At 36.3% G+C, this 72,089-nt stretch overlaps 1 protein-coding gene across 1 annotated transcript; it reads right to left on the bottom strand.

Annotated features, from left to right (window-relative positions):
- Positions 1–38,740: 38,740 nt before the first annotated feature.
- Positions 38,741–56,125, bottom strand: LOC125107574 (heat shock cognate 71 kDa protein-like). The gene is made up of 2 exons (XM_047742816.1): positions 56,116–56,125; positions 38,741–40,956 (listed from the first exon to the last, which is right to left on the bottom strand). The coding sequence occupies exon 2, from the start codon at positions 40,926–40,928 to the stop codon at positions 38,988–38,990; it is 1,941 nt and encodes a 646-aa protein (XP_047598772.1). The 5' UTR covers positions 40,929–40,956; positions 56,116–56,125; the 3' UTR covers positions 38,741–38,987.
- Between the last annotated feature and the right edge of the window lie 15,964 nt (positions 56,126–72,089).

Below are 72,089 nucleotides of genomic sequence, written 5' to 3'. Positions count from 1 at the left end.
AGTGCTGTGAAGTGTGTAAGCCTGATGATTCACAGACCTATACCCCTGGGGCTAATAATACATTATATGTTAATAAAAAAAGAATTAGTTATATTTCTATACATCAGTGACATACACATTAAAAATAAGTTTACAAAAATGTCATTTACAATATTACCTAAAATATCAAATAGGAATAAATCTAACAAATAATGTCAAAAACACTATACTTCACTATACTAAAAACTACAAAACATTATTATGAGAGCAAAAGAAGATTCTGGTAAATGGAGAAATATGCTATCTTCATGGATGTGATGATTCAACATTGCAAAGATACTGACGATCCCTGAAATGTTCCATACATTAATGTAAAAGAATGTAACCAATTTGTGGAAATTGAAAAGCTAATTTAAAACAACCAGAAAAAAAATGGTTTAACCAAATGTCCAAAAATAGAGAACTCTTAAAGAAGAAAATACAACTGAAAGATGTGTATTACTAGATGTTATGATGTTCCTTATCCACACATATTTCAAATGACAAAAGTGGAATTACAAGACAGTGTTGAAGAATAACAAAAAATTAAAAATTATTTTAAAAATTGAGGAACATATACTTAAATATTTTTTTAATAAGACTCAAAAATTCTAAATGTAAAGAAAAATTTGGGAATCTGACCTCACTAAAGTTAGTGTTTTTCATGCAACAAAGGATATCATATGCCTTTTAAAATGAGAAAAACTTTGGAAATGTATTTGCATATAAATGAAAGAAGGTTGATATATGGAACATTTTAAAAATCTTGCAAATCAGTAACAAAATAACTCAATAGAAAAATAATCAAGTGATAAGTATGGGAAATATATAGAAAAGAAAACCTAAATAGCCAATAAATACATGAAACCTAAATAGCCAATAAATACATGAAAAGATTATTATCTCACTAGGACCCATGTAAATGTAATTTGAAGCAACAGTCAGATATAGTTTTGCATTCATTGAATTGGCAGAAATTAAAAATCCTGATAATATCAAGTGGTGGGAAGAACAGGGATTCACGGAGCATCCTTGTGGTAGCAGACTCTCTACATGGTGGTGGTGGAAATGTATTTTGATATGTCACTTTAGAGAGCAATTTGGCATTAATTTCCACTAAACCTGAGGATGAACATGCCTAATAATTTCACTTCCAGAGTTGGTGCCATTTAGTACACACTATGCTAATGAAAAACTGGGAAACAAAAAATCAGGAGGCAGATGAATAAACTGTGGCATGTTATTGGCAAGGAGAGAAATCTTTCAATTTCAGAGTAGTTGTAACTTCAGAGAAGGGAGAGAGGGGGGATGTATAGTCATAGTGATAATGAAGATGAGGGGATGATTTTCAATGTGATATGTCTTAATACATAAAAGTTAATACTTGCAATATTTTCACAGATATTTTCACAGGTGTTTTCACAGATATTTCTTACCTTTTTAAGCTTGAAATGTTTTATAATCAAAAAGAAAAAAATAGGTTAGTGAACTTGTTCTGGGATAACATCAGTTTGAATGGAGAGATGGGAGACAGTTGAAGGAACTGAGTTGAAGAACCTGACCAGACTTGACACCCAATTAATGAGAGAAAATGGAAAAGCAGAGAGTGGAGGGGGAAGGAAGAAGGGTAGAACAGATGGAGAGAGAGATCACAGAAGAAAGGGTAAATGTTAGGGGAGTGGGTGGAGAATGGGTGGGGTAGGGACTGGACTGGGGAAAATGGTGCTATTAACAGAACTAGGGAACATGGAGCAGGAGGCTCAGAAGGAGAGAATGAGTTTCACTTTTGAAGACTGACTCATGGATACTGATAAGACACCCAATTGTAGAGGTAGTTGATTGTGACCAAAATGGGGAGAGAAATTAAGGATGAAGCTGTAGTGTTTAAAAGCAACAAAATTGAAAAAGGGGCCATGAGTTAGCTAAGTTTCAGAGGACATGAGGGGTAAGAGAGGAAGAAAAAGAACCACCACAAAATCCTTGGCATAACAATTGCACTGGAATATCAGCCTCTGAAGAGCTGACAAGGCAGAAGGGGCATGAGACACAGAGAGAATCAGGAGAGGCTGGCCCAGAAGCCAACCCACAAGAGAACTTCACCCAATCATGATCACTGGTATTCACATGATGGATAACTTGAGAAGGGAGAGAAGGCAGGGAAAGCTGCCGTGCTTAGCAACTAGGGGGTCTCTGATGACTTCAGGATGATGAGAAGAGAGAGGCAATTGTGGCTACCAAGGTGATAGTCTGGCTACTAAACATATACAGTAAGGATCGGGGGCATAAAGAGCCAGAGCTTCCTGGACTGAGTGTCAGCTGAGAGGTGACATTCTGGCCATTCTGGTTGCTTCTCCTGAGACTGGCCTACTTCCAGACTTGGTGAGAGCTCCTCCAGGGGTTGTCATCCTCTCACCTTCCTCCTGTGGGTCTAAGCTGAAGAGCATTGGGGAACTGACTGAGAAATAAAACTGTTTATCCCAGCCCTGCATAAATAAATGTCACTTCACTATTCCCTGCATCTGAATCACTGATAGCCTATATTTTGCTGATCTTGTTTATCCTTGAAGCTGTCCTCAAACATTTCCCAGTCTCCTGAATTGCATACAAATGGATGAATATTTGAAAAAGTGTGATTGCTGTTGTTTGTTATTTTGTCCTGCCACTGTGCTTTCTTATACCATCTGGACTGGAGGTGGACTTGTTAAAAAAACACCCAGAAAGGACAGTCTCAAGAATTTGAGCGTACAAGAGAGAAGGAAGTCCTTAGTCTCTCCCCCAGAAAACAGATCTTTACAGAGTTTCCTGGCCAAACATGCAGCCAAGATGTTGCTAAATCTGGGAAGCTTATCAAGTGCAAACTGTGAGTCTTCTCTTCACAACTGTGTTCAACTACACATGCTCTGTTTGTTGCTTTAAATGAACATCACAGGAATAATCACAACAGACACCTGTATGGCATGGTGCACTTTTCAAATTATTTCCACATGAAAGAGATGATTTCATCTTCCTGACAACCTTGTGAGGCTCTAAGTCTCTGAGAGGCTACATGGTCAAGGTAAAAAGCAAGGCAAGGGTGTGATGAGGTCAGGTCTCTGACTGTCCAGCCAGTATTCTGCAACACTGTGGTGTATCTTTAATACATTCCATAGCTGAGACTTTAGGTATCTGCCTTTGCCTATGACAGCAGTCAGGCAGGATGAAAAGAAAAAGTAAATGTTCATCCCACATTGATAGATGTATAATTGATTCACCATTTCTTTTTGCAAAGGGTGGAATCAAGGATGTTCACTAGAGCCTCCCTTCAAGGAGATCAGTTTGTTTGGAGGAAATTGCTTAGCAAGCCAATCATGCTGAAAGCCTGGATCCCCATGGAGCTTGGGCTTGCCCTGAATGAGGAAAGGAGGGGAAATTTTTGGTTGAATCAGGAAGAGGATGCAAGAAGGGAAAAATAATGGAGCAGAACCAGGGAAAGACAAAAAAAAAAAAAAACCTTTATATCCTATATTATGATCTCTCCTTAATCTCTCAAATCTAAATCCTAAAACTCCTAGAACTGTTGGGGAGAGTACATGGTTTGAGGACAAGAGGTGGATATTTCGTGCTCATATTTGGTAAGATTAAATCATTCGGGGGCTGAGAGAAAACCGGGAGTTTAATTAGGTTGCTGGAAAAATTGTGGGAAATTCTCTGGACCATGATAGGTTTTGGATTTGGGATTTAAGCAAAGTTCAACTGCATTTCTGAAGAGTAGGAGACCTCAGCAAGCACATGGATTACTTTAAAAATTAGAATTTTCAAAGTATTTGTTTGCATGTCTTTATCCTTTAATTAAATATGCAAAAGAAAACATAATTATATATGTGAACATATGTGTAATGTATAATATAATACATAATAACTTACTTATTCAAGAAAAATATATCATAGTAATATAGAATATTAGTCTAAGTGAAGAAGAATGTTATGTTATACTTCTCATTGTACTCTCATCCAAAGGCAACATTGGCTAACTATGAAGGCTGCTTATTGGAGACATTTAAAAAGATGTTGATGATATCTGCTGAGAACATTGTAAAGACAATCTTCACTGCTAGAGCACTGATTTTCATCAACTATAAACAGACCCCTCATTAATTTTTTTTAATTAGAAGAGAAAAATGAGGGGCTATGAAGTCATCAGAAATACTACCCAAGGTAATTTCCAAAACTTGGTAACAAAAAAGGCAAAGCAAAGAATTAAAATACAATCTGGTCTTCAACTTCAATTTCTGACCAAGTTATTTTCTTCATTAATTGTCTAATACCAGTTTGATCTCAAATCTATTTATTCTCTGACTCAGACTGTTTGGATTCTGAAAGAAAGAGCTAGAGAAGATTTGATAAACTCATAGGATCCATTTCAGATCTTCTGTTTCATACTAAAGATAGACTTTCCCTCTTCCTCCTCATAATTGCTGAGAAAAGAGATATGTGTCTAGTTTTCCTTACAAGAAAGATACTATACAAAGATGTTTCACTTGCTGGAAAACTCTAGGATGAAAACAAAACAAAACAAAACAAAAAAACCCAACAAGAACAAAAACAAGAAAACATCTCGTTCAGTTTGTTTGCTCACACTTAACAGTGAAACTGAGGCCAGCCCAGTCCCAGGTGAAGAAGGCAGGCAGGCAGAATTGGCACTATGCAGCCTGTGAAGATTGTGGAGTGTGGGGAAGAGCTGTAAAATTTAATGTGACATTGATAAGATCATCAGCTTAAACTAAGACTGGAAGGAGGCAAGCTGTAGGGAGAATTGGTCCCTGCAATGAAGGCAGTAAGAGAGGAAGGGAAGAGAGGAATATGAAGGGAAACCACAGAGGAGCAAGGGTTATGAAAATTATATTGGTTTCTTTTTTGCTGTTGCAATAAATTACCACAAACTTAGTGGCTTAAAGTAACACACATTTATTATCTTATAGTTGTGAAGGTCAGAAGTCCAAAATCAGTCTCAGTGGGCTAGAATCAAGGTATTGGCAAGGCTGTGTTTCTTCTAGAAGCTCTAGGGGAGAATGCATTTCTTGCTTTTTCCAACCTCTATTAGTTGCTGCTATTCCTTGCTTCCTGGGTACAATCACTCCTGCTTTCATGGTCTAACTGCCTTCTCAGATCCTAACCTTCCTGTGTCCCTTTTAAAAGGACCCCTGAAATTATATTGGACCCACCTGGATAATCCAGGATAATCTCCCCATCTCAAGATCCTTGATTTAATCACTCCCACAATGTTTTGCTCACCATATAAGGTAATTAACAAATTTTGGGGATTAGAAAGTAGACATCTTTGGGGTTGGCCATGATACAGCCTATTACAGAAGGTGTTCAAAAAATATCAGAAGGGATGTTTGTGGTCATAATTAAGTGTACTAATGGACAGTTAAGTACACAAGGAACAACCAGCCCAATTATCCTGGAAATCTTCACATAGGGTGAATAGGTGTTGACATACACATTGGTAGGATGCCTGTTTTGTGTCAGGGGAAGTGTTAGGGACCTGTAGGGAGAGAGATGTGGGAGGCCACGGTAAGGCTTCAGATGAGAACCAAACCAGGCCCTGACTTGTGCCTCCTTTAAAGGCTGAATAGCCAAACAAAAGGCTTAGGTCGATAAAGTCGAGTAGCACTGAGAAAGGTTCTGTGCTATGTGTTTTGTGCTTGCCTACATGACTTCCCACACATTTGCTAGTCAGATAGAGACGATTTGGTCGGGGTCAGAAATTCTTGGCTGGTCCTTGCTGTCCTTGCACGGGCTATAGACTACACCACTGTAAGACTGTGCTGTGCTTACATAAACTATGTCTTGAGTGGCCTTGAAGTCAGTACATCTGGCGCTAGAGGGTCTGCTATTGGTGCTTGGGAAATAGATAATGGGAAAGCTTGAAGGATTTTCTGTGCATGTTGCAAACTCTTTAGTAATCAGCTAAAAATAGATACTTTCTTATGATTGTTTCTGTTAGCTATATAATGCCTTGCTGCCCTGAATAAAATTGGCACTATTGGACATCCTCCTTGGTGCTCCTCCTGCCCCCATCTCTTTGTCTCTTAATTTCTTTTCAGCATCCTCTTACCCTCTCGACCCTGGTCGATTTGTCACGCTGGCCGCGACAGACTTTTGATCCTTGTTATGTGGAAATATCTTATGCTTTCTCTCATTTGCTTGCCACTTTTCCATTCTTATTCTTATCCTGGAAAATGATTTAACTTTCAATTCTCTACTGAGACATTCACTCCCTTGAGGGAGATTTCAATGAGCCACTACATTCCTCTATGAGACAGGATATTCCCTGGCCTCACTTCTTTCAAAGGGAGAGAGGGAGGATATTACTTTTCCTGAAGCCAAGGGAAGCAAACTCCATGAGAATCACTTGTAAATGAGTCTCTGAATTTTTCCCTATTCCACTCAGTTGGATCCAATGACTATTTCTGTTGAGATAGTGTGGAGAGAGAGGGAAGAGAAAGATGTCAAAGGTAATTATAACAGGCTATTTTCCTACTACTTAGCATGGTAAACCTATGTGATTTTCCATGTGTCAAGGGAATGCAGGAATGTGATGAGTCAGCCTGCTGATACTCTTACTGCAGAGGAGAATGCTCCCAGCAGCGAAAAGTTGTAGGATAATCCACCTGTGTTGTGAGCTGTGGAAGAGGGATGATAGTAGTCAAACTGGAAGTAGCTCTCCCTTACCAGGAAGCTCCCTTACCAGGAAATCCTAATGATTACCATTAGAGAGTAATAGGGAAATCTCTCTAAGTCCTCCTTCAAGATCCTGCAGAAGTGCTACATGTGTGTGTCCATTCATACCCCCTGAATATTCTACCTACAATCACACCCACCACACAATGGATATCAACAATGTGTCAACAACACAGAGGACATTCACAGCCACTCTGTTTACTTGGAGAAGGAACATTTATAAGCTCAGGTAAGTAAAGACTTACTTGGCCTTTTCTATTTCCTTTCACAAATCCCCAACAGAGAAGCAACAAGAATCTGAAAGAGGAAGGAGGAAAGGATTGCATTAGCCACATCACCTCCTATCTCTATGAAGAAGGGACAAGGAGAACACTGAGTCAGAGTTGAAACTAAAACTTTTAAAATGAATAGAACTGAACTTTAAATACTAGAATGACAAGGTTCTAATAACTACAAGTGTCTGAAAAAATACAGAATCTGGCCAACATGTTATTAAAGAAGGCTACCATTGGAATAAACCTTTTCATTTATATGCCCAAGAAGTTGGGTCCAGTTGATAAACTAGTTACATAAGTATTTAGGTTATAAAATTATACTTAATTGTTTGCTCTCATTCTCAGCTCCTTGAGGCCAGAGACTACTGCACCATGCGGACAATTTAATTGCAAGGGACCTATACCTGCTCCAACTAGTTTATCCAAAAATGTGTTTATTATGAGCATAGACACTTCCCTGAAATCCAGGAAGAGATGAAAAACAAGCCTTGTGAACAACATTACTTTCAGTTGTTTGGCAACTGGGGGGTCAGGTTCAATCAACCTTCACACTAATGATCCACTCATAGTGAAACTCAGCCAGCATTTGGCTTAGATACTTTTACTTCAAATAAGACAGAGGCAAAGTTAGAGATAGAAAGAGAGGCAAAGAGACAGACTTAGCCAAACATACAAATTTATTCATTTAAGGTTGTATGAGAGATTGGCGTAGCGTTATGAGTAGCTGGTTCAAGTTATATAAACATTATTGGATCATTTAATAAATGGAATTTGTTTGGCTTGAGAATCTTAGATTTCATTTGTTTATAATAATCATAGTATCTCAATGATGAGAATGTGAATACACCCCACCTATCTCGAAGGGGTAGATTTGGAATAGAGATACATAAGAAATGTCCACATCCCATTTCTTGTCTCATTGAAAGTTTTCATAATTAATATGTTCTTCATTTCAGTGTTTTACTATAATTGCAGCAACCAGCTTCAATGTCAGGGACTAGTCAGCTTGCTGCTACAATCTTTCTACCCACTTTGGAGATATTTATCCTGTGAAGTTTCTTTTCTTCTCATGACATTTAAGTACCTTGTAAAAATCAGTTTGTTGACATGGCATGTCACATAAAACCTCAATATATTGAGAAAACAGCCCAAATGGGTAGACCATACAGTCAAGGACAGGAGCGGGAGGTGGAAAGAGCTTGTCCCTGCAAAGAGTTGCATCAGACAAATGTGAATTTTTTTTGTTAACCATGTCCTTGACTCCAGAAATCCTAAAAAACTCCAAATGTTATGGAATTCTACCTGCTCACAGCCTCTCTATAACACTTCACTGAGTCAGCTTCTGTGGTGTTCGGAAAGAAGGAAAGTGAGCACATCTCAACTGGATCAGGTGTTACCTGTTGATGGCTAAGGGAATGCAAGATGATGGAGGATAGTAACTACAGAATGAAAGAGACAAATTGAAAAGAGATATCCACCAGGGTGGCTTTGACTCCAGATCTCAAATGAGGAAAATTCCAGACTAGCTCTTATAAGGCTGTCCTTATATGGTTGTTCTAAAGTTAAGTGTTTTGTCTTCAAGCGTTATTTATAGAGGAGTTCAAGTTCACATAAGTTATTTGTGTTTTTAAATTCACAGAGTTCTACATAAATGTTGATAGAGATAGGAAGAGAAGAAGCATATGGACGTGTCACAGGGAAGGTTTTTCCATCAAGAAGGCAGATCTAAACTTAGATGTCAGATGACGATGGAAAAATACAGCATAGTAAGCCCTTCCTCTTCTGGCAGAGCACCAATTTGTGACTCTTTTGGATTGATGAGCAAAACTCTGATCTCAGAACCCTGTAAACTCTCTTGCTTTTTCTTTTCTATGCTCCATACTCAAAAATTACATTGTCTTCAGTTACTCTTTCAAGGGAGGTATAAGAGGTTACAAACAAAAAAAGATGCAGGAATGGGGGAAAATCAGAAAGTACCATCAAAGTCATCATAAAGCAAGTACATATACATAACACACATCCAGAGACACATATTTATATAGAAATTACATTCATTCATAACAATAAAGAGAGGTCCTCCAGTTTTTAAACATGGACTAAAACACTAAAGTACATCTACTTTCATATTATATTCCTTCCAGCAGCTCTGAACTTCATGTGGTTCCCTACATATACCATCTACACTCATGATGCCCCCAGTGCTTAATACCCATCCCCACTTTTTGCTCAAGTAACTCTTACTTGAGCTTTAATGCTCAGTTTTAGTGAAACTCAAGCCATTGATAAATAAATTAGAGGCCAAAATTTCTTTCTCTCTGGCTATTGAAGAAGTAAGAGGATTGTCTAATTATGAGAAAATGTGACTTTCCTAGAATTATCATAAAGATGCCAAAGGTAAGTTTTTCTCTTATTCTGTAGGTAAGAGGTTTCCTAGCATAATTGTTGATGAACTGGTTTGGCAGGTGAAATCTTACATAAACCTGATACATAGCATAGATCAATGGGAAGCAAACCCCAACATTCTCCTCAGAATGGCAAGGCACTTTTTGGACACCTTTATGTTCTATTTGCACATTTGAAACCAAGTGCTCCAAGGAATTGGAGCATTAGAGGAAGAAAGATTTCCAAGTTCTTTGTTTTTCAAAATATCTTGTTTTAATTCATGAAGAAAATGGTCTTATGTAGGTCTGGATTATCATGATCTGGCCTATAAAATCTGTAATTAATAATATCACTCTACTGCATGGTAGAATTAGTGGTAATATATCTTTCTCTTGTGTGAAATAAGAATTAAAATGTATATCTTGTGGACTTCATGGAGATAATCAAAGATAAGTCAAGTAAATGAACGTTAAAACACATTGCAAGCAATTAGGCATTACATAACTGTTGATCTTTCCCTATTTTTGACAGTAGAACCTAACAAGTGGACTTCTTGATTTAGTAATAATGTGACTTTATTGAAATTAGCAAAATGTAACCACAGATACATTTTATTTCTTTTCAGAAAACAGGAGACAGAGTAAAAGAATGTCTATAAAACTTTAGCAAAATCAATTCACTGTTTTTTCTCTTCTGCAGCTCACCAAAAGCTTGAAGAAGGATGAAAATAAAAAAGGTAAGTAAAATCTTAAAAAAATCTTTAAAAAAAGGTAAAATCTATCTTCAATAATATTAAAAGACAAATTTAATCAAGAGTTGCCAAAATATGTGTGAGAACTGCCAAAAACAGCTAATATCAGGCAGACGCTATAAGGAGCAAAGTACTAATAAGCACAGAGACTGGCAGGAAGGCTCCTCACAAGCACCTCAACAAAGTCACCAGTGAAGTATACTTCATGACCATAAGAGGCTACCCTGAAGTACAGAGACTATATTCCTTGCTTGCAAAAATGGATGAGGCAACTTGAATGAGAAGGACTGGTGGTAGAAATCTCCTGTAAGGTGAGTTGATTCAGAAAAGCAGAGCCAAAGCTGCACAAAAAATCATACAGAGAAACCATTTTAGAGATAGCCAGCCAAAGAGATAAAAAGAAACTTTGGAATCAGAAAGCTCTTTAGTCTGCAAACTTATCCTAAGACCTTCTCTTTGCCTGCTTTTCTGTCTCCCACTTCCAAAATTGCAGAAATTACTGGTCCAGAAAAATTCATGTCATGTTATGATGAGAAAAAAAAGAACTATCTAAGAATCAATGCGAAGATGACATAAGAAACAAAGGGAAGAAGAGCAGTATTTTTTATTTAAAAATGCATAAAGGGGCGCCTGGGTGGCTCAGTGGGTTAAGCCGCTGCCTTCGGCTCAGGTCATGATCCCAGGTCCTGGGTTCAAGCCCCACATCAGGCTTTCTGCTCAGCAGGGAGCCTGCTTCCTCCTCTCTCTCTGCCTGCCTCTCTGCTTACTTGTGATTTCTCTCTGTCAAATAAATAAATAAAATCTTAAAAAAATGCATAAAAATATAATCATGGTATAGAAGAAATTTGTGACAAAATATTTAGCATAAATTAAAAAGTTATATAACCAATTGCTTCTATATAGGTATATCAAAAGCAGCAATATAAGAACTCAAAGAGGGGGGGACACAACAGAACATGAAAAATGAATTGGGAGAGCATAAGAAAGAAATAGAATAACCTATCATTTAGAAAGGAACACAAAATTAGAAGGATCATGAGAGAAAATAGGCATGAAGAAACACAATAAAGAAATGTCATTAACACAAAAGAGAAATTAAACAATCTTTTAAAAAAGGATTAGGAGAGAATGATGAATAAAGGAGACAGGCAAAGAAAACTCAACAAAACCATAATTGCAGCCCCTGAAGAGCAACAAAATGATGACCAATGCAATGTAATAGAAGAAAAGATTCAAAGGCATAATTTCTTAAACTGCACCAAATAAGCAAGATTAGTCTACATTTTGGATGGTATGTGTATGGTAAAATGTTTCAGAATTTTCAACATCATTACCTACCATGAGAAAGTTAGTGAACTTTAAAGCTAAAGAACGTCTTTTTTGTTAAGTATCCAAAAGACCAAGTCATTGTAGAGTAGGTATCATCCACACTAGAACACCTTTGAGAATAAAATGGGACAAGGCAAATGCTAAATGTAAAGAGATTCTTGATAGTCATATGGCAAGATGTTCTTGAACAAACCAGAACCTGTAATCACCCTGCTTTAAGACAGCAGGATTAGGCATAAGGATTCTACATAGTAACATTCAATGTTGGAAGACGGTAGAGCAACATTTAAGATTTTAAAAGAAAGCCATCAATTTCATATCTAGAAAGTTCTTCTAGTATATAGACAAATTGCATCCAAACATGCCATAACTCAAGGAATAATTTTCCCACAAATACTTCTTGAATAAAATATTAGTGGATGACTTCAGCCAAGCAAGGGATGTTTGGAGAAATTATGATACAAGTACTGTTGGTGAGTACTGAAAGTAATTACCTGAAGAAGAGGCACTCAAACAGGTGTGGGGATTGAGGTGAAAAGAAAAGTAAGTAGCATGCACCCTGATAATGCAGAAATGCCATAAATATAAAAAACCAGGAGGGGAAGAGAAAAACAAGGGAGGGAGAAGGAGTTTAATAATTCTTCCATTTATGATAGCTGGGAATTAAAGAATATTTAAAGATAACAAATCAAGTAGTCAACTTTATTTAAATAAAAGTACTTCAGAATACAAACTTAACACTAAAGAATATTATTGGCTGAAAGTGAATGGTGGAGGAGAGAGAAGAGAAACAGTAGAATGAAATGCAGTGATGTGATCAGTGTGTATCGCAGGAGCCTAAAAGCAGTTTATAAGACTGTAACTAAATAAGAATCTTTAGAACAAAGTGAAACCTTATATACAAAAGGAACTAAACCTCAACAAAGCAAAGAAAAACAAGTGACACTTGTTTAAAAAACTATTAAAAGACCTTCCAAATGGATAAGGAAAAAAGAACCACCTCACAGAAAATGAAACAAAAAACATGAACAGAGTTCATGGAAAAAGAAATTCATTCATACTAAGAGAAACAAAAATTAACAACTATTCTAAGATACCACTTTTGCATAAAGTATGGGCAAAAATCCAAAAGTCTCATCATATATTATATGGTAAGGCTTTGGAGAGAAACTTTAAAAAGTACTTTATTTTTTGTAGCAGTTTTAGATTCACAACAAAACTAAGCAAACAATATAGAGAGTTCCCATATTCTTCTTGCCCCAACATGCCGATAGCCTCTTCCACTCTATCAACGTCCTATATCAGAAGAGTACATTGGTTATAATAGATAAACCTACATTGGGGTTTACTTTTGGTGTTGTACATTATAGGGGTTTTGATGAATGTACAACATATATCTGCCATTATTAGACTTATAATAGTTCCAGTGCCCTAAAAGTGCTCTGAGCTTCCTTTTCATCTTTCCCTCCTCCAAACCCCTGATGACCACCGATCTGCTCCATGCCTCCATAGTCTTTCCTTTTCCAGACAGTTGAAATTGGAATCATGTAAAATTTTCAGATTGGCTTCTTTCACTTAATAGGTATTTACAATTCTTCCATGTCTTTGTCATGGCTTGATAGTTCCTTTCTTTTGGGAAGACATCATGGAAGTGTTTTTAAAACACTTAACAGAAGACAATTTATCACACCTGTTAAATGCATAAACTATTGAATCCAGGTCTAATGGTGAGTTCATATTGAGGAGGGCCTTGTGTGTCAAGTTAAATCCTCTAAGTAGTGGGAAATAAAGATTTATCAGTATGGAAGTACTATAATAAGTTTGGGACTTGGAAGGATCAATTGGTAACAATATGTGGGCTGAAATTTACAGCCAAGAGAAATTGAGTCAGAGTAACTTTAGAGGAGACTATCTTGGTTAAGCATAAAATAATGAAGACAAGAACTAAAAGGGTGATGATGGGAATATTAAAAAGATGACTAATGATTAAATAATTCCAAAGTAATAAAAAAATGGAATCTGTAAACATTAGGACATCTCTTAAAGATTTATTTATTCATGTGTTTAACAAAACTTTATTAAAGATCTACTCTGTACCAGCCTGTAAAATCAATACTTGCATATTAGGCTTGGAATAAAACAAAAGAAAAAGTATAAGTATTCTGCAATGTGTTGGAGATGAAGGCTTAAGTCTCAGGTGAGAGACTGATAAACTTAATTTTGAGAATTGTCCTCAAGGAGATAATGATTAAAGCAATGAAGCTGGAGCAGTTCATTCTTTTGTACACTTCGGATCAGAGACACAGAATATCTAAAACCTGAACTTTGGACATTTTTTTTTTAACAATTATAAGATAGAAAAAGAAATAGAATTCAATAAAACAGATACAAATAGGAAGAGACTCAGTAATGTGCATAGCCATGGAAACAAAATGTGGGGAACATTCAGAATGAGAAGTTGATAAAAAAAAAAACACCAAAGTCCACAGAGAAGTCATTAAGGTCAGTTAATATGACATGAAATGTGTCACAGGTGATTTGACAGACTACAGAAGCAGAGTTACAAAGACCTGGTAAGGAATGGATATTGTGAAAAGTTAAGTGTGGATAGAAATTATGAATTTGAGAACTAAAAATAAGGAGAATCATAAGAAAGTTAAAAGAAGAGGAAGACACTTCAAATTATTATTATTTTTTTTGATAAGCAGAAAACAGCGCATGTATGAAGACTGTAGTGAAGAGGGAGAGATTTAAGATTCAAGGCACTAAGAACTGTGGGCAATCAGATGCATTTTGATCTAAAAATATGCGAGAAATCAAGTGTCATACTCCTTAGGGATGGAATTGGCCTTGGAAATAAAAGGAGGAAAGAAAAGTATTGATTAAGAATACACACTGGATCAGGGTTTAATTATTCAAGAGACTGAGATGAAATGAGAAACAAAGTTGCAAAACAGAAAGCTGCTGCTACACAGAAGTGCTGTTTTCTTGTGCCAAAGGCCCTGGAACATCAAGCAATTTCAACCAAAAAAAAAAAAAAATATTCATACAACTCTCCTTGAACTCATGGAGAAACATCCCATTAAACCAGTACCTCCTTCTAATGCAGACATAGTTGAATCAAGCAATATTGTGAATTTCAGTGATGAGAATGTGAGAAATATATCCAGTATGTACTGCTCCCTAGATAAAGTATATTAAGAGATATTCCTACAAAGAATGACAGGGCAATCCTATTATCCAGTGAAGGCATAAATGGTATTCTATTCAATCTCACTGGTTGAAAAGACTATCAGCATTTTCTGTTTGTTTCTCTTTCCACATACACCACGGGTCAAAGCACGCCAGGCCATACCCATGTCCATGGATATGGTAAGCAGATCGTGCAAACAGCTGGCTTGATGTACCGCAACTTTCACTTTCAAATCAAGAGTGAACTCAGTCTGATACTTCTGATGGTTAATAATTCTTCACTAAGTGCCATCCGTTTATTAGTGATTAGAACATGGGAAATTAGTTTGGAGGTATGATGGCTATGTTTTACATTCTAAAATCAACAAAAATAAGAAATAAAGGAGTTAGCTTGGCCTGTCAAAAATTCATGTAGGGGCGCCTGGGTGGCTTGGTGGGTTAATCCTCTGTCTTCAGCTCAGGTCATGATCCCAGGGTCCTGGACTCGAGCCCCGCATCGGGCTCTCTGCTCAGCAGGACGCCTGCTTCCCCTTCTCTCTCTGTCTGCCTCTCTGCCTACTTGTTATCTCTCTCTGTCAAATAAATAAAATAAAATAAAATAAAATAAAATAAAATAAAATAAATTTCATGTGAATAGAAGGCCTTTATGGCAGGTGGAAGTATGGCCACCTACATAAATTTACCATGTGTCCAATAACCCAGGTAATATGTCATACGTCACATGCCATTCTTTTCTTTTTCAGGAGTCCAAAATGCAAATTTTTGTTTTCAATTGTACGTCTGGTTCTTTCCTTTCCTTTTCCTTTTTTCCTTTCTTTTCTTTCCTTTTTTACTCACTGTGTATTAGAACTGATGGTATTAGAAATTTATTGATGTTCTAGTGCTTCATTAATTAAAGGTCTTCTAATTAATTTCAATTGCTAAAAATAAGCTTATTTTGTAGGGGTATAGTTTACAATAGGTGCAAGAGTCAATTTGGTGGGGTTATAATTATATTTATAAAGTTTGTCATTTTTTATCCCCAATGCACAACTTCAAAAAGTTTTGAAGTGTGATTTTTACTAAAACTGTGTCTTTATTTATACTGTGAATGGGAACTTTTATGTCTAAGGTAAAAATAAAATCAGTATCATTATAAGTTATTGTAATGAAGGTTTAACACACAGAATTTGACTTCATCGATGCTTTCTCAGGCCTTTTTCAAATGTATACACTTTTAAAAAGTTTCTTTTAGGTTCTACTTTTCTTCATATTTATTTCTTCTATTTTCCAATAAAATTATCTACCTCTATGTTGACATAAATAACTATGACTGTCACACTCTTTCTCATCCAATTTGAAAGATACCATATTAAAACTGTTGAAACTTAGAACAGTGGTTCTATATAAGAAAACCCTATGACTTGATCTGGTCTATTGTTACTATGAGCCAATATCACTGAGCTTCTGCTATGAGTGGGAAATCCTGTTGGGCAGTTAAGCTGTGATGAGGCATAAGATGGAGTCCTTGACTTTCAGTATTTTTCAGTATAGGTGAGGAAACAGAAACTGAAAATGGAACTTAAACTGCAAAGCGATCACATACTATCAAATTGTAATTGGTAGAAGAGATATACATAAAAGCCCCTGAAAGAGTAAATGAGGGATAGAAACACTTAATCATGTGAAAGTGGAGTAACACACATAAATTAATCTGTTCACACTCCTGAATAATTATCACATACAGTTATATGCCAAATCAATTAATCTGAGATCATTAACAACATACAAACTACAAAACACAAAGAAGCATCATCCCTTATGGCACTAGGATCATTTAAATATGTTTCTTTAAGGGAAGTTATATTTACTGAATGTCTGATACTGTACACATGCTATTTCTTTTTTTTTTAAGATTTTATTTATTTATTTGACAGACATCTCAAGTAGGCAGAGAGGCAAGCAGAGAGAGAGAGGAGGAAGCAGGCTCCCTGCGGAGCAGAAAGCCCGATTCGGGGCTCAATCCCAGGACTCTGGGATCACCACCTGAGCCGAAGGCAGAGGCTCTAACCCACTGAGCCACCCAGGTGCCCCTACACATGCTATTTCATTCATTCAGTTCTCCAGATAAACCTGTGGAGTGACCTTAGACAAAGTAAAAATCTTGTTCAAGGTCATCCAGATAGTGTCTAAGCCAAAATTCAAATCCAGATCTGTGTGACATCAAAGCCAATGTTTCTTCCACTGTTTGCTTCTGTCTCCTTTAAAGCATAAATCACATAGGGTCCCTTTACATCAAGGATCATTCCTTCACGGAATATACCCAGGCTGCGTCAGATCAATGTTTTCTGAATGTCATTAATTACATTCAGTAAAAGTTGATATAAATCACAACTCTGTGAGACAGCTTTTAAAATCATCCATCTCAAACACCAGCACAATTTTTTTTATGGAGTCCTGGGATATGCTATATTCCCTGTCACTAGAGACTCTTCCCCTCTTCCCTCAAATTAATCCCACTTAGTTACACAATGTTCATAGCTCCAATCAATCAATGCTTCCACGGGGAAGCTTTTCACTATCCTCCTAGACTAGTCAAATTTCTTTCTTAAACACCCATGCCTCTTAAACACTACCATGGTGCTATATCCCTCTTGGTTATAGCACTTACTGCATTGATAGCTTTACATCTTCCTGAGTGTGAGGATTTGATGGATGTCTCTTTATAAACTGCATAAGGATAGAGACAATGCTTTTGCTCAAATTCTAGCATATCATACCTGGAAAAAAGAGCTTAAAATATATGTTGGATATCATGAAATCTTGTATATAAGGGAGTCAATTAATAAATGATATTACTAATGACTTTTTCTGCAGGCTGGCATTTCTACTTTCCATGAGGTAATATTAAAGTAAACACACATGTCAGCTAGAATTTCACAGCACCCTATGAGATCACTCAGATTATGATCATTGAAATCACTCAGATTATGAAAGAGTCAGAGGAGAGATAAGAGAATGTCAATATTCTTTATGTAGGTGGGCTTACATAATTTTATTTAATGAAGAAATAAGAATGAAAATTAAAGATAGATTTACCCAAAAAGCTAAATTCAACCTTAGACATTAATGGAAAGTAGAAACTCTGTTGTGTACATATGTAATACATTCGTGATGTTCTTGGTACACAGAGCCACTCAAAAGCCAATGAATAAATGGATGAATGCTTGACTCTTGCAAAGCACTTCACATATATTGTTTTATTTTTACTATTCTGATTGGCATATTTTCTCACTGTTCTTCTTTGAGAAACTGAAGCTCTGAGAGGTTAAATAACTTGCTCAAGTCACCCAGACACTGAATTGTGAGGCTAAGATCCGAACTAATTCCAAGTTTATCTAGCTCTAAAGCTCACTGCTCTTCTCATAAAACCTCATTATTTTCCAATATATGCTACAGGAGAGAAATAGGGGGCTAGAGGGAAATAAGTTTCATCCTGTCTAGGGGTGGGATTGAGGAAGATATTTCTGTGTTTGAAAGATGAATAAATTCTCCCAGAAGAACAAAGATAGGGGTGCAAAAATGCACAGGAGAATGGGTTTGGGGGAACTGGAGATGCAGTGAGGAAGACCAGTTAGATCTAGATGGTGAATGCTCTTGAATGCAGTGCTACAGAGTTTGAAATCTTCATAACCAAAAGGATGGTGTAGGAAGGTTTTACAAAGGGGACTAACAAGCAGAATACTGTGTATTTTGTGAAGGAATATGGGTATAAATTGGAGCTAGTGAGATCACAGGCAAAGAAACTATTTGTATCCAAATAACCTAAGGAAGACTGGCAAAAACTTCAAGTAGCATCAAAGACAATGAAGGAAGATGGGTTCTAATTCTAGAGCCATTCTGGAGTTGTTGTCTACAGGATTGGAGATCACTTACATATGAGGGATAAAGAGGAAATGTTGTTAATTTTTGTACCTTATAATATTTGGATAGATTGTGGTGCTGTTAAGCAAAAGAGAGATCTTTGGAGAAGAAGGGTTTGGTGTGTAGTATTGAGGCGATAATGAGTTTAGTTTGGGGCATGTGCAAGATATCAGGAGGAGAAAAATAGTTTAGAAGTGGAAATTTAAGGGGCGCCTGGGTGGCTCAGTGGGTTAAAGCCGCTGCCTTCGGCTCAGGTCATGATCCCAGGGTCCTGGGATCGAGCCCCGCGTCAGGCTCTCTGCTCGGCAGGGAGCCTGCTTCCCTTCCTCTCTCTCTCTGCCTGCCTCTCTGCCTACTTGTGATCTCTGTCTGTCAAATAAATAAATAAATAAATCTTAAAAAAAAAAAAGAAGTGGAAATTTAAGAATGAAGCTTAGGAGAAAAGACCATGCAAGGGATGTGATTAAGGAGTTAGTAAAGTCGTGGGAGTGTCTGGGAAGGTGGGTAAAAGGATAGAATTAGATAAAAATAGGACAAAAGACTGAACAATGGTGCAAGTTATATTTAACTCCAAGTAGTCAGGAACAATGACTAGCTCACTAAACTCACTCCATGCCACATATAGTATCTGGCTCACAGCAGACAGTAACTGTCTTAAATGAAAAGGCGGATAAATAATGGCTGAATGCAAGGAAGAAAAGTCTTTAAGAAGTCTGAGGGGAAAAAAGGACCAAGATGAAAATAGTTGGAAGTAAAGCTGGAGTACAGTGTGTAGTTGCACAATGTGGGAACAATTGCTGTGACAGGAGGTAGTGATCAATATATTAAATGCCTATTTATCCTAATTTTATTATATCAGCTACTATGCAAATGTCAGATTACTCTTCCCTTAAGTTTATTTTTTTTAAATTATGTCATTACTTATCCCCAGAATTTGCAAACATTTTCCAAAAAGAAAAAATTCTAACTTCTCCATTGGACAATTAAGATTCTCAGCAATTTGGCACTGACCCATGTCTCCAGATACAGTTCTCCCTGTTCTGAATCCCTCCTTCTATTCATGCTCCTTTCTTCACTCTTTCCTGAACATGTCAAGGTTTTACCTTTATCTGTCCTCCTTTCCTCTGCGTTTTAAGATTTATCTTCCACACCTCAGCTGAAGCCCCATTTCATTCACGAGAGCCCCTTCATTGTTTCAGCACATATTGCTGTGGTGTATCCTTTCACTGAGTTCATTCTTGCCTAGATCATGCCCACTGACATCAGTGTTCTGAGCATTTATAAAAGCAAAGAACAACTACAGAGTTATCTTGCTGGAAGTCATAGTCAGAGCTGCTTTTTCCTCGGTTTTAGTAGTTTCTCCAGGGACGCGTTAAATGTGAGCTTCTCGTTGGATTATGAAGCTCCTTCTCCCAGTGCTCACAGCTATAGTGACACTAGGAATAAAACCAAAAACAAACAAAAAGAAGACTGCTGCATGAGAATTATTTTCTTTAAATCTTATTGTGTTTCTTGTTGTCATTCTGGGGGCTAAGAAAACTTGCCATCTATTTTAAAAAAATACCTATCTATTGACTTATCAGGGTAGAGCCAGTTGTGCTGAATAATGGAAGAATGGCAGATAAGGGTGTGTGGATGGTGATGCTTGCCATCGTGTAATATAGATATGGATACTGTGTGGGGATGCTCACAGGAGATGTAGATATGGGTGTCTGATAGTGATCCTCATGGGAATATGTAAATATGGGTGTTGAATGACAATGTGGCAGAAGCTCTTTTGGTTGTAGCTGAAATTTTCTCTTCCCATCCCTATCAAGCAGCACTTTTAAAATGACATCTGTGTTTTTTCTTTTTCAAAACACAATTGTCAAGTCCTCTGAGAAATCTTTTCTGATCTGCATTAGAACAACATTGTTATGTGCTCCCAATGCATCTTTTTATTGTTCTTAACTTGCGAAATTATAATTGTGTACGTAATGGTTATCTATCCCACAAGGTGTTTTAAAGAAAGAGGCCCTTTATATTTTTTTAAAGTATTTTTCCCAATGTTTGCCATGGAATTTGAATGGTTGGTGGTGAATAAATATTTGTTGCATGAATAAAATGGATGCATATGATGGCTAGGTGTTCCAAATTTAGCGCAGCAATTAATTTAATGGTACAAGCCTCTCACTTTCTGAGGGTGCCACACTTTGATTTTAAGTCTTGGAATGATTTTAGTTTGCTCAGAATGTTTTAAAGAAAAGGAAAAGAAGAAACAAAGACAACATCAGTAAGGATCTGAAGGTGATTTCAACACTAGTGTTGAGTTTGATAGGAGGGATTTTGGAGTAAGATACTGAGCAGAAAATAGTGATGTTAATGGCCACCTCCTAGATTTGTGATGAATTGACTAATTGAATGTAACAAAGGATATATAGAAAATCCTTCTGACTTAAAACTCCTTCTTGTGAGAGAGCTAAATCTCACTAATAAAAAAGAACCCCAAGAAAGTAAGTAAAACCATGGTGGCAAATGCAACTAACAACATATTAGTCAGGTGGATGGCAGAACAGGGAGAGCAAAGATGGGTCCTGGGACTACTAGGTACTCAGTGTCAACATTTTGTCTGCACCCTCAGAAGCCACCCGCAACTGTGGTTGAGTCTCAGATTTGCACTTGGGGGATGAGCTATAATCAAATGAATGAAAGCACTGTAGAAGAGAGGGACATTACTTTTGCCAGGTATTACTGCAGTTCATACCTGGCATTGGACTAACCAAACAGAAAGTGGTTGTCTTGAGAGGTTGAACCAAGCCCAGCAGTTCACTAAACACAGAGGATAAATGACCCGGAGACTCAGATCTTTGTGGGGACTGCCCAGGGTTTCAGCTTCTGCTCCACTTCCTTCAGGCTGCTGTATTGTGAATTGGTAATGATAATTTACAGTAGATTTATATTTTCCCTTTCCCTATTGTCTAAATATGAAAGAATTGGGCAAAATTCTACATCAGTGTTTGACAGACCCCATTTCAATGCTGAATTCACCAGAAGCCAGTGGATCTCTTGCTGCAAGGATAAGCAAGCAGAAATGTTATGTACCAGATCTGGGAGAAAATATTCCAGTCCCAAATAAGAGGGATACTACAAAGAATCAAAACAGATACCCTCCCCTAATGCAGATTTACTGAAAAAGGAGAAAAATCCTGATTCATGTTATTTATGTCATTAAGAGAATACTGTATCTAAAAAAAAAAAATTAAAAAAAACTTAAATCAAGAGACTGCATGAGGTTAAAAATGATTGCAGAATAAAAACCTGAGTGGTGTCATATACATCAGAGTAGATGATGCAGAAAACCAAATTAAAGCAGAAGACAAAATAGAACAATTCTTTCAGATCAGGGGGGAAATAAAGAGTAATGAAAGGCATAGAGTAGTGATTTGGGGGATTTTAGTGATGTGTGAACCACACTACAAATAAGTCACAAAACCACTGCCAACCGCCCCCCGCCCCGCCACTCCCGGCTTCTGCTTGCGTGTAACTTTCTTTCTCTCTCTCTCTTTTTTTTAGTGTGGTGAAAACACTTAACATGACCTATACCTTGTTGACAGATCTTTAAGGGTACATTATAGTTTTTTCAACTGTAAGCAGTTATATTGTATCACTGGTCTCTAGAATTTATTTATCTTAAGTAACTGAAGTTTGATGCCTTGTAAAGATGACTCCCAATTTCCATGCACAAGGTGACCCATTCCTCTTTTCTTTTGTCCAGGGCCATGGTCATTGTCCTTAGCCCATAGAAAATGTGGAGGTGTCAAAGAAGACAGTAAAGAAGCAGGATTTATTGTCCCTAGATTTCCTATTACTTAGATGATACATGTGTGATCCCAACTCTGGGATGTTTTTATATTACACCAATTACATGACAACTGGGTTTGTCAAAGCAGCAACTCTTCTTAATATGTAGCGTCTATGAGTTATCCCTTATATCCTGGCAGCTGTCTGTTGAAGGGAAATTGTCTTATGTGCTCTGAATGGCCACCAAGGAAGTGACATAGACTTTTTAAAGTAGCAGACTTTCAACTTCCAGTTTTGCAGAAATTATAAAATCAAACCTCACAAAGAAATTCTCTTACCTGTTTTCATCATGATGAACAGGATGAGATTAGGAGGAATTTATATTCATTCTTACTAGAGAACTGGAACCTGTCTCATCTCTCTTTGGTGGATTTTGATATAATTTATATCTTTTGTGCCATAGCCATGCAAGACCCTGCTCATCTCTGGATGGACAGAAAAGCTGAACCAATTTAATCTATAAAAATCTTTGCAAAACCACACTATCCTCACATTCAGAGAAAGAAAAGCTAAACAATCTATGATCAAAGACCAGATGGAGATCCCAGTGGGATAACTGTGCAAAGCAACCACTGCAACTTACAAACTTGCTTAGAAACTAGTGCAAAAGGACCAAATAAATAACCACTTACAAAGTTAAAAACAAAATTTCTAGACCAGGGAAAATCATCAAAGCCATGAATCAAAAATAGTAACTATGTAGATGTAGTCCTAATAGTTTATTCTTGCTTTTATTTCCTTGCCTTATGAGATATGTCTAGAAAAAAGTTGTTGCAGCTGACATTAGAGACATTAATGTCCATGCTCCCTTTTGGAATTTTTATGGTTTCACATCTCACATTTAGGTCTTTAATCCATTTTGACTTTATTTTTGTGTACGGTGTCAGAAACTGATCCAGTTTCATTCTTTTGCATGTAGATGTGCAATTTCCCCAGCACCATTTATTGAAGATAATGTCTTTCCTCATTGTATATTCTTTTTTTAAAAAAAAAGATTTTATTTATTTATTTGACAGACAGAGAGGCAAGCAGAGAGAAGGGGGGTGGGCAGGTTCCCTTTTGAGCAGAAAGCCCGATGCAGGGCTTGATCCCAGGACCTTGGTATCATGACCTGGGCTGAAGGCAGAGGCTTTAGCCCACTGAACCACCCAAGTGCCCCCTCATTGTATATTCTTGCCCCTTGTCATAGATTAATTGACCATATAAACATGGGTTTGTTTCTGGGCTCTCTATTCTGTTGCATTGATAGATGTATTATTATTATTATTTTTTGTACCAGTACCATACTATTAGATTACTACAGCTTTGTAGTGTATCTTGACATCTGGCACTGTGACACCTCCAGCTTTGTTCTTTCTCAAGATTGGTCTGGCTATGTGAAGTCTTTTGTCTCTGTAAAATTTCAGAATTCTTTGTTCTAGTTCTATGAAAAATGCTGTTGGTATTTTTATAGGAAATGCACTGAATCTGTAGATTGCTTTGCATAGGATAAGCATTTTAACAATATTGATACTTACAATCCATGAGCATGGACTATCTTTCCATTTATTTGTGTCATCCTCAATTTCCTTCATCAGTGTTTTATAAGGTTTTAGAATACAGGACTTTCATTTCCTTGGTTAAGTTTATTTCTAAGTAATTTATTATTTTGGTGCCATTATAAATGGAATTAAAAAAATTCTTCTGTTATTTCATTATCAATGTATAGAAATGTAACCAAGAAAAAAAAGTGCCCCATATGTTAACTATGTGGTGAAAATTGTACAATAAAAATAAAGTTCTATAAGTATCTAAGGAGATAAAATAAGTATCCCTAAGATAATAATCAAGTTGGTATTAGAAAATGTTGAGAAGTTTTTGTCAGAGAATTGGAGAGAAAATTGGATGTCCAAGAATTCTATATTGATATGTGCTACAAATATGATGGAAACAGAAAGATATTCTTAGATATTTTAGGGCTGAGGAAGTAAACAATTGTTATCTCTTTCCTAAAAGTATCATTCAAAATTTTACTTCCTAGTATACCATAGTAAGTAAAGTGAGACCCTAAGAAGGGGAACCAGGTAGAGCCATGTCAGTAAGCTCTGAAATCATAGGAACTCATTTAAGCTTAAACAAGTGTGGTAAATATAGCTACAAGCAACATAGAAAGCAACTCTTAGAAGAGGGGAAAAAGGGGGTATATGTAAAAGGCTCAGTAGACTTCTGCCTCAAGGAGGATGGAGTAGATGTATTTTTCCCCCTTTACTTTGAAATTTCCCTTGAAATTTCATGTAAAACAAATATAAGAGGATTCTGAAAGGTGAAGAGAAGCAGGTAGAACAGTTAGGGATCTTGAATACCAAAAAATTGAGACCAAGTTCCCTGGGTTTTCTTTTGATTCATATATCCCAGACTTGGGGCTGAAGAACCTGGGAACCTAAAAATGTCAACAGGATAGAGAAAAAAATTCCCACAAAATCCTGTTGTCTAGCCAAAGGACAGGAAAAGGACAGCCTAGCAAGACAGAAAAGGTCTAAGAAGACAAATACCACAGATTTTTTTTCTGATCCCTACTGGCAAATGTTAAATGGGAGCCTACACACCAATCCTTGCCAGACTGCGTAATGAGGTAACCAAATGCTCCTTGCTGGGGTGATGTCAGAAAAGGCCAGGTACAGATTCGACACTTTCATTCTCACTGGGTGGTAATGAACCACACATTCTCATCCTGCTGCTGTGGTAGCAGTGAAGACCATGTTGAGGGCTTGTCCTCCCGCCCCCCAGCAATAACAAGATACCCCATCACCTTCCTTCTGGGATGGCAACAGAGGTAGCCTACTGGGGATTTAGGAACTTTACTATGATCCAAGGGTAGTAAGACTTCCCTCTTCCCATTATGTCAGTGAAACCACATGAGGGGTAATGACAAGACACTCCCACTTCTTCTATTCAGGAAGGTGTTGGAGGAGGGAAACAAAGAGACCAGAAGTAACAAAGAGGCTTTCTCCAAGATGTGAACACAATAAAATGAAAGAGAAATGGAGACCGACTCCCATTCAGCAGTAACAAGGCAGCCCTTCCACTGTCTACCTACTACTGTCAGAGAAAGTTAGCTAAAACAAAAGACTTAAATAAGATATAGAGATGGTAGAATTATCTGAAAAAGATTTTAAAGCAGCTGTCATAAAAATGCTTCAATGGCAAGAAAGGATCAGAGAAAATCTCCAGAAACAATGTCAAAACAAGTAATAAAATAGCAATAAACACATACCTATCAATAATTTCTTTGAATATAAGTGGACTAAATGTTTCAATCAAAAGACATAGGTGACAGGATGGATTAAAAAAAAGATCCATCTATATGTTGCCTATAAGAGATTCATTTTAGACCTAAAGAACCTGCCAATTGAAAGTGAGGGGGTAGAGAAATATTTATCACACAAATGGATGTCAAAATAAAGTCCAAGTAGCAATACTTAACATTGGACAAAGTAGACTTTTTGGTTCTTGCATTGCTTTTTTCTATCTTGTTATCAGAGTAGTATGGTCTCATGGAATGATTTTTAATGTGTTTCCTCTATTCCATTATTTATAAGATTTTGATAAAAAATTGTCATCTTATTTTTTTGAATGTTTGGTGGGGTTTGCTGATGAAGCCATATAATCTTGGACTTTTCAATGCTGGGAGAATTTTGATCCTTAATTCAAATTTCATTGTTGTTACTAGTCTAAGAAGATTTCCTAGGGCACCTGGGTGGCTCGGTCAGTTAAGTGTCTGCCTTCAGCTCAGATCATGATTTCAGCATCCTGGTATTGAGCCCCACATCAGACTCCCTCTTTGGCTACCTCCTTGCTTCTCCCTCTCCCTCTGGCTGCCATTATCCCCACCCCCTCAGCTTGTGCTCTCTCTCTCTCTCTCTCTCTCAAATAAATAAAATCTTTAAAAAAATAAGATTTCCTATTTCTTGGATTCAAGATTCATGATGCAATCTTGATAACTTACGCATTTTTAAGAATTATCTGTTTTTTCCCCTAAGTTATCTGATTTGGTAGTATACAATTGTTTATAATAATCTGCTATCACACTATATTTCTGTGGTCATCTATTATACTGTCTTCCTTTCCATTTCTCATTTTGGTTTTTGAGTCTTCTCTCTTTTTTTTCCTTAATTTTTTTTCCAAAAAAAAAAATCTTTTTTTTTTTTTACTTTCTCTGCAGTTTTTTTTTTTAATGTTATGTTAGTCACCATACAGTACATCATTAGTTTTTGATATAGTGTTCCAAGATTCACTGTTTACATATAACACCCAGTGCCCCATGCAATACATGCTCTCCTTAATACCCATCACTGGACCAACCCATTCCCCCATCCCCCCTCCCCTCTAAAACCCTCAGTTTGTTTCTTGGAGTCCACAGTCTTTCATGGTTCTCTCCCCTCTGATTCCCCGCCCCACCTTCATTTTTCCCCTCCTTCTCCTAATGTTCTCCATGTTATTCTTTATGTTCCACAAATAAGTGAAACCATATAATAATTGACTTTCTTTGCTTTACTTATTTCACTCAGCATAATCTCCTTCAGTCCCATCCATGTTGACCCAAAAGTTGGGTATTCATCTTTTCTGATGGTTGAGTAATATTCCATTGTGTATATGCACATCTTCTTTACCCATTCATCTGTTGAAGGGCATCTTGGCTCTTTCCACAGTTTGGTGATTGTGGCCATTGCTACTATGAAGGTTGGGGTGCATAAGGCCCTTCTTTTCAGTACATTTGTATCTTTGAGGTAAATACCCAGTAGTGCAATCACCAGGTCATGGGGTAGCTCTATTTTTAATTTTTTGAGGAACCTCCACACTGTTTTCCAACTTGCATTCCCAGTTTAAAGCATTGTACATTTATTTTGTGCATTTTGGGGGGAAAAAAGTGGTCATTACTTTTGATAATATGTTATTGTTTATTCTGGTCTCCATTTTATTTCTGATTTTTGTTATTTCCTTCTCCCACTAAATTTCACTTAACTTTCTTCTTTTTCTAGTTCTGTCTGGTGGAATGTTGTTTATTTGAACTTTTTTTCCTTAATACAAGCATTTTTAGCATAAATTTTACTTGAACATCTGCTTTTGCTGCATCCCATAGAATTTGGAATATTGTGTTTTCTTTTTCCTTTGTTTTGAGACATATTTTGATTTGACATTTGATTTCTTATTTGGTTCACTGCTTGTGCAGCAGTGTGGTATTTAATATTTGCATATTAAATATTTAATATTTACAGTGTACATATTCCAACTTTGTTTCATTGTTAATCTTTAGTTTTGTACCATTGTCATTGGAAAATATACTTGATATTATTTCAGTTTCTTAAATTTGTAATATTTGTTATGTCTCTTTTTATATGATTTAACCATGAGATTCTTCTGCTAGTAGTTGAAGAAAATGTGCATTCCATTTTCCTTGAATGGGATGTTTTATATATATTTCCTAGAACCACGTATTCTGATATATGATTTAAATAAAAATATTCTTGTTGAAAAAAGAACTTTGACTGAGGGTACTCATTTAAAATAAAACATCAGAAGGGAGCTGGTTGGGGGGATGGGTGAAGGGATAAAGAGTACATTTATCATGGGCACTGCGCAATGATGTATATAACTGTTGAATCACTATATTGTATACCTGAAACTAATATAACACTGTATTAAAATTAAAATTAAAGAATTAAAATATAATTAAATTAAAATTAAAAATAAAGTAAAAGTAAATAAAATTAAAATTAAAGAACTTAATAAAAAAATAAAAAACGCTTCAATGAGGAATTATCAACATGCTTCCATAAAAATGAAAAGTAGAAAGACACAACAAAGAAAAAGGAGATATAAAGAAGAACCAAATGAACATTTTAGAATTTAAAATATAGCAAATTAAATAAAAACTAAAGGGATAGCTCAATGACAGAATGGAGGAAGGAATCAGTGATAGAAAAGTAAAAGTTACTTCCAAATTGGAACAGCACAGAGAAAACAGACAAAAAAATAATAGTTAATGGAACCTCAGGAATCTGTGGCACTGTAAGAAAAGATCCAACATTTGTGTCCTTAGAAAACAAGGCTAAATGACTTAACTTTCCAGATTTGGAAAAAGATCTCCAAAAAGATAAATCCAAAGAAATATATCAAGATCCATAATAATCAAACTTCTGAATATGAAGGAAAAAGAAAAATATTGAAAGCAGCAAGAAAGAAATGACACCATATTTATAGTGAAAAAATGATTTAAAAATCAGTGGATTTGTTATTAGAAACTATATAGGTCAGAAGAAAGTGGCACACATTTTTTAAGTGCTTAATGGAAGGAGCCATCAATCCAGAAATCTATATCTAACGAAAACATCTTGAATGAAGGGGTTCTTGAGGCATTCTTATATGAAGGAAAAGTAAGAGAATTTGTAGCCAGCAGAACTACCTGAAAATAATCGGCAAAAAGAAAATGATAAAACAAGATCATGGAACATCAGTAAGAAAAAAGAACAATGGAAAAAATAAAATATGATAAATACATTTTCTGTCTCTTGAGATTTCTAAAGCATGCTTGAATATTAAAGCAGAATAAATATTGTCTTATGTGATCCCACACTAACATAAAGGAAACATTTAAGACATTTATAAACAGGTGGTGATATTCCTCACTACACTCAAACTGGTAAAATGTTCATACCAATAGGATAGTGTTATGTATATATAATGAAATACCTAGAGCAACCACTTAAAAAGCTTTATAAAGAGATATATTCAAAAACACTAAAGATAAATCAAAATGGAATTCTAAAAAATATGCAATTAATCCACAAGAAGGCAAAAGAAAATGTAAAAGAACAAACAGAAAACAAGAAACATTTAAACTCTAACATATCAATAATTGTATGAAATATCTATGGTCTAACTATACCAATTAAGAGACACAGATTGGCAGTTAGGTTTAAAAACATGACTTAACTATATGCTGGACACAAGAAACTCATCAAATACAATGACACAGGTAGGTTGATAGTAAAGAATGGAAAAAGATATCAGGCAAACATTAATCGAAGGAAAGAAGAAGTGGTTATATTAATATCAGATAAAGTTAACTTCAAAGCGTGTAAAATTACTAAAGAGAGGAACATCACATGATGATGAAAGTGTTAGTCTTCTGAAAAGACACAGCAATCCTAAATGTCTATGCATCAAACAACAAAGCTAAAAATATATGAAGCAAAACCTGACAAAAATGAAAGAGGAAATAGACAAGTCCTCAATTATAGTTGGAGATGCTAACAACTATGCCTCAACAATTAATAGACAAAAAATTAAAAGGATGTGGAAGAATTCAACAATGCCAACCAACAGACTCTAATAGACATGATTAGACACTGCATCTAACAACAGAAGAATGTACATCTTTTCAATTGCCAAGTGCACACATACAAAGATAGACCATATCCTGGCCCATAAAACATGACTCAACAAATTTAAGGAATTAAAATCACATGACCACAATGAAATCAGTTAGAAATCAGTAACAGAAAGATAATAGGAAAACCTCAAAATACATGGTAAGTAAACAACCTGCTTCTAAGTAATACATGGGTCAAAGAGAAAGTCTCAAGGGAAGTAAAAAAAATTACATTGAATTTAATAAAAATGAAATAAAATTATAACATCAAAATTTGTGGAACATAGAGAAAGTGGTAATGAGGAATATTTATAGTACTACATGCTTACATTAGAAAGGACAAAAAAATCCATATCAATAATTGAAAATCTCATCACTAACCCAAAGCAAGAAAGAAGGAAATAGCAAATATAATAGGAGATCATATGAAACACCAAAACAACAGAGAAAATCATGAACTAAAAAATTATTTATTTGACAAGATCAAAAACATTGATGAACATCTATCCAGACACAACAAAAAGTGAGAAGACACAAATCACCAGTATCAAGAATGAAATGAAGTATATCACTACTGACTCTACCCTCATTAAGAGGACAATAAGGAAATACAACACACACTTTTGTGAAATGAACTAATTCCTCAAAACACCAGCTACAACTCATGCAATAAAACTAGTGGAAAATACACATATAGATCAATGGAATAGAATAGAGAACCAGAAATAGATCAAATCTGCATATCTGATATTTTTTGAGATAGTTGACATATAACATCATGCAAGTTTGAGGTGAACAACGTTTTGATTTGGTATATTAATACATTGCAATATGATTATTATCATAGCTTTAGCTAACATCTCTGTCATGGCACATATAATCATTTCTTTTTTCTTTTTTCTTTTAAGATTTTATTCATTTATTTGATAGAGAAACACAGGTAGAGAGAGAACACAAGCAGGGGAAGTGGGAGAGGGGGAAGCAAGCTTCCAGCTGAGCAGGGAGCCTGATGCGGGGCTCAGTCCCAGGACCCTGGGATCATGACCTGAGCCAAAGGCAGACGCCTAACCAGCTGAGCCACACAGGTGCCCCCATTTCTTTTTTCTGATGAGAACATTTAAAGTCTAATATTCTAGAAATTTTGATGTATACAATACAGTACTGCTGACTATAAACACCATGCTGTACATTAGATCCCCAGAACTTATTCACTGCAAGTGTGTACTCTGTGACCAACATCTCCCAATTCCTCTACCACTGCCCCCAGCTCCTGGAAACAATTATTCTACTCCAACTGAATTGATCTCTTTATTCCTTATTGGATTAACTTTTTTGTCTTCTTGATTCAGTCTTGGAAAGTTGTATGCTTCTAGGAATTTATCCATTTCTTCAGGATTACTCAAATTGTTGGCTTATAAATATTTATAGTAGTTTTTAATGCTCCTATGTATTTCTGTGATATCAGTTGTAGTATCTCCTCTTTCATTTCTGATTTGCCTTATTTTTTTCTTAAAGTTTGTTAATTTTGTTTATATTTTAAAAATATATCTCCTAGTTTTATTGATCTTTTCTATTGTTTTTCCGGTCTCTATTTCATTTATTTGTACTCTACTCCTTGTTATTTCTTTCCTTATGTGAATTTTGAGTTTAGTTCGTCTCTTCTTCTAGTTCCTGAGGTGTTAGCTTATTTGAGTTGTCTAGTTTCACATGTTTGTAAATGTTCCAGCTTTCTTCTTTTTGTTGATTCCTAGTTTCTTTTCTTTTTTTTAAAGATTTATTTATTTATTTGACAGACAGAAATCACAAGGAGGCAGACAGGCAGGCAGAGAGAGAGTAGGAAGCAGGCTCCCCGCTGAGCAGAGAGCCCGATGTGGGGCTCGATCCCAGGACCCTGGGATCATGACCTGAGCCGAAGGCAGAAGCTTTAACCCACTGAGCCACCCAGGCGCCCCAATTCCTAGTTTCTTAATACTGTGGTTAAAAAAGATACTCAGTATGATTTCAATCTTGAGTTTGCTAAGATTTTTTTTGTGACCCATTGTATGATTTATCTAGGACACTATTCCATTTGCTCTTGAGAAGAATATGTACTCTGTTGCTGTTGAGTGGAATGTTATATATTTATATTTGATCTAAACTATGGTTCAAGTCTAATGTTTCCTTGCTGAGGTTTGTTTGAATGATCTACCTACTGCAGAAAGTAGGGTGTTGAAATTCCCTACTATTATTGTATTGTTGTTATTTTTCCCTTCAGATACGTTAGTAGTTGCTTAATATATTCAGGTGTTTCAGTGTTGACCACATATATCAACTGTTTTACCTTCTTGATGAGTTGATCATTTATTACATAATGACTTTTTTCTTTTGTTACTATTTTGGCTTACTGTCTATTTTGTCTGACATAAGTATAGTTACCCCCACTTTCTTTTGGTTGTCACTTGAATGGAATCTTTTTCCATTCCTTCACTTTGAACGTGTATGTATCTTTAAAGCTGAAGCAAGGCTCTTGTAGGCAGTATATATGTGGACCTTGTTTTTTATCCATCCAGCTACTCTGTGCCTTTTAACTGGAAATGCAATTCATAGAGTAATTTAGAGTAATTACTGACATGGAAGGCTTACTAATATCATCTTATTAATTGCTGACTAATTGTTTTATATTTCCAGAGTTCCTTTTTTACTCCCTTGCTGCTTACCTTTGTGAATAATAATTTTCTGTAGTTGTATGCTCTGAATCCCTTTCTTTTAAACACTTTTTTTTTAAGATTTTATTTATTTATTTATTTATTTATTTATTTATTTATTTGGCAGAGAGAGAGAGAGAGAGAGGGAGAGAGAGCGAGCACAGGCAGACAGAATGGCAGGCAGAGGCAGAGGGAGAAGCAGGCTCCCTGATGAGCAAGGAGCCCAATGCGGGACTCGATCCCAGGACGCTGGGATCATGACCTGAGCCGAAGGCAGGTGCTTAACCAACTGAGCCACCCAGGCGTCCCTCCCTTTCTTTATCTTTTGGGAATCTACTACAGGTTTTTGCTTTGAAGTAACCATAAAGCTTACATAAAACATCTCATAGATGTTAACAGTCCATTTTATAATGATAGCAACTTAAATAGGTATGCAAAATATCCACCCTTTACTCTCATTTTTAATGTCATTTTGTGTATTTGTTGACAAATTATAGTAGCTATAGTTACATTTTAATATTAATATAATTAGTTAACACACCTTATTACAGAATTAGACTTTTCTGAATCTGACATACATTTACTTTGGCCAGTGTTTTGTAACTGTTCATGTTTCTGATTAGTATATTTTCATTTCAGCTTAAAAAAAATCAGCATTTCTTATAAGGCAGGTATAGTGGCCACAAACTCCTTCAGCTTTCATTTGTATGGGAAAGTCTTTCTGAAGGATAACTTGCCAATATAGTATCCTTTGTTGGCAATTGTTTCCCTTTAGCACACATATATGCTTATGAAAGGGCGACGTCCCACTCTCTTCTGGCCTTTACGGTTTCTGCTGAGAAATCCCCTGATAGCCTAATGGGTGTTCATTTATAGGTTACAATCTTCTTTTCTTTCTATTTTTTTTCTGCTCTTAAGGTGACTTTTATTTTTTTTAAGTTTTTATTTAAATTTATAAACTTTTTTCCTGCTGCTGCTTTTAGGATTCTCTCTTCTTTGATTTTTTTTTTTTAGATTTTATTTATTTATTTGACAGAGAGAGATCACAAGCAGGCAGAGAGGCAGGCAGAGAGAGAGGAGGAAGCAGGCTCCCTGCCAAGCAGAGAGCCCGATGCGGGGCTCGATCCCAGGACCCTGAGATCATGACCTGAGCCGAAGGCAGCGGCTTAACCCACTGAGCCACCCAGGCGCCCCTCTTCTTTGATTTTTGTCAGTTACATTATAATTTGTCTTAGAAAAGATCATTTTGAATTAAAATAATGGATTAATCAATTACCTTCATCAACTTGAAATTCAAGTCTCCTCCTAGGTTTGGGAAGTTCTAATTTACTTTAATACTTTAATTTAAATTTTTGTTCATTAACATATGTGCAATATTGGATTATGGAGTAGAATTCAGTGATTCTTCACTTACATAAAACACCTGGTGTCTATCACAAGTGCCCTCTTTAATACCCATCACCCATCAAGCCCATCCCCCACCCACTTACCTACATCAACCCTCAGTTTGTCCTTTGTCATTAAGAGTCTCTTATGGTTTGTTTGCCTCTCTTTTTTTCTTTTTCCCCTTTCCATATGTTTATTTGTTTTCGTTCTTAAATTTTGTATATGAGGGCTACCTGGATGGCTCAGTCAGTTAAGCATCCGCCTTTGGCTCAGGTCATGATCCTGGAGTTCCAGGATCAAGCCCCATGTAGGGCTTCCTATTCAATGTGGAGTGTGCTTCTCCTTCTGACCCTCTTCCATTTCCTGTTCTCTCTTGCTTACATTTACTCTCTCTTGAATAAATAAAATTCTTTTTAAAAATTTCACATATGAGTGAGATCCTATGGTATTTCTCCTTCTCTGACTTATTTCACTTAGCATATTACACTCTCGCTCCATCCATGTCATTTTTAATGGAAACATTTCATATGTTTTGGTGGCTGAGTAATATTCCATTATGTATATCTATATACATATGTATATGGATATATACACCACATCTTCTTTATCCATTAATCATTCAACAGACATTTGGTTCTTTCCAAAGTTTGGCTATGATTGATAATGCTGCTATAAACATGGAAGAGCATGTACCCCCTTTGAATCTGTATTTCTGTGTCCTTTGAGTAAATACCTCCTAGGGCAATTGCTGGGTCATAGGGTAGTTTTCTTCTTAACGTTTTGAGAAACCTCCAAACTGTTTTCCAGAGTGGCTGCATCAGCTTGAACTCCCACAGACAGTATAGGAGTGTTCCCTTTTCTCTACATCCTCACCAACACCTCTTGTTTCTTGAGTTGTTAACTTTAGCCATTCTAACAGGTGTGAGGTGGTATCTCATTGTAGTTTTGATTTGTATTTATCTGATGATAAGTGATTTTGAGCATCTTTTCATGTATATGTTAGCCACCTGGATGTCTTTTTTTAGAAAATATCTATTCATGTTTTCTTCCCATTTTTTAACTGGTTATTTGTTTTTTGGGTTTTGAGTTTGTTCAGTTATTTATAGATTTTTGATACTAGCCCTTTATCAGATACATCATTTGCAAATATCTTCACACACATTCTATAAGTTGCCTTTTAGTTTACTTGGTTGTGTCCGTTGCTGCGGAGAAGCTTTTTATCTTGATGAAGTCCCAGTATTACATTTTTGCTTACAATATTACCTTTTTCCCTTGCATCTGGCAACATGTCTAGAAAGAAGTTGCTACAGTCAATGTCAAAGAGGTTTTTGCCTGTGTTCTTCTCTAGGATTTTGATGGCTTCCTGTTTCACCAAAATCCATTTTGAATTTATAGTGTAAGAAAGTGGTCCAGTTCCATTCTTCTGCATGTTACTGTCCAGTTTCCCCAATAGTATTTGTTGAAGAGACTGTCCTTTTCCATTGGATATTCTTTCCAGCTTTGTTGAAGATTAGTTGGCCATATAGATGTGGGTCCATTTCTGGGCTCTCTAGTCTGTTCCATTGATCTATGTGTCTGTTTTGTGCTAGTACCATACTGTCTTGATAATTACAGCTTTGTGATACAGCTTGAAATTTAGAACTGTGATGCTTCAGTTTTGTTTTTCTTTTTCAGAATTGCTTTGGCTATTTAGGGTCTTTTGTGTTTTCATATAAAATTTTTTTATTATGCTATGTTAGTCACCATACAAATTTTAAGATTGTTTGAGCTCTGTGAGGAATGCTGGTAGTATCTTGATAGGGACCACATTAAATGTGTAGATTGCTTTGGGTAGTAGACATTTTAACAACTTTTGTTCTTCCAATACATGAGCATGGGATGTTTTTCCATTTCTTTGTGTCATCTTCCATTTCTTCCATAAGTGTTTTGTAGTTTTTAGAGTACAGACTTTTTACTTCTTTGATTAGGCTTATTCCTAGGTATCTTACTGTTGTTGGTGCAATTGTAAATGGGATCAATTCATTGATTTCTTTTTCTGCTGCTTCATCATTGGTGTATAGAAATGCAACAGATTTTTGTACATTGATTTTATGTCCTGCAACTTTTCTGAATTTATTTATTAGTTTCAGAAGTTTTTTCTTGTAGTCTTTTGGGTTTTCTTCATAGAGTGTCATATCATCTGTAAATAATGAAAATTTCCAGTACAGATGCTTTTTTCCTTTTTGTTGTTTGATTGGTGAGGCTGGGACTTCCATTACTATGTTAAATAGTATTGGTGAGAGTGGACTTACTTATCTTGTTTCTGACCATAGGGGACAGATTCTGTTTTTCTCCCTTGAGGATAGTATTAGCTGTGGGCTTTTTCTATATGACCTTTATGACTTTCCATCTATCTCTACTTTGTTGAGTGTTTTTATCAAGAAAGGATGCAGATGCCTTTTCTGCATCTACTGACAGGATCATATGGTTCTTATCCTTCCTTTTATTAATGTGGTGTATCACACTGGTTGATTTGCAAATATTGAATCACCCTGCAGTACTGGAATAATTCCCACTTGATCATAGTGAATAATTATTTTAAGGTACCATTGAATTCAATTTGCTGGTATTTTATTGAGATTTTTTACAACCATGTTCATCAGGGATCTTTTTCATATTTTTTCCCCTTCTATTTTTTTTCCTTCCATTTCTATTTTTTATGAAGTTTGAGAAGCATAGATATTAACTCTTCTTTAAATGTCTGGTATGATTCTCCTAGAAAGCCATCTGACCCTAGACTATCATTTATTGGGAGATTTTCAAATACCAATTCAATTTCTTTTCTGGATGTGTCTGTTCAAATTCTCTATTTCTTTCTGTTTCAGTTTTGATAGTTTATAAGTTTCTAGAAATTTGTCCACTTATTTCAGGTTGCCCAGTTTTTTGGCATACAATTTTTCACAATATTTTCTTAAATTGTTTGTATTTCTGTGGTGGTGTTTGTCATCTCTCCTCATTTTAATCTGTTTTGGTTCTTTCTCTTTTCCTTTTGATAATTCTGGGTTGGAGGTTATCACTTTTATTAATTTTTTTTTCAAAGAACCAGCTCTTAGTTAATCTGTTCTCCCGTTTTTGTATGTTTATCATTTATTTCTGCTCCAATCTTTATTTCCCTTCTTCTGATGGCTTTAGGCTTTATTTGCTGTTCCTTTTCTAGATCCTTTAGGTGTAAAGTTAGATTATGTATTTGACTTCTCTTACTTCTTGAGATAGCCCTGTATTGCAACATACTTCCCCCTTGGGACTGTCTTTGTTGTATCCCAAAGTTTTTGGACAGTTGTGTTCTCATTTTTATTTGCTTTCGTGTATTTTTTTATTTCTTAATTTCCTGGTTAATCCACTCATTCTTTAGTAGGATATTCTTTAACTTCCACGTATTTGAGATATTTCCAAATTTTTTTCTTGTGGTTGACATCAAGTTTCAATGCATTGTATTCTGAAAATATGCATGGTATATAGGTTTGAGAAGTTCTTAGCTATTATTTCTTTAAATAAGCATCACCCTCTTCTTTCCGTTTTCTCTCTGGGGCTCAGTGATTCTGATTTTTATTCTTTTGATGGTTTCCCACAGATCACATAGACTTTCTTCACTCATTTTCATTATTTTTTCTTTGTTCTCCTTTGATTTATTTCACAGTTCCTATTCTCTAAAACTCACTGACTCTGTCTTTTGTCTAATCTATTCTACCACTGATGCTTTGTATTGCTTTCTTCATTTTATTCACTGAATTCTTCATCTCCAGAATTTTTGTTTCCTTTTTAATGAGTTTTATCTCTTTGTTAAATTTCTCATTTTGTTTGTGTATTGTTTTCTTGATTTCACTGAATCATCTATGTTTCCTTGTAGCTCATTTTGTTTCCTCAAAATGGCTATTTTGAATTCCTTACTGGGTAAATCTCAGATCTCCGTGTCTTTAGGTTCAGTTATTAGAAGATTAGTATGACCTTTGGTGATGTCATATGTTCTTGATTCTTCATGGTTTAATTTGTACTACCATAACTAATCAGGTTGAGAATATTTTCCCTTTTTGTTGGCTATACAGGTTTCTCTTTGTAAAGTGCCAGTTTATGTATTTTATCTATGCAATCCACAGTCAGACTCTATGTTAATGTCTGAGAGAGGGCAGTTTTCAAGCCTCATATCTCTCTTTTCCCCTCCTATCTCACATTTGGGTAAAAAAGCCCAAGAAGTCATTCCTTCTGCACTTTGAGAAATTTAGACCCTCAAAACCCTGGCTTGTATATGGGAACACTCACCTCTGACCCCCCTCCTAATGACAATAAAATAGAAGCCATTTTCAGACTGCACTGGATGTCTACTCTACTTTCCCCCAAAGCTTCAATACACAAGATACAAATCACTTTATTCCCCTTAGTGCATGCATGGGATTATCAGTATTGACATCTGAACCACTCTAGACTGGGGGAAATGTTGGATTCTGCCATTTCTGGGGCAATCACAATATTGTCCATTTCCATATTAGGTTATTTACATTATGCTGAATGATTTGAAGTAATTATTTATACATTTCTATGCCACCAAAATTTTGGGGTGATCTTTTACCTTGTCATTGTCACATTTTGGAGTTATGGTTATTCTAACTTCATAGAGGGAAACAAGGGGTACCATTTTTTCTATAGTCTGGAATAGACTGTTTAAAATTGAAATTATTTATTCCTGAATGTTTGGTAGAACTTCAGAGTAAAGACATTTGCAATGAATATCCCTTTATGTAAGACATTTGACCATAGTCTCACTTTCTTTCATTTCTTCTTAAGCCTGTTTACATGTTATATATATATATTTTGGTGCCAATTTTAAATACAGTTTTATTTAAGACATTGCATTTTCCACTTAACAATACAGTGCTTATAAAGTGCAATGTTTATTTCCTTTCCCTGTGCACATATTCCATATTCAAGTATCAAGAATGCCCAGTTTTTTTGCTATAGCAGCTCAACATTACAACTGCCATGGAATTTGCTACAAATTTGGGTCCTTTGAATATTGTGTGTGGAACAATGCTCAACCTATTTATTCTCAGGTTGGTTTAGTCAACCTCTTCAATGGTGGGCCCAGAGGAGGCTCCACCAGAGGGAGGAGCTCCACCACCAGGGAAGCCTCCAGGCATTCCTCCTGGCATGCCCCCTGCACTCTGGTACAGCTTGGTGATGATGGGGTTGCAGACTTTCTCCAACTCTTTCTGCTGGTGTTCAAATTCTTCCTTCTCTGCAGTCTGGTTCTTATCAAGCCAGTTGATGATTTCATTGCACTTGTCAAGAATCTTCTGTTTGTCTTCATCATTTATCTTGCCCTGAAGTTTTTCATCTTCAACAGTTGCTTTCATGTTGAATGCATAAGACTCAAGTGAATTCTTGGAAGACACCTTGTCCCACTGTTTCTCATCTTCAGCTTTGTACTTCTCAGCTTCCTGGACCATGCGCTCAATATCTTCCTTGCTCAAGCGGCCCTTGTCATTAGAGATGGTAATCTTGTTCTCTTTTCCTGTGCTCTTATCCACGGCAGAGACATTGAGGATACCATTAGCATCAATATCGAAAGTGACCTCAATCTGAGGGACACCACGAGGAGCGGGAGGTATGCCTGTGAGTTCAAACTTTCCAAGTAGGTTGTTGTCCTTGGTCATGGCACGCTCACCTTCATACACTTGAATAAGCACACCAGGCTGATTGTCCGAGTAGGTAGTGAAGGTCTGTGTCTGTTTGGTAGGAATGGTAGTATTACGCTTGATGAGAACAGTCATGACTCCTCCAGCAGTTTCAATGCCAAGAGAAAGTGGAGTGACATCCAACAGCAGCAAATCTTGAACATTTTCAGATTTGTCTCCAGAAAGGATAGCTGCTTGGACAGCTGCACCATAAGCAACAGCCTCGTCAGGGTTGATGCTCTTATTCAGTTCTTTTCCATTGAAGAAATCTTGGAGAAGTTTCTGAATTTTGGGGATACGGGTAGAACCACCCACCAGGACAATATCGTGGATCTGAGACTTGTCTAACTTGGCATCTCGAAGGGCTTTCTCTACAGGGTCCAGAGTGCCACGGAACAGGTCAGCATTTAATTCTTCAAACCGGGCATGAGTGATAGAGGTATAGAAGTCGATTCCTTCATACAGAGAATCAATCTCGATACTGGCCTGGGTGCTGGAGGAAAGTGTACGCTTAGCACGTTCACAAGCAGGACGGAAGCGATGAACTGCCCACTTGTTTTCACTGATATATTTCTTAGGTTTGCACTTGAATTCTGCAATAAAATGGTTGACCATTCGGTTGTCAAAATCTTCTCCACCTAAGTGGGTGTCTCCAGCTGTGGACTTAACCTCAAAGATCCCATCTTCAATAGTAAGGATGGACACATCGAAAGTGCCGCCTCCCAAGTCAAAGATCAGCACATTCCTTTCAGCTCCGACTTTCTTGTCTAGGCCATAAGCAATAGCAGCAGCAGTTGGCTCATTGATGATGCGAAGCACATTGAGACCAGCAATAGTTCCATCATCTTTGGTAGCCTGACGCTGAGAATCATTGAAATACGCAGGTACTGTGACAACTGCATTGGTAACGGTCTTCCCAAGATAAGCCTCTGTGATTTCCTTCATTTTCGTCAAAACCATAGAAGACACCTCCTCTAGATAAAAGCTTTTTGTCTCTCCCTTGTATTCTACTTGGACCTTGGGCCTGCCAGCATCATTCACCACCATGAAAGGCCAATGCTTCATATCAGACTGGACAACAGCATAATCAAATCTCCGTCCAATCAGGCGTTTGGCATCAAAAACTGTGTTGGTGGGGTTCATCACAACTTGGTTCTTCGCAGCATCACCGATCAATCGTTCGGTGTCTGTGAAGGCAACATAACTTGGGGTGGTCCGGTTTTCCTGATCATTGGCAATTATTTCCACTTTCCCGTGCTGGAAGACACCCACGCAGGAGTAGGTGGTGCCAAGATCAATGCCAACTGCAGGTCCCTTAGACATGGTTGCTTATGTGCGGGCCTGGCTCAGGCTGAGATGACAGCAATCCAAAGATGTAGCCCCACGTTCAATGAGCTACATGTTATATATTAATAATGAATCTATTTCAATTGTTTTCACATATTTGGCATAAAACTCTCCATAATATTAACTTATTTCCTTTTAAAATATCTGAAGAACCCATAGTTATGTTTTCCTTTACTGTTAATCTTTGCCTTTTTTTGACAAATATTTCCAGCATCATTTGAATTATATTAATCTCATTGATGAACCAAATTTATATTTCTTAATCTTTTTTCCCTCTCACACTCATATCTCTCTTTTTTTAAAATTTTATTTATTTATTTATTTTTAAACATATAATATATTTTTATCCCCAGGGGTACAGGTATGTGAATCACCAGGTCTACACATTTCACAGCACTCACCATAGCACATACCCTCCCCAATATCCATAACCCCACCCCCTCTCCCAACCCCCCTCCCATCAACCCTCAGTTTGTTTTGTGAGATTAAGAGTCACTATGGTTTGTCTCCCTCCCAATCCCACCTTGTTTCATTTACTCTTCTTCTACCCCCTTAACCCCCCATGTTGCATCTTCTCTCCCTATATATCAGGGAGATCATATGATAGTTGTCTTTCTCCGATTGACTTATTTCGCTAAGCATGATACCCTCTAGTTCCATCCACGTCGTCGCAAATGGCAAGATTTCATTTCTTTTGATGGCTGCATAGTATTCCATTGTGTATATATACCACTTCTTCTTTATCCATTCTTCTGTTGATGGACATCTAGGTTCTTTCCATAGTTTGGCTATTGTAGACATTGCTGCTATAAACATTCAGGTGCACGTGCCCCTTCGGATCACTACGTTCGTATCTTTAGGGTAAATACCCAGCAGTGCAATTGCTGGGTCATAGGGTAGTTCTATTTTCAACATTTTGAGGAACCTCCATGCTGTTTTCCAGAGTGGTTGCACCAGTTTGCAATCCCACCAACAATGTAGGAGGGTTCCCCTTTCTCCGCATCCTCGCCAGCATCTGTCATTTCCTGAGTTGTTAATTTTAGCCATTCTGACTGGTTTGAGGTGATATCTCATTGTGGTTTTGATTTGTATTTCCCTGATGCCGAGTGATATGGAGCACTTTTTCATGTGTCTGTTGGCCATCTGGATGTCTTCTTTGCAGAAATGTCTGTTCATGTCCTCTGCCCATTTCTTGATTGGATTATTTGTTCTTTGGGTGTTGAGTTTGCTAAGTTCTTTATAGATTTTGGACACTAGCCCTTTATCTGATATGTCATTTGCAAATATCTTCTCCCATTCTGTCAGTTGTCTTTTGGTTTTGTTCACTGTTTCCTTTGCTGTGCAAAAGCTTTTGATCTTGATAAAATCCCAATAGTTCATTTTTGCCCTTGCTTCCCTTGCCTTTGGCGATGTTCCTAGGAAGATGTTGCTGCGGCTGAGGTCGAAGAGGTTGCTGCCTGTGTTCTCCTCAAGGATTTTGATGGATTCCTTTCTCACATTGAGATCCTTCATCCATTTTGAGTCTATTTTCATGTGTGGTTTAAGGAAATGATCCAATTTCATTTTTCTGCATGTGGCTGTCCAATTTTCCCACACCATTTATTGAAGAGGCTGTCTTTTTTCCATTGGACATTCCTTCCTGCTTTGTCGAAGATGAGTTGACCATAGAGTTGAGGGTCTATTTCTGGGCTCTCTATTCTGTTCCATTGATCTATGTGTCTGTTTTTGTGCCAGTACCATGCTGTCTTGATGATGACAGCTTTGTAATAGAGCTTGAACTCCGGAATTGTGATGCCACCAACTTTGGCTTTCTTTTTCAATATTCCTTTGGCTATTCGAGGTCTTTTCTGGTTCCATATAAATTTTAGGATTATTTGTTCCATTTCTTTGAAAAAAATGGATGGTACTTTGATAAGAATTGCATTAAATGTGTAGATTGCTTTAGGTAGCATAGACATCTTCACAATATTTATTCTTCCAATCCAGGAGCATGGAATATTTTTCCATTTCTTTGTGTCTTCCTCAATTTCTTTCATGAGTACTTTATAGTTTTCTGAGTACAGATTCTTAGTCTCTTTGGTTAGGTTTATTCCTAGGTATCTTATAGTTTTGGGGGCAATTGTAAATGGGATGGACTCCTTAATTTCTCTTTCTTCTGTCTTGTTGTTGGTGTAGAGAAATGCAACTGATTTCTGTGCATTGATTTTATATCCTGACACTTTACTGAATTCCTGTACAAGTTCTAGCAGTTTTGGAGTGGAGTCTTTTGGGTTTTCCACATATAGTATCATATCATCTGCGAAGAGTGATAGTTTGACTTCTTCTTTGCCGATTTGGATGCCTTTAATTTCCTTTTGTTGTCTGATTGCTGAGGCTAGGACTTCTAGTACTATGTTGAATAGCAGTGGTGATAATGGACATCCCTGCCGTGTTCCTGACCTTAGCGGAAAAGCTTTCAGTTTTTCTTCATTGAGAATGATATTTGCGGTGGGTTTTTCATAGATGGCTTTGATAATATTGAGGTATGTAGCTTCTATCCCTACACTTTGAAGAGTTTTGATCAGGAAGGGATGCTGTACTTTGTCAAATGCTTTTTCAGCATCTACGGAGAGTATCATATGGTTCTTGTTCTTTCTTTTATTAATGTGTTGTATCACATTGATTGATTTGCGGATGTTGAACCAGCCCTGCAGCCCTGGAATAAATCCCACTTGGTCGTGGTGAATAATCCTTTTAATGTACTGTTGAATCCTATTGGCTAGTATTTTGGTGAGAATTTTTGCATCTGTGTTCATCAAGGATATTGGTCTATAGTTCTCTTTTTTGATGGGATCCTTGTCTGGTTTTGGGATCAAGGTGATGCTAGCCTCATAAAATGAGTTTGGAAGTTTTCCTTCCATTTCTATTTTTTCGAACAGTTTCAGGAGAATAGGAATTAGTTCTTCTTTAAATGTTTGGTAGAATTCCCCTGGGAAGCCGTCTGGCCCTGGGCTTTTGTTTGTTTGGAGATTTTTGATGACTGTTTCAATCTCCTTACTGGTTATGGATCTGTTCAGGCTTTCCATTTCTTCCTGGTTCAGTTGTGGTAGTTTATATGTCTCTAGGAATGCATCCATTTCTTCCAGATTGTCAAATTTGTTGGCGTAGAGTTGCTCATAGTATGTTCTTATAATTGTATTTCTTTGGTGTTCGTTGTGATCTCTCCTCTTTCATTCATGATTTTATTTATTTGGGTTCTTTCTCTTTTCCTTTTGATAAGTCTGGCCAGGGGTTTATCGATCTTATTAATTCTTTCAAAGAACCAGCTCCTAGTTTCGTTTTTTTGGTTTCTATTTCATTGATTTCTGCTCTGATCTTTATGATTTCTCTTCTCCTGCTGGGTTTAGGGTTTCTTTCTTGTTCTTTCTCCAGCTCCTTTAGGTGTAGGGTTAGGTTGTGTACCTGAGACCTTTCTTGTTTCTTGAGAAAGGCTTGTACCGCTATATATTTTCCTCTCAGGACTACCTTTGTTGTGTCCCACAGATTCTGAACCGTTGTGTTTTCATTATCATTTGTTTCCATGAATTTTTTCAATTCTTCTTTAATTTCCTGGTTGACCCATTCATTCTTTAGAAGGATGCTGTTTAGTCTCCATGTATTTGGGTTCTTTCCAAATTTCCTCTTGTGATTGAGTTCTAGCTTCAGAGCATTGTGGTCTGAAAATATGCAGGGAATGATCCCAATTTTTTGATACCGGTTGAGACCTGATTTAGGACCGAGGATGTGATCTATTCTGGAGAATGTTCCATGTGCCCTAGAGAAGAATGTGTATTCTGTTGCTTTGGGATGAAATGTTCTGAATATATCTGTGATGTCCATCTGGTCCAGTGTGTCATTTAAGGCCTTTATTTCCTTCTTGAGCTTTTGCTTGGATGATCTGTCCATTTCAGTGGGGGGAGTGTTAAAGTCCCTTACTATTATTGTATTATTGTTGATGTGTTTCTTTGATTTTGTTATTAATTGGTTTATATAGTTGGCTGCTCCCACGTTAGGGGCATAGATATTTAAAATTGTTAGATCTTCTTGTTGGACAGATCCTTTGAGTATGATATAGTGTCCTTCCTCATCTCTTATTATAGTCTTTGGCTTAAAATCTAATTGATCTGATATAAGGATTGCCTCTCCTGCTTTCTTCTGATGTCCATTAGCATGGTAAATTCTTTTCCACCCCCTCACTTTAAATCTGGAGGTGTCTTTGGTTTTAAAATGAGTTTCTTGTAGGCAACATATAGATGGGTTTTGTTTTTTTATCCATTCTGATACCCTGTGTCTTTTGATTGGGGCATTTAGCCCATTAACATTCAGGGTAACTATTGAGAGATATGAGTTTAGTGCCATTGTATTGCTTGTAAGGTGACTGTTATTGTATATTGTTTCTGTTTCTTTCTGATCTACTTCTTTTAGGGTCTCTCTTTACTTAGAGGACCCCTTTCACTATTTCCTGTAGAGCTGGTTTGGTGTTTGCAAATTCTTTCAGTTTTTGTTTGTCCTGGAAGCTTTTAATCTCTCCGTCTATTTTCAATGATAGCCTAGCTGGATATAGTATTCTTGGCTGCATGTTTTTCTCGTTTAGTGCTCTGAATATATCATGCCAGCTCTTTCTGGTCTGCGAGGTCTCTGTGGATAAGTCTGCTGCCAATCTAATATTTTCACCATTGTATGTTACAGACTTCTTTTCCTGGGCTGCTTTCAGGATTTTCTCTTTGTCACTAAGACTTGTAAATTTGACTATTAGGTGACGGGGTGTGGACCTATTCTTATTGACTTTGAGGGGGGTTCTCTGAACCTCCTGGATTTTGATGCTTGTTCCCTTTGCCATATTGGGGAAATTCTCTCCAATAATTCTCTCCAATATACCTTCTGCTCCCCTCTCTGTTTCCTCTTCTTCTGGAATCCCAATTATTCTAATGTTGTTTCGTCTTATGGTGTCACTTATCTCTCGAATTCTCCCTCGTGGTCCGGGAGCTGTTTGTCCCTCTTTTGCTCAGCTTCTTTATTCTCTGTCATTTGGTCTTCTATTTCGCTAATTCTTTCTTCTGCCTCATTTATCCTAGCAGTGAGAGCCTCCATTTTTGATTGCACCTCATTAATAGCTTTTTTGATTTCAACTTGGTTAGATTTTAGTTCTTTTATTTCTCCAGAAAGGGCTTTTATGTCTCCCGAGAGGGTTTCTCTAATATCTTCCATGCCTTTTTCGAGCCCGGCTAGAACCTTGAGAATCGTCATTCTGAACTCTAGATCTGACATATTACCAATGTCTGTATTGATTAGGTCCCTAGCCTTTGATACTGCCTCTTGTTCTTTTTTTTGTGGTGAATTTTTCTGCCTTGTCATTTTGTCCAGCTAAGAGTATATGAAGGAGCAAGTAAAATACTAGAAGGGTGGCAACAACCCCAGGAAAATATGCTTTAACCGAATCAGAAGAGATCCCAAATCATGGGGGGGGGAGAAAGGGGATAAAAAGAGGTTCAGAAAGAAAAAAAAAATGAAACAATTAAAAGAAGACAATGAATAAAGTATATAAAAAGGAAAAAATATATTAGATAAACTAGTTAAAAAACATTAAAAAAGAAAAGGGTAAAAGTTTAAAAAATTTAGCAGAAGAAGAGAAAAAAATTGAAAAAGAAAAAAAAATTTACTGCAAGGCTAAAGAATCATGGGGAGAAAGCCATGAGCTCTGGCTTTGCTTTCTCCTACTCTGGAATTCTGCTGCTCTCCTTGGTATTGAAACTGCACTCCTTGGTAGGTGAACTTGGTCCTGGCTGGATTTCTTGTTGCTCTTCTGGGGGAGGGGCCTGTTGTAGTGATTCTCAAGTGTCTTTGCCCCAGGCAGAGTTGCACCGCCCTTACCCGGGCCGGGCTGAGTAATCCGCTTGGGTTTGCTTTCGGGAGCTTTTGTTCCCTGAGCACTTTCCGTAGAGTTCCAGAGGGTGGGAATGAAGATGGTGGCCTCCAGGTCTCCGGCCCGGAGGAGCCGAGAGCCCAGGGCCCCACTCCTCAGTGCGCCCTCAGAGAACAGCGCCCAATGACTCCCGTCACCCTGGCCTCCGGCCACACTCTGAGCTGACCGAGCCTGCGACCGGTTCAAGGTAACCCGAGCTTAGAGCTCACTCCTCAGCTCTGTCTCTGTAGCCAGCTTCCCCATCCTAATACCTGTAAGCTCTGCGACACTCAGACACCCCCGATCCTTCTGTGACCCTGCGGGACCCGAGGCCACGCTGACCCCACGCGGGCTTCACCCCGGTTAAGCCTCTGGAGCGATGTCCCTCAGCGGAACAGACTTTTAAAAGTCCTGATTTTGTGCTCCGTTGCTCCGCCGCTTGCCGGGAGCCGTCCCCTCCCCCCCGCGGTCTATCTTCCTGTCGCTTTGGATTCACTTCTCCGCCAGTCCTACCTTTCAGAAGGTGGTTGATTTTCTGTTTCTAGAGTTGCTGTTCTTCTTCTCTTCGATCTCCCGTTGGATTTGTAGGTGTTTGCAATCTTTAGATAAGCTATCTAGCTGATCTCCTGCTACCTGAGTAGTCTCAGCCTGCTACTTCTCCGCCATCTTGACTCCTCTCACACTCATATCTCTTAATATCTCTTTCATATTTTCAATCTCTTTAAATCTCTGCTGAATTCTGGTTGATTTCTTCAAATCTAACTTCCAACCTTCTAATTTCTCTCTATTGCTGTGATTATTGTTAAATTATCCATATTTTTTTAATTTCAAGGAATAAATTTTTCATTTCTTTTTCGTTCTTTTTCAAATTCTCCTTGGTCATTCTTGATAGTTTTTGCCACCCACCTCTGTATATACTGTCAAGCTTTTTCTTTTTGTTTTGTAGACATATTTAACATTGCTTTTTCATGGTAAGGTTTGATATTATAGTACCAGAAGTCTTTGCAGATTTAGTTTGCTTCTTGTTTCTGTCATTTCTCTTTTTGAAGGTATTGTCTCTATTTATGTCTTGTAGTGGTGGTTGTTGTTGTTAATATTATTAATATGGGCTGCTCAATTTCCTTGGAATTTTCTTTTTAGCAATTCTTTTAGGCTGAGATCAGAATTATAAGCAAATCTAACTACTTTTATGAGATAGATGAACACTATGAAATCAATACTGATGAAAGCCCCAATAGGGTTGATATTAAAAATATTTAAAAACTAGTATGTCATGGATATCCAGTAATCTAAAGAGATGCAACTGTTGAATCACTATATTGTATATCTGAAACTAATATTACACTGCATGCTAACTAACTGGAATTTAAATCAAAACTTAAAAAAAGATGCAGGCTCATTTAGAATCAACACCAACTGTAAAACAAAACAAAACAAAACAGACCCCATGTGAATGTACTAGTGCATTCTGGATAAGCAATAACGTGTCTGGGAATGAAGATAAATTCCTTTAGACAGAATTTGCATTTGGTTTTTCTAGATGGCTTGGACCATTAGTGTCCAAGACAACTTTAAATTGCATTTAGCCTTAGGATTCACTGGGATCCAAAGTCATGTGAATTTCAGCTATTAAACTTTCCTAATAGCCATCTTTTGATTCTAAGTGATCAGTGGTCACTCTTCCCACATTCTGCTTAGCACCTGGTTAGAGGTAAATCTATCCTTTGTGAGAATTCTTGCAGGGGATAGAGATATTTTTGGTTAACTCTTACAATGTGTCCCTTTGTTGGGGGGAGGGTAGCCCAGGAAGATATATTAGACTTTGTGCTTTTGGTGGTCATTGGGCTTTGTTTTCTATGTCCTGTGCACTGGAATTCTGGAAAATGGAAGTATAAATTATCTTAGGTAGAGGGCCATAAAGCAAAAGGTAGCACAGGGAAGGGCCCCAACTACTCCACAGAATTTTTGACCTGGGGATTTTTTATTTTCTTACCCACTTTTCAGTGAATTTAAGACTATAAAAAACTTCATCCGTAATTGTTCAGTTTTTGACCTGTGAGGGATCGAGCAATGTATTTCTTCTTATTATTCTTGGAAATGAAATTCTTGTGGTAATATTTTCTTAATGCAAAGCTCTTTGAATTATATATCAAGACCAAAACATTGTTCCGACAGGATTTAACCAACTAAGTTAACTATATGAAGCACACTAGTTTAAGGATAATTTGGTGTTTAGTGCTATTATGATAAAAACAACTAAAATTACCTTAAGAGTGTCATTTTCTAGGAATAAAAAGAAATAGTTTGCTTCCAAATTAGATGAGACTTTAAAAATGTTGACCGGTGTACGTATGTGCTTCTAAAAATACTTGACATTTATAGAAAGGAAGAAATGCACATATCTTAGATGTAAATGATTATAGTTGGAATTTGTGCACAGATTACACTATTTAAAAAACTTTCAGTGACTTTGAAGTTTATTGGTCTCTTCTTCATGACATATGGGTAGTTTGTAGATAATCAATAGAATTGTCATTAAATCTCCCGAAAGCATCATATCTATAAGAGTTATAGAACAAGTTCACAGGGGGTTTTATCACAACCACAGGCTTTATTACACACAAACTAAAGAATGAACACTAAGCTGAAAACACCCAGTAGAGTATGAGCTCAAATATCTTCAAACTGGGAATGTGAAATAATTATTACCTATTTCTCACAGTCAATAGTAAACAGTTTGATTCCATAAGTAGATTTTACCAGAAGAACTTGGTCCAAACAACACTGGGAAAACAAAATTAGCTCTGAACACAAAGGGGTGTGCATAAAAATAAAAAAAAAAATTCCTTGCTTTCTGGTTTTGTGGGCAGTCACAACGTAGGAGAGAATTAGAATGCTGGAATTTTTTAAAGGGAAAAAGAAATAAGATTTCCATTAATAATTGAGAAGAATTTAAAGAGAGTAGCAGTGTACTCCTGTCTTATGTTCTGATTTTAAAAAGAAGCAGAACTAAGCAAATAATTCTAAGCTTTGTGAAACATCTTTATTTAATACAAATTAAATACTAAGAGTAAAAGTCATATATATATGTAAAATATAATATATAAATATTTATATATGCTTTTTAAAATCAAGTGAAACATCTAACTCTCTGACATACCAGCATATAATTCTTCAGTAAATGTGAAATATCTTTTATAAGATACTTACGGTAAAGCCTAATTTGAAAGACCTGTATTGAGGAGAAAGTGGTTTTGATTAATATGTTATACTGTAATTACTGCAATTGCTTTGTTTTGTATCCATAACACTTAATGCCTAACAAAGATGTACCAAACAGTATTTTCCTTTTGCATGGCTGTTATGAAATCATACTGAAAGCTGATGACAGCCAATTAAGTTTTTTCTTAAAGCTCTTCTGTTTCCCCTGACCATTGGTTCTAGGACAGGATTAAGTTAAATAGCCCAAAGCCTCTTTCCATCTTCAATATAACTGTATTTTTTAAGTACTTGTACTAAGCCCATCCAAAGAAGAAATGAGACAAAATGAGGTGATTAATCATACATGTGGCCAGAAAAAAAAAAAAACAGTTTATTATGGATTGGCTAGATATTAGATATCTTTATATTGGGTCCTAATAAATTTCAACAAAAATGGGGACTGAGTGGAACTGTTTCCCTGAACTGTTTGTATTCCTGGTTCCTCCAACAGTTCTCAATCTGTGAATGTTTTACCTCTCTAAGGAACTATCATCAGGTTTGCTCATAAATCACAGAGCCTTCTGTTTACCCCTATGACTGATCTCTAAAAAATGGGATCAATGCACTTTAAACCTGAAAACAAGTATCTATGAAAGAGAGTGTTGAGAAAGACAATATTAAAAAAGGTCAAACCCTAATTCACCTTGGTTCCCAGAAACAGTCCTCACAGCTTTTTGATGAAAACAGTTTCATAGCCCTTGATGATTACATTTTAACAGTCTAGCAGTCAGGAATATTAAAGCTAGTTATATGCTCATTTTTACTTTAAAAATTCTTAGTTTGCTAAAGCAACATCCCCCTTTTCAAGTTCAGGGGCAAATACAACTGACCAATTTCTTGAATATAGATCCTTATATAAATACTGATGTGAAAGTATGTTCAGACGGTACCTTCTACAAAAAAGAAGAGTAATACTTCCCAGATGCACGTGTTGTGCTTAAAATGGTTGCAGCGAAAGAAACTAAAAGAAGCACATTTTTTGTTCTACTTCACTGTCTTTCTTGGTGTCTTCAATAACAATTATATTGCAAACATTCTCTTGCAATTCATCTGTGTAAAATATCAGTAAAATTATAATTTCAATATAAAATGTGAAGAAAAAACTTTCTATTTTTACAGCTTTAAAATGTATTCCTCATCCCAGAGCCCACCATTTTCTAAAATATGCAGTTCGAAGAAATAGCAGTGACAACTTCTTACATAAAAAACTTTTATGAATGCAAACTTTGAGTGATTTTCTGGTTAGTCTAATTTATTTAAATTAGCTTTATTTAATTACACATACAGCTGTTCTGTGCCCTGAACAAAGCCCTAGGGACTATTTAAAGTGCTTAAGTCTAAATGTCATGTTTTATCACTATGTAATATGTAGCAAACCACAAAAATTTTTTGTTTTTGCTCACTGGGTAGTACTTCAAAGACTACAGCATGCTATTCCTTGTTTTTTTTTTCTCTGATATCTTAATAGTTATAAAGCTACAAGCCAAATGTAAGCAGAACTAACTTTTCTTTCACTTGAACATTATTCACACCATAATACAAATTATAGCAACAGCCTCAGAGAAGTCTCTGCCATTCCAAGAGCTTTAATTACTATCTGTAACTAGGGTTTCCAAAATCCCTATCCCCAGCCCAGATTTCTCTCTAGCGCTCTAGACCCCTACATCCCATGTCACCTATACATCTCCTCTTAAACAATCCATGTGTTCAAACTGGAATTCATCATCTTTCCTTCAACCAAGTCTTTCTGTTGCATTCTAAATTCACCAAATGTGTTTTCACTTATTTTTTAGATTTCTGATTATCAAATGATTTTGGTAGCAAGACAGCTTAGACTTGATATAACCTCTATCCTTAAACAGAAAAAACTCCATCCAGTACCAAAGCTTGGGATACTAGATAGAGCTTAGTCTTTGGGATTGGTTAATCTGGGCTACAATCCTGACCCTACTGTTCCTGACCAAGTGATCTTGGACAAATTATTTCTGGAAGTCTTTGTTTCCTTATATAAAATAAGAATACTATCAAACTTCTTTTTTTTTAAGATTTTTTTTTTATTTGACAGAGAGAGATCACAAGTTGATGGGGAAGCAGGCAGAGAGAGAGAGAGAGAGGGAAGCAGGCTCCCTGCTGAGCAGAGAGCCCGATGCGGGACTCGATCCCAGGACCCTGAGATCATGACCTGAGCCAAAGGCAGCGGCTTAACCCACTGAGCCACCCAGGCGCCCCATGAATACTATCAAACTTCTTAATGATAACTAGAAAATCTAAGGAGAAAGTACATGTGGTAGTGTCATACAAGACATAAGGCCTTATATAAATGCTGATAATTTCTATTTGGCATATTCCTAAAAGATTCCAATGAGGAAGGCAGGCCGAAAGACAAAGCAAATTATCTTAGTTTATAAAACAATAGTATATAAGCCACCACCACTAACCAGTGTTGTGATTCTCTAAAACTTCCCTGGGGCATGCCCCATTCTAGTGCCAACCAGCAATATGGAGGGCAAAAGTATTCATAAACTAAGTGAAGACATAGGATTCAGAGATCCTTGATCCATGGACATGTAACTTTAGGAAAAGAAGGTTGTTTTTCCTGGTAACATAGGGATATTTTTAGTTCAGTAGAAATTAGTGAACAATTGGCTTGCATTAAGGGAGAACTCAAAAGAATTGCTTCCCTAATTTACAATTAGGAAATAGCTTAGGAATTGGGACAAACCAGGATTAATATGGGACTGTCTTCAGAATTTAGTTTTTTTTTCCTTCAAAAGACATTATAAACAATAAAATTTATTTTAAAAAATATTTTATTTATCTATTTGACAGAAATTTATTTCATTTATTTATTTGACAGAGGGAGAGAGAGAAGCAGGCTCCCGGCTGTGCAGACCCCAATGCAGGGCTTGATCCAAGGGCCCTGGGATCATGACCTGAGCTGAAGGCGGATACCTAACCTACTGAGCCACCCAGGTGCCTGAATATAGTCAAATTTAAATGAGAGTATGTCATAAGCTCCTCTGCATTATTATGCCATCAGATCAGTCTACAAGAACTACCTGCTCATGCCCTAATTGGTATATGAGTGGTTTGGATGGCACTGGTCTCAAAGAGTCTGATTTCATTACCAAGACTGTCTTTAAAGTCTAAGAGCCAGCAAGCCCCTTGATGAACTAGTCAGAGGATGTTTCAACATCCCTACAACTGCTGGGAAACCTCTACATCTTAATGACATTAGTGCAATCAGAGCATCACTTCAATAAGTAAGCCACCCAGGCACACAGTCTCTGAGCCTTTTTCACTTTGAAAACGTAACTAATGGCAGTATCTGAGAGGCAAATTTAATCTTCCTCTCTTCCCAGTGAAACATTCAAGGTCATCTGTGACAGGCATAAAAATGCTCCCATCACATACATACCCTAAAACGCCCACACAGTCCGATTTTCACTGTGCTGTTATTGAACTTGTTTGTAGAGCTAGTTTAATCTAATGTTTAAACCTTTATCCTCCCAAACATGTGAGAGCTGACAGTTTTATTTCCTTATCACATTACGTCAGTTCTTTGCAAGCAAGATGTAGCAAGTACCTGAACATCTTGGGGATAATTACTCTTCCAATAATGTGCAACACTAATGATACTTCTCCAGTTTTTTATGGTGCAAGTGTTTTATGTTTTATTAGTTTGCACTTGGTCTTTTGATATTTTTCCTCCTGTTTGAGATTTTACAGGTCTACTGCTTGTACTATTCCTGTGATGAATGTATTCTATGCCAAAGAAGGAGAATGATTATGGTAATACTGAAAAGGCCAGATGCTGGCCTTTATAAAAATATATTATAAAATTGGTTTTATGTCTTTCCTTGAATAGGAAGTTAAGTAATAAGTAGAGTGAGGCTAGCTAGGGTGTATGTCTCAAGGGTATATATAAGCCTAGATGACTACAACAGGCTAGTGTATCTTCAAGAGACTAGCTCAGAGCAGAACGGGTGCCCTCAGGATTAAGCTCTGATGTCTGGTCATATGTAAGATCCAAATTCTCTAGGTTGAAACAAGAGATAGGCCAACAAGTCAACATAAGGTGAAACTGCTATAACTCTGTTTTCTTCTCCCAGTTTTGCCACTTCTAGAATGTCGTATAAATGGAATCATAATATAAATTGCCTTAGGAGTCTCAATTATTTTATTCAGAAAAAAATGTACTTAAGAGTCATCTATGTTGTTGAACAAATCACAAGGTGTTTTTTCTTTTTGATGTTGAATACTGTGCCATTCTCTGCATTTATAATGGTATACTTATTCATTTGCTTGTTGAAGGGCATCTTGGCTGTTTTCAATTTTTCACAATTATGGATACTGCTGTAATAATAATTTATATTTTCATTTCATTAAGTAAATACCCAGGTATAGGATTGGTGGGTCATATGGTAAATATATATTTAATCTTAGAAGAAGCTGCCAAAATGTTTTCCAAAGTGGCTACACCATTTTGCTTTCTAAAAGCAATGCATAAGCATTTTTATTGCTCTGTATTCTCGCCAACATTTCATATTATCAGTTTCTCTTAAAAAAAAACCAACAAATAACTTTAGCCATTCTTGGATAAAGAAATTATGATACACACTCACACACAAATAATGGAATATTGTCTAACCTTAAAAAAAGTAAATCCTATAAAAAGTAAATCCTATAGTGAAATATATTACACAATAATACTTACATGCAAAATGTAAAGAAGCTAAATACATAGAGGCATGTTGTAGAAAGAGGATCACCAGAGATGGGGAGGTGGCAAAATTGGGAGATGGTGGTTAAAAAGTACAAAACTGAATTTATTTACAGTTATATGTCTAGAGATCTAATATATAGCATTATTATTTTATTTTTATTTTTTATAAATTATTTATTAAATTATTATATACTGGAAATTTACTAAGATTCAGGTGCTCTCACCAAACACACACAAAATGATACCTATGTAAGGATATGGATATGTTAATTATCTTGACTATAGTAGTCATTTCATTATGTACATATGTTTTAAAACATGTTATACACTTCAGATACACATAATTTTTACTCAAATAATTTTTTAGCCACACAAATAGGTGTGGGGTAGTATCTTATGGTTTTAATTTATACTTCTCCAAAGGTAATATGATGTTGAACATCTTTTTATATACTTCTTTAACATCTACATATCTTCCTGGTGAAGTGCCTGTACAGATATTTTGCCTTTATGAGTTGTTTGTTTACTTTCTGTTGAGCTCTAAGAGTTCTTTGTATATTATGGATACAAGTCCATCAAAGTTTATATAACCTGCAAATATTTTTTCCTTTTTTGTGTCTTTTCATTCTCTTAACAGTGTCTTTCAAGGAGTAATTGTTGTAATTTTGATCAGTTCATTTTATCAATTTTTTTCATGGTATGTGGTTTTTAAGTAGTACCTAAAAACTCATTACCAATCCCAAAGCCACAAAGACGTTCATCCTATGTTTTCTTCTCTAAATTTTATTGTTTTAAAAGTGTATTTAGGTGTGTGGCCAATTTGAGTTAATTTTCTTGTGTGTGAGATTTGTGTGAAAGTTTATGTTTCTGCATGTGGTGCCTGCTTGTTTTAACACTATTGTTAAAAGGATTAGACTTTTCCATTGTATCGCCTTTTTACCTTTACCAAAATTATTTGAGTACGTTTGTGTCGGTTTATTTCCGAGCTCTCTATTATTTTTCACAGATTGACAACTGATGCATGTATCCTTTTACCAAAACTCCATATTTTGATCATTGTACTTTGTAGTAAGACTTAAACCAGGAACAACTTTAGGTCCTGTCTCCTGGCAGTGTTAACTCTGATTTGTTCTTTTTAGAATTATTTTGACTATTCCACTTTTGTTACTGTTCCATATAAAGTTTCAATTCAATTTATTATCTTCAAAGAAACTTGTTGGTATTTTGAGTATGACTGAGTTGAATCTAGATCAAACTGGGGAGAACTGACATCTTAATAATATCGAGGCTTTCAATCCATGAACATGATCTGTTTCTTCATTTGTACACATCTTTCATTTCTTCCATGTAGTTTACAACATAAAGATCCCTACACATATTTGGTAAAATACTTCACTGCTTTGGGTTTTAGTATAAATGAGATTGTTTTTCACATTACGAACTACAAATATTCATTTCTGGTATATAGATACATCAGAACTGATCTTCACATACTGCTTGTATTTGCTGACCTTTCTAAAATCACTTCCTTGGGGGTGTCTATATAAACTATAATATGGTCTGAAAATCATGTTATTCACTTTTCCAACTCATATTCAATCTCCAGGACTAACCAGGTAGAGGAAACTAGTCCCTCCAATCACTTCACCCACAACACCTTTGTAACCTGCACTTACTATAATGTAATTATTTATTTTTGGATTTTTCTCCTCCCCTAAACTATCATATCCCTGGACGCAGCACCTACAGTTGTTACCTTTTTGTTCTGAACACCTATTAAAGTGTCAGAGACCTAGGAAGAATGCACTGAGTGTTTATTTAATACAGGATGGAGAAGGAAGTTAAAGAAGAAGGAAGGGAGGGAGGGATGGAAGAGAAAAGAGTAAATATGGCCACAAATTTCAGACTATTGAAAACATCAAAAACTAATGATGGAGTGTATGGTGACTAACTAACACATTAAAAAAATTACAGGCTATTAATCAGATGTGCAAAAGAACACTGATCTTTTAATCTTCCTTGTAATCTACCAGGGCTTGAAAGAGAAAAGAAGGGCATTAAATTTCAATGTTCAATCTTTCAAATGTTCAATCTTTCAGATGTTTCCCTACATCCCTTTCTTCCCCCAGATGGCAGCTAGGTGTTAACAGTACACTCAAGCCTTTGTTCTAGAAGGGGGTCTGAGATACAAGCACTGTGACCTTAGGCAATTATTGTTCACCTCCGGTCTCTTCCATCTGGAAGAGGGGAACATCTGAATTCCTTCCATGCTACCTGGAAGCCAAAGTAGACTCAGGGGACTTCCTCTCTACCTACTCATGGCAAAAGGTATACAGCAAAGGCCCATCAAGCATGGTGCTCTGCTGGGATTGGGTAAGAATACATCTGTACATCTGGACCTTTTAACCCACTGTTTTTTTGTTTTTTTTTAAGATTTTATTTATTTGACACACAGAGAGAGAAATCACAAGCAGGCAGAGAGGCAGGCAGAGAGAGAGAGAGAGAGGAGGAAACAGGCTTCCCCGCTCAGCAGAGAGCCCGACACGGGGCTCGATCCCAGGACCCTGAGATCATGACCTGAGCCGAAGGCAGAGGCTTTAACCCACTGAGCCACCCAGGCACCCCATCTGGACCTTTTAGATGAGAATTTTAACTAGGACAGTGTATTTTGGAGTGAAATTGAGGTACATCTTTCCAACCAGAAATTAGCCACCTCTTTGCCTCACTCTGGCATACAGTACAATCAAATACAATCTGAAACAGTAATATTTATTAGGGGCAAGTATCCAACTAACCAAACAATTGAAAAATATACTCTAATTCCCCAATGTAATGTGGATATGGTTGAAGGTTATATATATATAGATAGATAGATAGATCTACCTACCTATCTATCTATCTATCTATCTATATGAGAATTTAGTAAGAAGTGTGCTTTTCTTTTCACTTCTTGTACTAGATTTCAAATTGGTTCACTTTAGCAGTTATATAAAATTCATTACAGTCTATATAACATTCATTGCCATATCTTTGCATACTTAGTAACTCACTGTGTGTTATGCCAAGTTCTAGAAGTCATTGGTCCCCATTCTCAGGTTGGACTCATAGATTTTTCCCTACCCACCAAGAAACCACCAAAACCAAAACAGAATGACACCTAAAATATTCAAGATTATTAACCATCTGATTTCTTTTTGTACTATATGATGAATAACAGTGATTCCTATATTTTCATATGGTCTCTAGATTCAATTACCCTAGAGTTGTGAAAAATGTTCCCATACACATTCACTTTAGTCTTTAAGGTATAGTTTTCTAGTTCTCAAACTTCGTTTTTCCTGCCACATTATTTCTTTTTTAAAAAATTTTATTTATTTATTTTGACAGAGAGAGATTACAAGTAGGCAGAGAGGCAGGCAGATAGAGAAGGGGAAGCAGGCTCCCCACTGAGCGGAGAGCCCGATGTGGGGCCCAATCCCAGGACCTTGAGACCATGACCCGAGCTGAAGGCAGAGGCTTTAATCCACTGAGCCACCCAGGCGCCCTGCTGCCACATTATTTCTTGAGGTTGTGCCTCTTCATGATCAAGAACACTTTTAAATATTGTGAAATGTTCTCTTTAAGTATAGCATTCCATGTTAAATTTGTGTTTCTGTGAAATTAACTTTTCTAAACAGCTCTGATTCTATCTAATTAGGTCCTTAGCCTATTCAAGTCAGTGTGAACCCCTTTTCATGAGTTCTCTTCTTGCAGACACACAGCACCCTCATTCTACATACAGTCACATTGGGGGAGAGGGTGTCATTTCAATTAAAAAGGCTCTCACAGAAAGCTCTAGAGCTGCAATGCCTTCAACACTGCTAGTTAGATTCAGGTCAGAAGGTAATCACCCAACTGGTTCCAACTGCTATGAAGTATTAATGTGATTATTAGGGAAAGATTACTGATGAACAGGTGACTGATCTGGTTCACTTTAGATGTCTTAATTTTAAGAGTGAAAAGGGACATATATATCATCTATGCAGCACTTGTAAAAGTGTAGGCTTATGTACTGCTGATAGTTTATAAGACAGTTTTAGGTAGTATAGGATCAAATATCTTGTTCTTGGCATATATCTTTCCCACCATTGCATAATCATTCCCAGTAATATCAAGACTGGGAAGGTGGTGGGGGAGGGAAAGGAATTGAGATAGAGGAAAGAGGAGGTGAGCCAGAATAAAAAGAAAGAGAAGGGGGCGCCTGGGTGGCTCAGTGGGTTAAGCCGCTGCCTTCGGCTCAGGTCATGATCCCAGGTCCTGGGTTCGAGCCCCACATCGGGCTTTCTGCTCAGCAGGGAGCCTGCTTCCTCCTCTCTCTCTGCCTGCCTCTCTGCCTACTTGTGATTTCTCTCTGTCAAATAAATAAATAAAATCTTTAAAAAAAAAAAAAAAAAAAGAAAGAGAGGCCAAGAAAACCACCTAGAACTAAAGCAGAGGAGTTGACTCCTAGGACACTGGGGGTTGTAAGCTTTCAGAGCAGGAGGGAGAGACATTTGTATGTATGTGTACGCCTGCCTGGGGAGAGGGCTGATGCAGAAAACACCCAAAGGGAGATGGGCTTCAATGATTCACATTGACTTCTCAGTCCTTCCATGACATTCTGAGGACTCTGGCTGTAGCTCAGCACTCCAGAAAGGAGCCACAACCTTGAGAATAGATGAGAAGAATGCTTGCTTGGGAAAATATATGGGATAGGAAATGAACAATAAACCTTTCAGACACAGAGAAATAGGAAATGCTAGTAAGAGTGGCAGAGTTGGGATGTTTATAGCAACAATGTCCACAATAGCCAAACTATGAAAAGAGCCTAGATGTCCATCAACAGATGAATGGATAAGGAAGATGTGGTATACATATTCAATGGAATAATATGCAGCCATCAAAAACTGAAATCTTGCCATTTGAAATGATGTGGATGGAACTAGAAGGTATTATGCTAAGTGGAATAAATCATTCAGAGAAAGGTAATTATCATATGATCTCACTGATATGAAGAATTTGAGAAATAAGATAGAGGATCATAGGGAAGGGGAGAGGAAAAAATGAAACAAGATGAGAGGGAGACAATCCATAAGAGACTTTTAATCTCAGGAAACAAACTGAGTGTTGCTGGAGGGGAAGGGGACGGGCAGGATGGGGTGATTGGGAGATACACATTGGGGAAGGCATGTGCTATGATGAGTGCTGTGAATTGTGTAAGACTGATGAATCACAGACCTGTACCCCTGAAACAAATAATACATTATATGATAATTTTAAAAAGAGTGGTGGAGTTGAAATTTATAGGAAATAGAGGCCCTGTGAGGAGCCAGCAGGCTGAAGAACTAGTACAACATGAAAAATTGTGACCCAGGGTATGGTGAACAAAATTCTTGGCTAAAAATAGTAATAGTGACATTGTCTTCCCTATGTTCAATGAAACCACTCTGAAATCTGGGGCAAATCAGTCTGTCTTCTCTAATAAAGTTAGACATAGATTTCCTAATACTGCCATGTTATTATTTTTAAATTAATAACCTTATTTTGTATCTTTTTAATGTTTATAGCAACCTTCTGTTTATGTTGATGACATTGGTCTTACATTTACAATTGGGACATAATATTTCCTTTGCAGTAAATTTATTAAAATAAAGAGAAGACATTTACAAATGAGAAATGACATTGAGGAAAGGTCAAATAAATTGCATAATGATATGGTGCATAACCTTATAAATTCTGGAACCAGCCTGTCTGGATTGACACCAAGTTCTACCACTTACTAGTTGTGCAGTTCTGGTTCTGCATCTGTATAATAATAATCAAGATGGTACCTACATCACAGTGTTGATATGAAGATTAAATGAGCCAATAAAGCTAAAGTTATTAGAAACATACCCAGCACATTTGTGCATGTTGTTTTTATGTTTGAATACAAGTATGACAAAAATGACTTAAAAATTATTAGAATGTCTACTCAAATATACTTATTCTGTAGATATTAAAAGTCATGCAATTTGCCCAAACTCTTAATGCCAGAACTTGGATTAGAATTAATTTTCTGGGGTCCCACTCTCATCTTCAAATTTCACCTATTTGTTTTTCATTAGTGTTTTTACATGGCTACAGTCACTTACACAGACAAGCACTGTTGCTATATGAACTTCAAAGTACAAGGAGGAGCATACTCTGTTAGAAAAAAAAAATCATCACAGAAGGAAAATTTGTAAAAATAGCCATTTTATCCAAGAATCTCAGACCTTTCCTATCATGTAATACATGATGTTTACCGTTCCTGGCTTTCAGAGGAAATGAAAAAGCAAATGGGTGCTGGCCAGTAAGAGATAAAGACACCCATGGTGAGTGTCTCTTCATTCAACAATTTGCAATGTGGATAACCTACAATCCTTAACAACCTCAGGATTTCACTGCAAAGATTCCACAATTCTTAAATCTTCATTTGCCATATTAATCATTGGACTATAGAATCTGCTGTAACCATTCATTTTTTACTGATTATGTCAGTAAAAGTGGCATTCCATTAGTCCATTCATTTTAATGAGTGTTGTTATGATTAGTACACACACACACACACACATACACACACAGAGCAGGAAGCCACATAAGGTTTACAATTAATCTTTTAGATCTCTTTAAACAATTCACTGTTTTAAAAGCACAGTCAGAATATGAACCTCTGACTTATGGGGCTGAGTGTTTCCTTAAATGAGTACAGCAATTGTGTCCTTGTTAGAAGCTCCTTAAAAGCTTTCAAGAAAATACAATCTAAGATAAATAATGCTGATTAGACACCCTCCCATGGAAGAAATAATAGAAAGGGATCAAGTGATAAATGAAATGAATGTTGCTCTATCAAAGCAAATGGTGATAAATAGAAGACCTGTGCTGGTGCTTACACCTGCACTTCTGTAAGCTGGTCAGACTATTTATAATTGTGTTTTAGTGTTTTGCAAACCAGTCATTTATACTAATAGTAACATTAAAGTGATAAATTAGAAAGAAGCAGCTTGTCTAATCAGCAGATAAGCAGTGATGCAGCTCAAATCAAAAGCAGAGTCATTCTGTTTCCTTCCCACGTTAATATTAATTATGGAAGGATCATTTAGTTTGATGGGAAAATTGCCAAATATGCAACCATTCATATAATTAAATTATTCTTATATTTCCTTTCCTTTCTTTTTAAAGTAAGTTTCGTTTTCATTTTAGTCCTTCCTCAAATGATCTATCTTTTATTTTAATCACTTAAAGAATTGTAGTAAGTCAGTGCTATAGAAAAGATCACTTCTTATTCCTTAACTATTAGCGATTTCAAAAATTTAGTGTTAACTACAGACCATCCCGCTGTGACTTGTGATTTTGCAAGGAAAGCATAGCTAGCAACTCTGTACTATCGGCTGGATTTGGATATACTATTAAATATATTATTAGTTAAGGTTATACATAGCTCATCAGTAATGAAAAAGATTTTTAAGAAAATATATATGCATTTTAGTGTTAAAAATATATACCTAAAAATGAATATTCACAAATAAAACTACCCACTGTTAATACTAACTTGATTTTTTTGTTATTTTTTTTAAAGATTTTTATTTATTTATTTGAGAGAGAGACAGTGAGAGAGAGCATGAGCGAGGAGAAGGTCAGAGGGAGAAGCAGACTCCCCATGGAGCTGGGAGCCCGATGTGGGACTCGATCCCAGGACTCCAGGATCATGACCTGAGCCGAAGGCAGTCGTCCAACCAACTGAGCCACCCAGGCGTCCCAATTTTTTTGTTATTTTTACAAAATAACTTCATTAATAACTAAATATTCAAGTTTATTCAGGCAGCAAATTTGCATTTTTTTAAACTTTTTGGCATCCTGAAGGGATATTTTCATGGTTCAGAAAATTATTTTTTCTCAAGATTAAAAAATTTACTTTCTACTTGGGAAATCCTCATGCACTCTTATTTCCAGCCAGATTTTAATAATACCTATGATTAAGATTTTGTTTTATTTTTCTCTGGACATCTATTTTCTGGAAGCATAATACCAAGAGATACCAGATGCCACTGGGTCTACTGTGCATATGTGTTTAATCTCCCTTTAATAAGGTGTTTTACAATGTTTTGCTTTAATTCTAAATTTTATATTTATGTACTTATTTCTTACTTGGTCAAACATAGCAGAAAGGCTGCACAATTACATAAACAACCAAGTAACATAAACACAAGAGAGAAAGAATAGGGAGAAAAATAAAACTCAGAAAAGTAGGAAAAAATAAGTAAGTAGAGAAATTAAACAAAACCATGATTGAGACTCTGTTACAAAAGTATGCCCTGAAAAGAACAAATTATAGCCCAGGGGCTAAATCCAGCCTACTTTTTTTCTTTTTTAAAGTAAGAAAACTCAGGGTACCTGGGTGGCTCAGTCTTTAAGCATCTGCTTCGGCTCAGGTCATGATCCCAGGGTCCTGGGATAGAGCCCCACATCAGGCTCCCTGCTCAGTGGGATGACTGCTTCTCCCTCTCCCACTCCCCCTGTTTGTGTTCCCTCTCTCACTGTGTCTCTCTCTGTCAAATAAAGAAATAAAACTAAAAAAAAAAAATGAGTAAGAACACTAACATGAGATCTAACCACAATTTTTTTTCCATATACAATGCAGTATTATGAACTATAGGCATAAGCTGACTTCTAGAACTTACTCCTTTTGCATAACTAAAACAATGTCCATTGAGCATCAACTATGTATTTTCCCCTTCCCCAACGCCTAGGGTCATTATTCTACTCTGTCTCTAGGAATTCAATTATTTTATATACCACATATAAGTAGAATTATACAGTATTTGTCTTCTATGACTGTCTTGTTGTACATAGCATAATGTCCTCCAAGTTCATCCATGTTGTTGTATATGGCAGGATTTCCTTACTTTTTAAGTTTGAATTACATTCCACTGTATATACATACTATATTTTCTTTATCTGTTCATCTACTGATGGACATTCAGGTTGTTTCTGTATCTTAGCTATGGTGAATAATGTTTCAATGAACATGAGTGTATGCATTCCAAAGAATGATTTCCATTCTTTTGGATATATACCCAGAAATGGGTATATTTACTATACCCTTACTTAATTTTACTATAAGCTACAATATTCAGAAATGGGTTTTCTAAAACATATGGCAGTTCTATTTTTAATTTTTTGAGGAGCCACCATATTGTTTAGCAACTGTACCACTTTGCAGTCTCAACAACACTGCAAGAGTTCCTATTTCTGTAAATTATTACCTTTTTAAGAATAACAGCCATTTTAACAGGTGTGATATAGTAATTCATAGTTTTGAATTGTATTTCTTTGATTATTGTGATATATGCACCTTTAATATACCTGTTGTCCAAGTACATATATATGTCTTTAGAGACTGTCTATTCAAGTGTTTCACCCAGTAATAGACTAATATAAAAAATTATAGATCAGTAAACTGGGTAACCAGGAAAAGTGAGTAAGTTCTTGGAAAAGCACAACCTACCAAGAATAAATCATGAAGAAATAAAAAATCTGAACAAATCAATTACTAGTAAAGAGATTAAATCAATGATCAAAAACTTCCTCAAAAAGAAAAGTTCAGGATCAAATGGCATTACTGGTAAATTCTACTGAATATTTAAAGAAATAATACCAATCATTCTCACACTCTTCCAAAAAAGAGAAGAGCACATTTCTAAACTCATTTTATGAGGTCTGCATTACCCCAATACCAAACCCAGAAAAAAACACTAAGAAAACTATAGACCAGAATTCTTGATAATATAAGTGCAAAAGTCCTGAACAAAATATTAGTGAACTGAATTCAACATATTAAAAGATCATATACCATGACCAAATAGAGTTTATTCCCAGGCACAAGGATGTTTTAACATATGAAATCAATTAATATACTATTTTAACAGGATAAAGGATAAGATTCATGTAATCACCTCATTTGACAAAAACACATTTTCGTGATCAAATCTCTCAACAAACTATATATGGAAGAAATGTAGTTTAACTTACTAAAGGTCATATGAAAAGACACAGCTAACATTATAGTCAATTGTGAAAAAATAAAAGGTGTTCCTTTAACATCAGAAATAAGGCAAGGATTCCTACTCTTTCCACTCCCTTTGAACATAGTACTAGGAGAGCTAGCCAGGGCAATTAGGTAAGAAAAAGAAATAAAAAGCATCCAAATCAGAGACACAGAAATAATACTATCTCTGTTTGCAGATGAATGTCTTATATGTAGAAAAATTTTAGGGATGCCTGGGTGGCTCAGTCAGTTAAGCATCTGCCTTTGGCTCAGGTCATGATCCAGGGGTCCTGGGATCAATAAAGGGCTCCTTGCTCAGCAGAGAGCCTGTTTCTCTCTCCCTCTGCTTGTGCTACTCTCTCTGTCCCTCTGTCTCTCTCTATCTCACACAAATAAATATATAAAATCTTAAAAACAAAAAAGAAAACTCTAGGGGTGCCTGGGTGGCTCAGTGGGTTAAAGCCTCTGCCTTCGGCTCAGGTCATGATCCCAGGGTCCTGGGATCGAGCCCTGCATCAGGCTCTCTGCTTGGCCGGGAGCCTGCTTCCCTTCCTCTTTCTCTGCCTCTCTGCCTGTCTCTCTGCCTACTTGTGATCTCTGTCAAACAAATAAATAAAATTTAAAAAAAATTAAAAAAAAAAGAAAACTCTAAAGATGACACGAAAACTTATTAGGACTAATGTGCAATTTCAGTAAAGTTGCAGGTCACAAAAAACAACATATAAAAACCAGTTGTGTTTCTTTATACTAACAAGAAACTATGTGAAAAAGAAATCTAGAAAGTAATTCCATTTACAAGAGCATAAAAAGAATAATGTATTTAGGAATTAACCAGTGAGGTGAAAATGTATACACTGAAAACTACAAAACAATAGTGAAATAAATTGAATAAGACAAAAGTAAACGGAAAGGTATCCCATGTTCATCAAGTGGAAGAATTAATATTGTCTAAATGCCCACACTAACCAAAGCAATATACAGATTTAACACAACATATAGATTTAACTCTATGAAAATTCTAATGACATTTTTCACAAAAATAGAAAAAAATTCCCAAAGTTTATATGCAACCACAAAGGACCCAAATAGCCAAAATAATCTTGAGAAAAAGGAACAAAGCTGGAGGTATCACTCTTCCTGTTTTCAAAATATCACATAGCTAAAGAAATTAAAACAGTATGGTACTGACATAAAAAGAGACAGGAAGACCAATGAAACAGAACAGAGAGCCCAGAAAAACACACACACATGTACAGCCAACTGATTTTTGACAAAGATGCCAATAAATGGTGTTGGGGAAACTGGATATCTGCATGCAAAACAATGAAATTGAACACTTATCTTAAACCACGGCCTCCCAAAATCAACTAAAAGTGGTCTAAAGACCCAAATGTGAGACCCAAAACTATAAAAATCCAAATAACTATTAATTAATCAATTAATTAATAAGAAGAGAGCTTCATGACACTGGTCTTGGCAAAGATTTCTTGACTATGATGGCAAAGGCACAAAAAACAAAAGAAAAAAATAGACAAATGTCAAACTAAAAGCATCCGTACAGCAAAGGGGACAATCCAAAAGTGAAAAACAAACCACAAAACCAACAATTTTTCAGGCATATATTTGATAAGAGGCTAAAATCCAACAACTCAATAGCATAAAATATGTTTTAACTTTTGACTGACTTCTCTCTCTCTCTTATAAATGAATTGAGTAGCTTCTTTAGAATTTTACTATAAGCTACAATATTCATATGAAACAAAAATTCATATGAATTACACAAGAATAATGAAAATTTCTACTGCACCAGAAGCTCGGAGTCTGTATACATGATCAGGACTGCTAAGGATAAGAGAGAGTATATGTGTCTACTTTTGTTTGTATAAGTTAAGTGCTAACATTTTAAGTCTATTTCTGGACACACAAAGAGATGTGAAAAAAATTAGAGTAGAGAAAAAAGTAACAAAAGAAAGCAATGATTTGGTTTTCTTCTTTCCTTCTACAGCCCACTAATTTCTATTCATCTTCTGATTATCAGCTTAGAAACCACTTTTCCCACATACCTTCCCAGTCTTCTCAAGTATGAATTGGATACTCTACCAGTTTACCCCAACACTACCCAATCAAAGCCCTTGTATCTCTTCAAACATTCCTTGTAATGGCCTATTTGCTTGTTTCTTTCCTTAGTGGAATATCACTGCCTATGGTCTGTGTCACCCCAAAATGTATATGTTGAAATGCTAACCCTCAAGGTAATAGTATTAGGCAGTGGGGCTTCCAGGAGGTGGTTGGATAACAGGACAGAGCCCTCATGAATAGGAGTACTGCTTTTAGAAAAGATGCACCAAAGTTCTTGCCCCTTCCACCACATGAGGACACAGCAAGAAAGTGCTGTCTTCTGAAACAGGAGATGGGCCCTCACCAGGCACTACATCAAATCTGCTGGTGCCATATTCTTGCACTTCCCAACCTCCAGAACCCTAAGAAGTATATTTCTGTTATTCATAAGTCACCCAGTCTGTAGTATTTTGTCATAAAAGCTGAATGAACTACAGCAATCACCTTGAAGGCAAGGACAGAATTATGTTTACTCCTGAATCTCCAAGAAGTGGTTCAGTGTTCGCTTTAGAGCTTATACATGGTAATGCTTTGTGACTAATTAAAATGGCAATAATTTTGTCAAGATTATAATCACACTGTAGTATGAAGAATGGAGGTTGCTACTGAATATCAGTACTGAAGCCTACTGATTTGGAAGACTGTACATGATACACTCTTAGGAGACTAAGAGTATTGATTTCTCTCATTCATTTTTGCTTTTATAAGAGTGAAGAATAAAGGTCTTCTTTCCTCTATATGGGACTTTGCAATTCCTGAATACTGAAGTATTACTATGATTGTTATTGATGTTATTTTTAGATTGGAAAGATTTCTGATGGGCTTTTTCCTTTAAGAATTTCTTCCCTGGGGCACCTGGGTGGCTCAGTGGGTTAAGCCTCTGCCTTTGGCTCAGGGCATGATCCCAGGGTCCTGGGATCGAGCCCTGCGTCGGGCTCTCTGCTCAGCGGGTAGCCTGCTTCCTCCTCTCTCTCTGCCTGCCTCTCTGCCTACTTGTGATCTCTGTCTGTCAAATAAATAAATAAAATCTTTAAAAAAAAAGAATTTCTTCCCAGAAATTTCTCTTCTATCAAAAAATAAGAGAATCACACATACTTTTGCATTTCTTTATTTGCATTTGTGAACTGCTTCCAGTAACAGGAAATAGGGAAATTGAGCCAAGGTGATGACTTTTACCTACCCTCTTAACTCAAATCAATAACTTGTACGGAATCCAGATCATGGGGGAAAGATGTCTGGTAATGACTGCATCGAGAAAGGGTTTACTTTTTTTGTACCTCCTTTTGCAAATAAGCAGACAAAGAAAGAGAATAGATTGAAGCACTGTAAATATAAATGGACATCTCATTTGTTTTCTAATTTTTTTCTCTGGGGAAATTTTTAAAAAGCCTCTATTTTAGACTCATTCTTCTTGTGACATAAACAATCTATGGATGATGGATGATAGCTGAGGTTTTTCCTTGCTAATATCCCTCCTATCAAAAGTCTCCATAATTACTTGAAATGACACCTGAAAAGTTCTTGACAATTTGTGATTTTCACAAATTTATATTTTTTCTATTTTATTTGTTGAGCAAATATTTACTGGATGTTTCCTATGGTAAAACATAGTCCCAGTCATCAAAGGGGCTTACTATATATTTGTTACTGTAAATTTGTTACTCCAAGCGCTACTTGGTTTTTACTAAGACTTTTAAACATAAAAACTGTGTGATCAGTAGGTTTCTTTTTACTCCAAGTGTTACTTGGTTTTTACTAAGATTTTTAAGCATAAAAACTGTGTGATCAGTAGGTTTCAAGGTGGGTTATATATAAAGAAAACAAAGTTCTAGGGACGCCTGGGTGGCTCAGTTGGTTAAGCAGCTGCCTTCGGCTCAGGTCATGATCCCAGCATCCTGGGATCGAGTCCCACATCGGGCTCCTTGCTTGGCGGGGAGCCTGCTTCTCCCTCTGCCTCTGCCTGCCATTCTGTCTGCCTGTGCTCGCTCTCTCTCCCTCTCTCTCTGACAAAATAAATAAAATCTAAAAAAAAAAAAAAAGAAAAGAAAAAGAAAACAAAGTTCTAAATTGGAAAGCCTCAAACTTCGAGTTTTAAATTGGTGTGAATAAGGTTCTTTTCAGGTCCCTGAATCAGAAGAAAAGGCTAAGTCAAGGATTCTTTTTAGATCCTACTAAAAAAATAAGTAAATCTAGAACATAAGTCTTATTTGGAAGTTAACAATGTTCTAAAACCAGAAACCAATTCTTTTTTAAAAAATCAGATTAATAAACGTATTTCTTTATTTCACGTTCAGATTTAGTTTTCATGTTTTTTCTTAACAATGGCTGTTAGCCATGAATATCAAACTGATTGAGATTGGGGCGCCTGGGTGGCTCAGTGGGTTAAGCCTCTGCCCTCGGCTCAGGTCATGATCCCAGGGTCCTAAGATCGAGTCCTGCATTGGGCTCTCTGCTCAGCGGGGAGCCTGCTTCCTCCTCTCTCTCTGCCTGCCTCTCTGCCTACTTGTGATCTGTCTGTCAAATAAATAAATAAAATCTTTTAAAAAAACTGATTGAGATCATTCTTTTCTTTACTTAGCTTTAGTTTTTTGGCAGCTGAGTTGGTACCCTCACTACACACAGAAAAATGATGGGAGCTGAAATGCAGGGCCACCAATATGACAATGGGACCTTTTCCAAGGGTAACAAGCAGACTTTGCTTAACATTCAGCATTTGGAAGCATGCTCATTATTTTAGCTAGATTAAAAATATATAGAACCCCAAAATATAATTAGGCAAAGCCTAGAGCAAAACATTTGTAAATATGATAGGTGAAAGTAACACTTGATTCGGTTGGTCTCTTCCTCTTCTAAGTATTAATTGAAAAAAAAGGGCAGATTTCACATAGTGAACTATTTAACTTTCTACAGCATACTCACAACTTCAATAACATCAAGCAATTGGGATACTGAGCAGCATCTGAATAATGCAGCCTTTTCTTACACAAAGTTTCCTTGATAAGGGGCAAAAATTACATTTCAGATTCTGCTCTATCTCTTGCATCTTTGCTATAAATTGTTCCCAGATTAGTGTCATTAATCATATTTTGTGGATGAAGAAATGAGATACACAGTAAGGAAAGTTTTTCATAAGATCTTTAAAGTTTGAGAGTTATGAAGGATTTTGCTTCACCAGCTCCTAATTCATACTAATTATTAAAAAAAATCCATTCTCTAATTTACCAATAATTTTTGTAAAAACAACAGTAAAAATTGGAAAATGGTGTCACCCTCACTTGGCTTTTCTTTATTAATAATAACGGATTGTGACAGATGGTAGCTACATTTACGGCAAGCAAAGCATAACATATAGGGTTGTTGAATCTCTATGTGGTACATATAAAACTAATGTAACAAAGAGTTTCAACTATACTCAAAATATTGCTATTGAATATATCTAATATTGCTATTAGAAAGGTATTTTCATTTTAATGAGCAAGTTATATACGGTTTATCTAAAGACAGAGCCAAACAGTTTGGGTGCAGGAATACAATAGTTCTATGTTATTATCTCATGATTTTTTCTGCAAAGAGAACACCCTCTACTCAGGAGACTTTATCTAAAGTCTTATTCTACTCTTTAAATGCTGAAGGCATAAGCAAAATGCTTTCCTACCTACAAGCTGTCTATTTTACCTTCATCCTTAAGGATTGACTATTGGACAGAAAGATAAATTTTACACCTAACTTTTCACAAACCAGCAATTATAAGTGATGTGCATGGGATTATTCACATGCAAAAGACATTCTTTCTGCCACACTACCTAGAAATGTTAGCTGTAGAAAAATACATAAACAGGTTTGCAAGATGGAATTTTTTTTTTTAAGTTCAAAGTAATATAGAGGAATCAACCCAGAGGGGTAAGCCTGTGAACTGATGCTGAGTAATGAGTTCCTTGCTTACTTGGAGGCTGAATTTACATTGCCCACATGTTTGGGAATTAAACACTGATAATAAAACACTAAAAACTGATCCCAAGTGGAAAAAGAAGAGAACATCAAACCTAAAGCCAGCAGAAGGAAGGAAATAATAAATATTAGAGAAAAATTAAGAAAATAGAGAACAGAAAAATAGAAAAAATGAACCAAAAGTTATTATTTTTTTAATTTTATTTATGTATTTGACAGAGATCACAAGTAGGCAGAGAGACAGGCATAGAGAGGCAGAGAGAGAGGAAGGGAAGCAGGCTCCCCACGGAGCAGAGAGCCCGATGCGGGGCTCGATCCCAGGACTCTGGGATCATGACCTGAGCTGAAGGCAGAGGCTTTAACCCACTGAGCCACCCAGGCGCCCCTGAACCAAAAGTTATTTGAAAGCTCAGCAAAAGTGATGAAATTTTAGTTAAGAAAAAACCCCAAGAAGACTCAAATCTATTCCCTAATTTAAAATCCATTCCCCCATCTAAAATGAGGTATGAAAGGGGACATTACTGCTGACTTTACAGAAAAAAAAAAGTATTACAAGAGAAGAGTATGAACAACTGTATGCTAACAGATTAGATAACTTGGGTTAAATGGACATTTTTTTTTTTAATGAACAAATTCTTTAAAAAAATAAACTACTGAAACTGGTAAGGAAGAAAGAGAAAATCTGAATTGCTGTAAAAGAGATAAAAAGGTTGGACTAGTAATGTCAAAAACTTCTCACCAAGAAAAATTCAGAGCCAAATGGCTTTACTGGTGAATTATACCAAACATTTAAAGATGAATTAATACCAATTATGCACAATTTTTTTGAATAGTAGAAAAGAGGAAACATTCCTTAACTCATTCTATGAAGTCTTGATAACAACACCAAAGGCTTAATAACAAAAGAAATTTTGAAACCAATCTCTCTTATGCATATAAAGACAAAAATTCTTAGCAAAATACAAGTGAACAGAATTCAGTAACATATAGGTCAGGTTTTATTCAGCATTATAAATAGAAATTTATCCCAGGATTAAAGGTTGTCTTACCATCATAAAATTGATTAATGTAATAACT

The sequence above is a fragment of the Lutra lutra genome, chromosome 8 (genome assembly GCF_902655055.1).
Source record: "Lutra lutra chromosome 8, mLutLut1.2, whole genome shotgun sequence".
Lineage (NCBI taxonomy): Eukaryota > Metazoa > Chordata > Mammalia > Carnivora > Mustelidae > Lutra > Lutra lutra.
This window is presented reverse-complemented; position numbering and strand designations above follow the sequence as displayed.

Coding starts and splice junctions, on each gene's coding strand:
- LOC125107574 (XM_047742816.1), bottom strand. CDS start 40,928: ATGTCTAAGGGACCTGCAGTTGGCATTGATCTTGGCACCACCTACTCC.